The sequence below is a fragment of the Adiantum capillus-veneris genome, chromosome 3, assembly GCF_014529385.1.
Source record: "Adiantum capillus-veneris isolate H3 chromosome 3, ASM1452938v2, whole genome shotgun sequence".
Taxonomy (NCBI): Eukaryota; Viridiplantae; Streptophyta; class Polypodiopsida; order Polypodiales; family Pteridaceae; genus Adiantum; species Adiantum capillus-veneris.
This window is the reverse complement of record NC_140933.1, coordinates 48,504,105-48,576,193: the sequence shown is the minus strand read 5'-3', so window position 1 is coordinate 48,576,193 and position 72,089 is coordinate 48,504,105. Positions and strand designations below refer to the sequence as shown.

The 72,089-nt window shown below is 44.1% G+C and overlaps 1 protein-coding gene across 6 annotated transcripts; it reads right to left on the bottom strand.

The window, feature by feature from the left end:
- Nucleotides 1–20,043: 20,043 nt before the first annotated feature.
- On the bottom strand, nt 20,044–62,923 carry LOC147460876 (RING-H2 finger protein ATL58-like). 6 transcript variants are annotated; one of them, XM_086508575.1, is made up of 4 exons: nt 62,504–62,923; nt 61,274–62,278; nt 21,262–21,356; nt 20,044–21,104 (listed from the first exon to the last, which is right to left on the bottom strand). In XM_086508575.1, exons 2-4 carry the CDS (start codon nt 61,484–61,486, stop codon nt 20,717–20,719), a joined length of 696 nt encoding a protein of 231 aa, XP_086364701.1. In that variant the 5' UTR covers nt 61,487–62,278; nt 62,504–62,923; the 3' UTR covers nt 20,044–20,716. The 6 variants fall into 6 exon arrangements, with proteins under 6 accessions (XP_086364701.1, XP_086364702.1, XP_086364703.1 ...); XM_086508576.1 differs by having other exon boundaries at nt 61,274–62,189; XM_086508577.1 differs by having other exon boundaries at nt 61,274–62,048.
- Between the last annotated feature and the right edge of the window lie 9,166 nt (nt 62,924–72,089).

Below are 72,089 nucleotides of genomic sequence, written 5' to 3'. Positions count from 1 at the left end.
GGAGTAGGGCTCAGGTGAGCTACTACTTATTGTTGTATATATGTATAACTAACAAGGTGATAAGTGGGTGAACGTCCATAGCCTAAGCAACCAGGCAAGGCACATATACCTTTGCCCCAACAATCTCCCACTTAAAGGCGAATGTGTCGATAAGTGAGTCCTACTAGCTCTGATACAAGTTGAAGAGTGCATGTGCACGGATGCGTGTATGCGCGATGCGATGTGTGTACGGGAAGGGAAGAAGGAGAGAGTAGAGTAATGTGTGAGTGGAGTAGGGCTCAATGAGCTACTCCTTACTATTGTATATATGTACAATCAATAAGGTGAGTAGTGGACAGGCGCTCATACCCTCAAAGGTCGAGCAAGAGGCACATACTCCTTTACCCCAACAATCTCCCAGTTAAAGACGAATGTGTTGATAAGTGGATCCTACTAGAGAAACTACTAGTATGTACAAGAAAACAGGTGAGAGACTCTCTCAACCTATGCCCACTGGCTCGCTCAATCAATCTACATGCAGTCGTATCGGCTCCAATGATAGGCGAGCGTGCGTATCCATGCTAGAACCTACATGTAAATCCCGTAGAATCTGCAAAACTCCACTATGCATCATGCTAGTGTCAGTCATCGTACGACTAACAATCCCTGCTGTCTGCAAATGCTCCCAACTGCAACTGCTAGGTCGAGCCTTGACACTAGTAGGTTGTACATGAAACGCCCGAACGCTGCAAAATCTACGCAAACCTATCTGTCCTAGCCTCCCCTGTGCTATCTGCATATACTGCATCATTAAGACTACTGATCTCGTATGGATGTGTCAACGCCGACATTGAAATACCTACGTCCCTCTCACCCATAGGCGGAGTTGTGTGTCCTAGCACCAACTCATCAGCCCCTAGTATGAGCATATCAAAGAACTCCATGTTTGTCATCTCTCTCTATGTCTCTGGGGAGCAGACCCTGACAGACTCTACCTACACAGACTCTGACCACACCTGATGTGTCTCACTAGAACACTTCCGCTCTACCTCTGTCTCTACAAAATCTACTGGCACACCCTGCACAGCTAAATGCTCTGTGTTGTGAGCATGGTGGAGCTCACCGGCAAAGGAGACACATCTCATCTCTCGCTCAAAGCATGTCAGCAACAAAACCGAAGCTATGCCGTCTCAAACCACAAACACGTACATAGGATATACCAAGCCACTACATACTCCTCTAGCAATCACTAATGATCTGCAATGTATCCGGAAAGACCGCTCTCTAAGCAGTGTCACAAAGTTCCCCCTGTAAACTGAGCAAAACCTCAAGTACGATCTCTATCATAAACCATGTTAAATTGGCAATAAAGTGGAAGATCACTCGACCACTACACAATCATGAAAATCGTGATCGAACGCATCAAAATTGATGCTCACATATGCATAAAATCAGCTCCACAATCTGCTATATCTGCAAGCATACAATCTAGGACAAACAACTCAACTGAGCGTAAAGCGCATAACCATATATGCAAGTAGTGAGAAAACTAGCTCAAAACGCATCTCACAAGAGAAACTGCAAAAAACCTGTGAAACCTATGACTATCTGTTTGTAGCCACACAAGCATATGCAATCCTCACTCCCGCAAGAGTGGGTACAAGAACACTAAACTCTGTCCAAGGTGACAAAACGATGTCGGTACTCTAATCTCCGTCACACCTTCTCTCCATTTTGAGAGTCGTGTGTGGGTGTGTTGTCTGTCGAATTCTTCTCTACTCGCTCTTGACGATTGTCTGTGTGTGTGTGTGTGTGTGTGTGTGTGTGTGTGTGTGTGTAGCTACTTTACTTCTATAATAAAACATAAATGAATTTTTAAGTTCAAAAGACAACTGGCTTTAGACAAGTGACAATGATTAATACAAAAACAACTCAGTTTTAGAATTATTTTTGTACATTGCTATATAAATGAGGTCTCATTCTAGTGTAGAAGTACAATAACTGATCTAAAATGTATGTTCTAAGAAGTGGTAAGAGCCTGGAATGTCAAGGACAGACATTTGTTTCAAACCAAAAAAAATCCAAGAAACGATAGAGTCCTTACCTACATCCATTCAAACAAAACAACAGATACGTTAGCTTTGAATGTGTTTTATAGGTTTCAATGGACCATTTCAGTTATTATACATGTCCAGCTTACAACTTTTTAAACTTAAAACAATTGTCCAAAGAGCTCATTTAATCCATATTCATTTTAATGTTTGTAAAAAAGTAATTTTCCTTTGATTTATGAAAATAATTATAAATATTATTTCTATACAGTCCCAATTTTTATTAGTCCTTAGATAAATATTATCATACATATCATTTTGATTAGAAGGCCACCACCCCTTCTGATCCAAGTGTCTTAATACCCATATCGGCACAAAAGAGTCAACCCTTCAATTACCTTGCAAAAATTGTCAAGTTCTTTCCTTAATCAATGGAGGCAATTCAAATCTTTTTAGTGAGGTAAAAAAAACCTTTTGTTGCTTTTATTTATAAAGCCATTTAAAGTGACCTAATGTGCGCGTCTGTCGCACGTGTCAATGCAAGGGACTTGCCGATACATTGTGCGTGACTTGCCGATACATTGTGCATGAGTCACAAATAGCTCCAAGCACATAACTAGACTAATCTAGCAAACTCAAGAGAGCAAGGGTGTGTCACTCACCGCCCTACGCTCGCCTTCGTGGAGGATTCCTCGCCACGAAGAAGAAGGATCCGCCGCTGTGCCACGCTCAACCGCTTCACCGCCGCCGTACCGTCGTCGCAATGCTCTCTCTCTCTCTCTCTCTCTCTCTCTCTCTCTCTCTCTCTCTCTCTCTCTCTCTCTCTCTCTCTCTCTCTCTCTCTCTCTCTCATATACACATACACAAGAAGATGGAGATGGAGCAAGGGCACTCTTCAATTGCACACATGAAAGAATGAATGATTTTTAAATTTAGGTGACTTTTATATGAGCTCGCCCCATTCACACTTGGGTGCCCATACTTAGCCAACTAACCCTTGATTCATGTTAGAGTGCGCCTCTCATCAGAGATCAAGGTACTCTTTTTCTATTGGACCAACAAGCTCGGTACCTGACTCTACCAAATAAATAATACGGCATGGTCATAGGTGACAGGAATGTGCGTGAGGGTTAACATGCCCCCCTTCCTGATGTAGATTCCGTCCTCGGAAGCTATTGAGTTGAAGCTCGTTCGTCGAGGTGGAAGAGCATTTGAGATGAATGTCCTTAGCCTTCTTCAGTCACTGCAAAGTCAAACAACATTGGCACAGTAATTGCATTTTCATATACAATTAAAAAGCAAATGCAGTTGTAGACAGACAAATTGATTGGTAAAAAAATTTTAAACCATTGTCAATAATAAACATTAAATTGTAATATAATCAAATGTAGAAACTGTTGGGAATGTCAAAAACTAAACAAGTCCGGGGTCGCTAATTTAACGATCGAAAGGCACTAGAGATCGACTATTAATACCATGGGCAAGCTTCTCAATTTTCTCTGGTCAATTAAGTTGTTTTTAATCGCGAAAGCCAAGTATTTCATGTCCGAGGGCTAACTAGAGGCTATACCTAGAAGACCTTGTAGTTAAACTACAATAAAAGAAATTGCTCATGAAATCATCGCCTGACTTATTTCCTTTCCTTTGACCCCCAAAGTCAATTTTGATGTGTGTGTTTATTTTGTATGTCTTGGGTTTTTTGCTTTTCAAGGAAAAGCGCCCACACTGGGAACCTCTAGGGCTCTAGTACCATAGGCGATATATGTGAGTGAAGTACCAAATCAAGCTGAGATTTCTCTTCCAGCTTAATATTTTACATTGTGGCACTTTGATTTTTTTTTTTTATGTTTTCAGTATTTTAATTTTGTAACTTTGAGGGGTCATATAGCACTGTTACCCTCCCCAGGCTTATCACACTAGTAAACTCCCTTTATCATACTTAAGCTAAAGGTCGATAGGGACTAATCCCACTAGAAAGCCCTGGTATATTTCACACAATGCTGCCTAAATCGGATTAAGAACCTAAGTAACCATTGATTATTAGGAAGGCATTCCCCATGGTATTAAGAGAAGATCTCTAACACCTAACTTGGTCAAACTAAACAAGTGCTTATGAGAAAAATTACATTGAATTTAATGTTTGATACAAGCAAATGTGTTGAATATTATGCTACCAATTACAATTAAAGCAGACAAACATAGATGCAAAAAAGATAAGAGGCAATGCTAATGGACAAGAAACACCTGTTTGTGTTGATGATCGCGCTTGGTTTGAAGAGTGAACGAAAAAAAGATTCCATGAAGGTCCAAATCCTCACCACAGGAACACGTTCCTGTACACACTATAAAACACAAAGATACCTCTAAGAGGCACATCAGTGGGAAAAAAGAACTTTGCTAATTACTAAACTCTAAAACAGAAATACTCCTATTGTACTAATCCTACCTACCCTCCATCACTCGAGTGATGAGGATCAAAGGTGTTTAATGACATTGGTTTCTATTTCAGTGTACCAGATGTGAATGTGTAGGTCTGGTCAATGTTTTGACTTTTATTGTGCATACTCGTTTGCTAATTGCTCTTGCTCTTTACTTTTTTTCTTTTTTGTGAGTATATGGCTTTATATATACATTCTCTAAGATTGGGAGATTGAGAGGTCGGGGAGGAAGGTTGAGAGGGAAATAAGTGACTGATGGATGTCAGCAAACACTCCCCCCTTCCTTGGGTAGATCATGCCTTTTGGAATGATGTCGTCACCTTTTGAAACCAATTGTTCCAAGTTGTTATGGATGAAGACTTTGACCAATAATTTTCGACCGCCCTATGCGTTTCATCTAGTTGCAAGGGTGGTAAGGTACTCTCCCATGATTTTATTTGCAACGTTGTTGTAGGTGGTGAACTTACAACGAGAAGTGCAAACTCTTCCTTGTTTGTATGGATATGTACAATGGTAGGTGGAGGTTGTGTTGAAGCTTCGATTTCCATACAAGAACTACATGAAGAGCAGAAGCTTCATTTGACCACCTTTTTCCTGAGCTAAGCCGAATAGATTGGTTTTTCCTTAGAACCCAAACTAGCTCTGGAGTGGGTGTGTAGCATTCCGTGATTTTTTCCTTTTCGGGATCTTCAATTCGTTTTGGAGCTACAGGATTGGGCTCACATGAGTTAGGTGACATGTAAGAGCACAATTTACATTTTGGCACCCAGATTTGATCATTTCCTTCATAGTAGCCTTGGGCTCCTTACATTTCTTGGAGGGAGTGGGACGTTTCTTACAAGGCTTCTGTTTTTTAGCATCAACCATGGTCTCTAAAGAAGCTTTAGGGACCCACTTGTATGTTTTCTTTGTTATATTAGGATAAGTCTTGTCAGAAGCTATATACAATTGCTTGGAGCATATTAATGGGTACGAGTGATGGCATTTCATTCCCCTCAAGTGTTACCCAGATCGTCCCCCTATCTTCCCAAGTGTCTATGGTTGCTACTAGGTGGACCCACATTGTCCGACTTAGTCATCCCAGGTAGTACATCCATATAAGGAGAATCTTTCCCAACATCAGTGTCTGCTTTACACGTGTAACAATACTTCAATGGGGCTGAGTGAACTGTGGTGTCAGATCTATGATCAATTAAACGTGTTTCCTAGAGGATGTGCTCTACCAGTTACAAGATCCACTCGAATGACAGAATCTTGGAACTGCAAGTAGACCTGGTTTTTAGACCAATCATGCACCATTTTTGCTTCCCTCATGAAAGGACGTCCTAAGATCATCTCAGATGCCACAGTGTGCTTGGAGAAATTCATAAGAATGAAGGTAACTCTTATTTTATGTCCAAAGACCTTGATCTTGAGATCTTCTAGCATCCCAATAGGTTTAACAATAGACCCATTGGCCATCTTCACTATTATGGTTGTCGTCGCAAGGTGAGGTCTTCCCATAGTTTCCTAGCAACTTTTAGTCACAATCCTAACCCCAGCGCCACCATCAAGAATTCCCTTCACAGTTAATCCCTTAGTAGTGATTGGTATGGTCGCATTGGATTCATCACCCTCAAAGTATTGTCCCAACTTGTTAACAGGTATTTCTATAACAAGGTTCTCATCTAATTTGGGTTGTGGATCTAAGTGTTCCTCCTCTATTGGCATCTCCTCAGCTCTATCCATCTGTGCAAATTGTGGTAGCCCAAACTTCAGTTTTCCATTGAGGAAGGCTCGAAGAGCTGAGACTAGCTCAGGGTCTTTATATAGTTTGGACATGATGGTGGTTCTAACTTCTGAAGACATGAAATCCATCAATTTGGCAATGTTTAACAGCACCTTTTGGGTTTCAGTCCCTTGACATGGGGAAGATGGGATCTCCATTTCTTTGATAGAATCAGGTAGTCCCTCTGTAAACATTCTTTCCATCAAGAAGTGAGTACACCCACTTTCCCATGACTTTAAGTCACTTTCTTCTTGGATGACTCTAGGTATGGCTAAGGGTCTATGGACTTGGTGAGGTTGTTGTTGCGTAGGGAACACGGTGTCTGTAATCTGGATCTGCCTAGGTGCTGGTTCTAGATCCCTTTGGGTATCTTCTAACAAACTCCTTAATTGCTTGACTCACTCGATCTCCTCTGTATGGTTTGGATAAGTTCCTATGTTCTTCTTGGATCCTGGCCATTGTGGCTCATGAAGATCTTCCTTGTTGGTTTCTATCTTAGTGGTCATTTTGGTCTCCATGGTTTCACCTGAATCAAAATCCTCTTCAACGTCGTTCATATATATGGGGTCGTCACCAGTCCCTATGTTGGTCTTTGAACTGGGGTCTGACTTCGCTGCTTTTTGTGATCTCTTCCTTCTTGTTTTCTTCTTTTCTGAGATTGGGCAATTAATGTCGTGTCTCTTTCCTCAAGAATATATATTTTTTTTTGGAGCATCGATCATGTGAGTACCTTTACTGGTACCATAGGTTTACTTTGTGATGGCTCCTCTTTAACCTCAATCAAGTTTAATGGCGTGATCTTCGGTGCATTTGGATTATTTGGACATTGGGCAATCAAATGATCTATGCCACATCAATTACACATGAGTATCGGCATTGTAGATGTGCTCGCTTGATTGGTTTGCATTAGTGTGGCGTTCTTTTGTAGCCTAATAGGACGCTCGGCCACACGATGTGGACCTCCACACTCAGAGCATTCAAGAGGTGATCTCTTAGCTGTGTAATTGATATTTTGGCCTCTTGCAGCAAGAGCAGCTACTTGATAGACAGGTTTGACTTGTCCCCAATAGTCCTCCATGTAGTATTGTGGACTTTCTTCAAGCACATCCATCCTATAGGCAATATTAAGGTCTATATCTTCCTCACAGGCTTCCAAACAAGCAATGGATAACTCACAATGCACTTGATTCACAGAAGTGATTCTCGGATGTGGTGGTTGCGGTCCTAGCACTAGAGGTGGTAAGAGTGTTGTTTGAACAACATTTTGGGCCCTAGGGACCATGTGTTGTGACGCTTGTTCAAGAGGTGGGTCCGGCATCAATGCAGGCACTCGAGGTGTGTGTGGTCTTTTGGCCATCGCGCGCTTAAATACTATACAATTCTAAGCTTGATGACCATACCTCCCACAGGCATTGTAGTTCCCATTGAATTTTACTCTAAAAGTAGGGCATTCACTGGTACTATGCGGACCATAGCATACTGAGCACCATTGTTTCTCCCTTCTTGGATACATATGATTGTTTTACGAAGCAAGATTGTCTCTAAGGCTCTCTTGAATGGCCTTGGTGAGATCTGCTAAAGTCATCTCAGACATCTTTAGCTCCTTAGGAATAGGCTTTAGGATCATTGGCTGATGCCCCGATGCTTGCGAGCTAATATATTTAGGCTCAATAGACACTCTTTCTTCTTGAATCATTAAATGATCCTCCAATTGGATCGCATTGGTGGTGACTGCTTCCCAAGTGGTGATACCTCTAATGACTAGGCCATTGTAGATATCCTCATGTCGTAATCCCCTAATGAATCTATCAACCAATTGATTATTATTGAAGCGCTCATTTGGATTACAACAAGAATTAAAATGCTTCAAGTGACTAATAAAGTCTCTCACCGACTCTCCTTCCTCTCGTTGGGTTTTCTGGAGTTGAGAGGCTACACCCCAAAGCACTCCCTCTTGTATGTATTCTTTCAAGAACAGTCTCCTAAGAGTAGGGTAAATCGTTTTTTCTTCCACCCTTAGGGTTCTATACCAATCCCCAGCCTTTCCACTTAAGGTTAGGCTTAAAGCATTATTATTATGCAGGTCATTCTGTTCTCCTAGAGAATTGCAAATTTGTTCAAACGCTTCGATATGCTTTCTCACATCCCCGTCTACACTAAATTTTTGTGTGAGCTTGGCTATGTACTCTCTTACTTCTAGGTTCTCTATCAGGCGTGTTACGCATATTCTCAGCAATAGATCGACCGATAGCTTGAGAAAATGTTGCCAAGTCACCTAAGTGAGCAGGAACCGTGGGTGGAGGTGCTCTAGAGACTACATGTGGAGCAGGAATCGTGGGTGGAGGTGCCCTAGAGACTACATGTGGAGTAGGTATTGGCCTTGGGCTTGGCGCATAGGAAGCCCTTGGGTTCCATGTTTGGTATGGTGTTGCGTCATGTGGCGGCCCAGAGTTCATATGTGTGGCCCTAGGCATAGCAGAAGTCGGATGTGACATGCTAATGCTAGCCGATATGGTCCCATGGAAATAAGAGCTTGGGTGTTGTGGTTGTGGAGTATAGGTTCTTGAAACAATGGGAGGGGTAGGGACTACATGAGTACGAGGATCCATGGGTGTATACGATTGGTACACACTTGTAGGTATTGTTGCAGGCATTGAGCTACCATGTAGCGGTGCTTTACTAACAAATGAGGTCCATGGCGTGTTTCTTGGCATGCCCATCATTGGGGTGGGCATGGTAGCCGTGGCATCATCAAGGGAAAGATGAGCTAGACTTGGAAAGGTAAAGCTATCATTTGTGGGCTCAGATTGCACTGAGACCCCTGGTGAAACAACATATGGAGGATCCATCGGACTTACCGAGGGAGTCTCCATTTGTGATAAGGTCGGTTGTTTAGCTTTCCCTGTATCCAAGAATCTCATGAGACCTGTTGAAGGCATGTGGATCCCCTTGTTCTGACTCTCTAGCTCAATAACCCTATGGATGACCTCACAAAATCTTTGTTGTTGATCCTCCACACTAGTAGCACCCGTTGTGGATTGTAGGACATCTAACCAACCCACGTGATAGGTGTGACCTGTGTATAGGTCAGTTAGAGTTTCCGTTTGTAGTTCGTACTCCTAGTTCTCATTTAGGAACGCTCCATCTAAGCTTGAGGTGCTAGGGGTGTTCTTTGAACTAGATGCAATGTGGCTCTCTATGAGTTGACCCTTAGTAGTTGCTATTTTCGGAGCACTCGATTTCTCTCCTAGCAAAGATATTGACATAGGAGCTTTCTCTTTTAACTCTCTTCGTTGCTCCGCCTTGCGTAAGCTCTCAATTTCCTTTTCCCTAGCCGCAATGATATATCGCTCAACCTCTTGCACTTCAACAAGGCTTCTACCATCAGGTAATATAACCTCACAGGGGAATAGTTCTCAAAAGTCAGGGGGTGCAGTGAATAGAGTATTCACGTGCACATTTTCTAAGGGCACAGAGTTTACATTGGTCATGAATGGAGAATTTACTTTCCCACCCCCCTCATTTACATCATTAGCTCCATGTTCAGAGCAAGTGGCTCTACTAAAAGTTTCCTTCAAGCGGCTAAGCATGCTCAGCCCGGACCGTGGGCCCATGGCATGGATGTCTTGGCTTGAGCTATCAGGATTAGGCATTGGGAAACCCTCCATGACGTCGTAGTCAGAGGAAGAGTCACTAGCTGCTATGTTTGGGTCTTGGTTTGTACTACCTTGGGTCCCTGTCAAGGGCCCGGAACCTAAGGTAGGTGGATATTGAGAACTCGCGTAAGTCAAAATGCTCTCTAGTTGCTCGGCCTCTAGCACATGACCAGAGCACAGATACATGTGCCTTTGGCACCCTACAAGCGTCGGCGAATAACTTCGAAGGTTAACCCCTTACTGTTTTAGGCGTCCATTTTCACTCGTTTTTTTATATTTTTTAATGATCGATTTTTGGATTAGAGCATGTAATACTCGAAACGAGCGTATCGCTCAGGGGATTGTAGTGTACTTTACAACACAGTGTTCGGTTCCTCGAAGCTCCGTTGGTGCTCAAAAAGGTCGATTTTTACCTACGCGTGAGGCTAAAATACGTAATTTTAAAGGGGGACTGAGACTTGAGCCTGAGCATGGGCTTGGGCTTGGGTCTGGGGGATATTCCCGATCCTGGTCCTACCTTTTAATTTTATTTTTTCTTTTTTCTTTTTAAAGGTCTTTGCGGCCGCACTGTGCGCGCGAGCACACACACACCTAACCTACCTACTTACAACTAATACAGCTATTGTTATACACTAACACACTACTACAACAACTCCTTAGCTAACAGAACTACTTACTGTACTTTACACAGAACTAACATTATGGATCTACTACCTTAATTCTAACACCTTATCATAGAGAAAACACAGTACCTTTCAACACCTTATTAACAAAAAAAAAACACAGTACCTTTAACAAGACAATACACAGCAGCAAAACAAACTCCTTCTCAACACACACACCTTCCTTCTCTACCTTTCCTACAATTCAAAATGCACCACAAAGTAGCATAGAGTGCTACTCAAGCTTAATGCAAAGCATTCCCCGGCAACGGCGCCAAAAATGTGCGCGTCTGTCACACGTGTCAATGCAAGGGACTTGGCGATACACAACTAAACTAATCTAGCAAGCTCAAGAGAGCAAGGGTGTGTCACTCACCGCCCTACGCTCGCCTTAGTGGAGGATTCCTCGCCGCGAAGAAGAAGGAGCTGTCGCGCTCAACCGCTTCACCGCCACCGTGCCGTCGTCGCAATGCTCTCTCTCTCTCTCTCTCTCTCTCTCTCTCTCTCTCTCTCTCTCTCTCTCTCTCTCTCTCTCTCTCTCTCTCTCGCACACACACACACACACACACACAAGGAGATGAAGAAGAGAAGATGGAGATGGAGCAAGAGCACTCTTCAATTGCACAAATGAAAGAATGAATGATTTTTAGGTTTAGGTGACTTTTATATGAGCTCATCCCATTCACACTTGGGTGCCCATACTTAGCCAACTAACCCTTGAATGTTCCTGTTAGAGTGCGCCTCTCAATCGGCGATCACTCTACCCTTTTTCAATTGGACCGACAAGCCAAGTATCTGACTCTACCAAATAAATAATACGGCGTCTGTCGTAGGTGACAGGAATGTGCGTGAGGGTTAACACCTAATTTTCGGCATTGAATACCCATAAGAAATACCTTTGCATGATTTAGTCATCAGACTTAGCCTAAGTAAATCAAGCAAAAATTGAACTTTTATAGCCCCTCAATAGGGTCAGAGGTATCCCATCATACCTTGGATTGTATCAATAAGTGTCATACCAAATGAAGAGATTTTACTTTACCCATTCTACTCGGCCATAAGAATTACAATAAAAGACCGACCTTTGGTGAGCCAAAAAGAAAAACGTGGAATCCTTATTTCGAAAGCAATCCTATAGTTTACTCAATAAAAGGTGGTATCAATAGTATGTAATCAACAGAGCGGCATAAGCCATCAACCCCAAATCAAAGGCCAGATAATTGACGCCCCTGGGGCAAGGAGCACCATCACTCATTACATAATATTGCATCGTTGTCCCTGCAAATGCCAAGGGCATACAATATCAACCCTCAACCTCACTCCCCTTTTCTTTACTAACAAACTGTCAACACAGTAAGTTTCAAATCACTTTCACAGTATTACGTCAGAGTACAGGAAAAAAACAAAACGATGCAAGTTTTACAAGTCTAGTCAACTTGTACATGGTAAAAAACACCATTAATCCAAAACCTCCCATCATAATTTTCAGTCATCAATTGGTATTCATACCAAGGATTATTAAATATCAACACCTAGCAACCTTTAGGCGGTGCAGAATACTGTAAAGAATGCAGTAGAAAAAAACAAATCTATTCTGGCTTAGTACCAACTTGTGAAGCCTCCTTATGTTCACCCATCTCCATAGCCACACAGTAAGCAAATTTTTAGGCCCTCAAAAAATCTCTTTCAAATACATACACGACAAACTCAAGAGCCAAGGCTAAGTGAGAGCAACCCTCACCTGGTTTAAATACCCAGTTGGTAAATGTTTTGAGGAGCCACAATCTTGGCGAATCATCTTTGATGTGTCATCATCACGAGGTATATGCTATCCAACGGTAGTCGCCATGGTTAATCCAGTAGTTAGGGGGGTGTTTTTGTTTGATTAGGTGTGTCTTTGGGAAGCGAACACACAAAAACAATGAAAAAAGTGGCTAAGGGTAAACGCGGGGAGTGGAGACTGATGCTAGAGTAGACGCAACATAGAGTGGGGAGTGATGCGAGGGTAAACCCAACATAATTCCCAAGTATGGGTTAGAGAGGAAAAGAGCCACTCGTTGAAAAGGGGGGGGATCTGTGTGGATTAAGCCCCACAGACAGAAACCTAGTAAGGTTGTGTATCCCACCTAGTGTGGACAAAACAAAACATTGCCGCCTGATGTCAATTGATGTTAACGGGAGGCCTTGAAAATATTGATAAGCGGTTGTGGTCTAATAGTTGTATCCGTACTTGTGTGTGTGTGTATAAAACACCACCACACACTCCCTTTGCTCTTCCTCTGTCGCTGCTCGAGAGCTCCAATTTGTCAGCGCTGCACTTTGTCTTGCTTCAATGTTGCTTGATGCTTAATTCCTTTGCTGCAAGGTCTTACTCACTTCTCTCATGCAATTGCAAGGCCTATAGAGCTGTTCGCTGCTCGTTTCTTTGGAGATTTCCCCACTTTATTGCACTCCCCATTTGCTCAGTGCCGATTCTTTATAGAGCTCCTCGATTTTGTTGCTCGATTTTGCTTGTGCCTGTGATTGCAATGCTTCCAAGCCTTGCTCGGTTCAAGACTCCACCACTATTGTCCACTTGCACAATTTAGCGGGATCCATTGTCCGATTCAACTCGTTACCTGTTCTATACCTACAGTTCGACTGCCTGATTCTTTGCTCGTGAGCTCCCCCTTTACTCCCAAGGTCCCCTGTTTCACTGCCAGGTAGACTCTGCAGAATCCTGCTCCCTGCTCGATTCTCCTCAAGCTTTCACTTGCAAATCATGATTCTCCAAGATGCCAAGAGCTCAAAAGGGGTTGCGCACGCGTCGGGAGCTATGAGCTCCGAGATCCAATTGAAGAGTGTGTGTGTGTGTGTGTGTGTGTGTGTGTGTGTGTGTGTGCGTGCGCGGTGTGGATGAGGTGCTATGTATACGTGCGTGTGAGAAGATGAGAGGGAGAGAGTAGATCACTAAGTGGGTAGAGTAGGGTTGAAGTGAGCTACTCCTTATTGTTGTATATATGTACAACCAATAAGATGGTCAGTGAGCGGGTGCCCATAGTATAAGGGGTATGAGCCTCCCAAAAACGGCCACGCGAGGGGACCCCCCACCTAGACACGCTAGCCTCACTCCACGCACTCGTGCACCGTGGGGGCTCCGCGCAAGGTTCCCCAGGGCACGCTATGACCCTCCGTGAGTGCGGGGGAGCTTGAGGCTACGTGGGGCTAGGGACCCGGAACGCAAGACCCGCGAAACACACCACGGCCGCCGACCCACTTGACCCGAGCCGGTCCCGTCCGAGCCGGGCCCTCTTGAAGACAAACCCCCCCACTTGACCCGAGCCGGTCCCGTCCGAGCCGGTCCCGTCCGAGCCGGGCCCCTTGAAGGCAAACACAACACGACCCGAGCCGGTCCCGCCCGAGCCGAGCGTCTTGAAGGCAAACCCCCACTTGACCCGAGCCGGTCCCGTTCGAGCCGGGCCCTTTTGAAGGCAAAAGCTCCCACCACGCACCTCCACATGATGAGCCCAACACCCGGGCCGTCACACTTGGTATCAGCTACCTTTTTTCGTGACGCGCCCAACCCCCGGGCCGTCACACTTGGTACCACTACTCCAAACACAAAGGAAAGATGCGAGTCAAACAGGGCTCTTTATAGCAAAATCAGAAAGACAAAAACGCGATGGACTAACTCAACTTAGTTCGTCGCGCCCGGCCACTTTTGTCGCCTATGCTGAGCTGAAGACCCATTCAAGTCTACAAGAGACCAAAGGGGCACCGAGCTAGCCCTCCAAATGAAGTCCACACAGGGACCAACTGGGATCAGTTTGACGATTGAAGATTCAGCCAAAGCCTTCATGGTGTCATGACGACCAAAGCTACTTCAACCTAAAGACTGCATCTAACCAAGTAACCTTACCCGATTCAAGATTCAGCGATTGGAAACCAAAGCTAGCGTCAGCCTAAGTCTACAACGCGCGTCAAAATGACGGTAAGTTTCCTTGCAACTTCGCAAGGGCTGCATTGCGACGGACTTTACCTCCAATTCGACTTTCAAGAAGTCTCCGCGCGGGCCAACGCAGCAAGTGGCTCTGCGCACCCCGGGTTACCTTTTTTGGGGAATGCTCAAGTATGGGGAATTCTACTTGGATATTCAAAGCATATCTTTTCAGCCTTCTGCCAAAACCCACAAAAATACACACACTTTATTCCAAAAATTACAAAAACAAAGCATGCTATCTACTTGCATATTCGGATAGAGTTTTCACGCACTTTGCACTATATGCATCCCTTAGACCTTTGGCCCATGCATAGCCAAGCCCTCTTTTCTCCCTTCGTTCGACGAGGACGTCGAACTTTCTTCAACCGGGGGTGTATATAAGGGGTATGAGCCTCCCGAAAACGACCACGGGAGGGGACCCCCCACCTAGACACACTAGCCTCACTCCACGCACTCATGCACCGTGGGGGCTCCGCGCAAGGTTCCCCTGGGCACGCTATGACCCTCCGTGAGTGCGGGGGAGCTTGAGGCTACGTGGGGCTAGGGACCCGGAACGCAAGACCCGCGAAACACACCACGGCCGCCGACTCACTTGACCCGAGCCGGTCCCGTCCGAGCCGGGCCCTCTTGAAGACAAACCCCCCCACTTGACCCAAGCCGGTCCCGTCCGAGCCGGGCCCCTTGAAGGCAAACACAACACGACCCAAGCCGGGCGTCTTGAAGGCAAACCCCCACTTGACCCAAGCCGGGCCCTTTTGAAGGCAAAAGCGCCCACCACGCACCTCCACATGACGAGCCCAACCCCCGGGCCGTCACACATAGCCTGGACGGTCGAGCAAGGCACATATACCTTTACCCGAACATGTAGCAAGGGCAAAAGGAAAGGGCTTAAAGGGCATCCTTGCCTAATGGATCGGGCTAAAGAAGGTGATACAGAAAGTCTACTTTGGTGACAATTTGGGAGGTGACTTGGAAAGTGATAAAATTGTTTTAAAAAAGTCATCCTAAGCATGTAACCGCTTTTAAGCATAATTTCATGATTTAAGGTCCACCTCACAATATTAAAAGCACCTCATAGAAATTGAAAATATAAGTGAAGGAGTCGAGTCAATGTACCTTGATGCCTAAAAATCTATTTGATGGATGAATTAAAAAAATCTCAAGCTGCAGGGACTCTTTCACAAGAGTCGCACCACCATAAAAGGAATAAGATGATTGTAACCTTATTATGAGAATAGAGACAACCTTTGCATTCATGAAGACACTCTACATCAAAGTCATTAGTACAAATCCAAGACCATAGATGCTAAAATTTAGAAGAATTATTGATCCCTTTAACGTTGAGACAATATTTATCTAGCATGTTCATGTTTATGTTCATAAGGCATCATGGATTTTCTAAATTTTTCTACTAATGGGACCACTAGATTTTGTTTTCAATAATATGATCACGTGTCTCACTAGCAGATTTAGAAATTTTCTCATGTAGGAAAAGAGTGTTTTTCATACAATGAATAACATCATGAGCTTCTGCTCGAGAGGCACCGCATACCTAGCTCCCTCACAGAAGCGGGCGGGCCGACGGTCCCCTGGCCCCAATCATACCTAGCTAGGTATGCGGTGCCTCCCTCATAGAAGCTCATGATGTTGAGGTAAGTCACAATGTGGGAATTACTGTGAGAATTTGTCCAAAAGGTTCATGTCTAGGTGTAAACATCATTCACCCCTCCCAACTAGAGGTGCCATGCTTTATCTAAAGACCAAGACATCTAAACAATTTAATGACCATCTTTCCAAGCTTATAGCATGGGATGCTAAAGCCTAAAGGCAAGCCATGCACACATGAAGAATGTGTTAGTCAAAAACATGCAAAGTTTCATGCAGGTTGACTTCCTCTGCTGCTTTTGAGAAGACGTACCTAGCTTAAATACGATCGTATGCCATCAATTTACCAAAGAGGAAGCATACGTACCAATCGAAGCATGCAAATTTTTTTTATAACAATGAGCCGAGCATGAGGAACGATTGCAAAGTAGCAAACATTTGCTTTTGTCATTCCTATTAGACACACCTAGCACACAGTACAACTATATGCCAGTGTAAATAAAAAGATCATTGACTATAGTTGCTTCAACTTGAATTTAGACAAGGATTAAAGTGGTAGCATTCAAAAGGTAGCACTTTACTTGCAGAGAGCAAAGTTGTTCCAAGAGCCAATACCAACATCTACATAAATCAAAGTGAGTCTCACGGAGTAATGAATGGATGAAGGTAGCACTAGTCTAAGAACACAAAACGAGAGCTCTACATTGTGCATCAATAGCATCAGCATCTCAACATTTAGTCATTGTATCAGCATTGTGCAAGAATAATGAAAGTACTTGCTCTGGCAATAGAGCAAGGGGGACCTTGGGGGTTGGGACCCGACATCCCTGTGTCGTCTCTTTTCTCTCTTGTCTCTCTCTTTCTCTCAGTTCAGTTCAGTTCTTTCAAGTGAAGTAAAGTGTCCCTTCTGTTTGTGTGCGGAGTACTAGATCCGAGCAAAATCCTTATTCTCTTCAACTGCACTTGACAATTCAAAAGGTAGCACTTTACTTGCAGAGAACAAAATAGTTCCAAGAGCCAATATCAGCATCTTCATAAATCAAAGTGAGTGTCTTACAGAGTAATGAATGCATGAAGGTAGCACTAGTCTAAGAACACATAATGAGAGCTCTACATTGGAGTGAAGGATTTTTTCTCATTGCTTGAAATGCATGCAATGGTGTTTTTTGGGATGAGAATTTTGGAGATGGTCATTACTGACAAGATGAGTGCATATGTGCATTGACACAAAAGTCGCATGGGAGCCTTCTTGCAATTCACAATGAGATTGAATGTCATTATTTGTTTGTAGAGGATTATGTGCACCTATTTTATCCAATATATGCATGTCAGGGGTGCACCAACTAGTGAGAATGCCAAGTATGTATGATTTGTGCCAATGGGGGATGATGGAAATAGAAAATGAGGTGTGAGACCTTTAATGACCCCATAAGACAATCCAGCACATTGAGTCCTATTTGTCATGTTTGATTGCTCAGCAAGGACCCCTACACACACACACACACACACACACACACACACACACACACACACATTGAGCCTTTTTTGGTGACTCTTAATGCATCGCGGGGTTGAGATTGGCCAATTCTACTACTTTGCTGGTCTATGTAAATTTTTTATGGCATATGATAAATTCTAGCGTCAACAGTTACCATTGTGTTAAGTCATTAATGTCAGTTTTCTTTAAGTTCATCTCTCCTATATATGATATATATACATTCATGTTGTACCACTTTCTGATTGCGAGAAAATCTAAGAGTGATACCGAGTGGATCGCTTACCTAGTGTTAGTGACTATTTTTCTTAAGTTCATACTTATCTCTCTTTTGTATTTTTTTTGAGAACTTTTCCTATGTATGCTTAGGGTAAAGGGGCCAAGTTAAGGCCACCTAAGAGAGGCGATGGATTTCAACCACTGAGGGGTGAAATTTAAACCATTGCGCCACATCAACTCGAACTCACGATCTAAGGGCCATGATGCAATCTTGGCTTGCACTAACTAGCCCAATTCTGGCTTCGACGTGTCCTGGTACTGGAGAAAATTTGCATTATTGAAAGGGGCCAACAGTCTCAGTACAGGGGGCCGGTTTTTTATTGGCCCTTTTACCCTATGTGGTATCTACTTTTGGTTGTGTGACACATGTAGGTCCATTTGTAGCCATTTGCAAGGGTCGTGAGGTGAGTTTTCTGAAACTAGATTGTGGGAAGCTTTGGTACCCACAAGAGGTAGATTCTATCCTTGATGCCTCATTTTACGCCCCTGTCATATGATATGTTTAGATGGGAGTATGTCCTACACATTTTGAGAATTTGTATCCTTAGATCGCCTTTACATACTATCTTTAAGCATAAAATCATGTCATGGTTGTGTGATTTTAAAATTTTATCCCCAGGACTATCAAATTCTTAAAATGTGTAGGACATACCTGGGAGCTCGTACAGTTTATTCCATTTATGATGAGATTCCTCAAAATCTGCTCAAAATCTCGTTCTTGCCCCTTAGGGGGGATTTGCTACAATTTCAAAAGGGAGGGCAGGACTCGAATGCACCTAGCTAGAATGAAGAGCTTCCGATTTGTTCTACTAACCAGCTCCATTCATCTACCCATCGCCTCGCCCCAACCAGCTCGTCCTCTCCTGCTCTTTGCCTTCTGCATCGCCCAACAGCTTCCATTCACCTTCAAAAGGAATCTCGCTTGATTCCCTTTTTTTCCCGAATCAACTCCAATCGGTAGCCCCTACCTACTACTACTACCAAAATTTTGGCTAAATTTTACCATCATATTGTCTACTATTTTAGCACATTGTCATACTAGGATTTGGCTAAATATTATTCAAACTTTCTTTAATTTTACTCCTTGTTTTTTCTCTCAATAGCAAGTACAACTTCTTTGTCACGAAACTTGTGCAATGTACACGACTTCTCATATCTTCTCTAGTGCTCTTCTGTAAAAGATTTGAGGTACAAACCCACAAGTCTATCAAGACACATTAAAGGGCAACCCTCGTGTTTCATAAAATTTGCAGTTCACAAAAAAGAGCATTTATGAGACTAATGCTACTCACCAATATATGTTCAAAGCGAGACTATAATGTGTTCATTTATTCATCGATGTGTTCATTTACGGACCTAAAAGGCTAGGATATAATTCCCAACAAGTTGGTCTAACGGTAAGGCTTTAGCCTCTTCACCTACGGAAATCCCCCATTGGGTCACACTCTAGAGGGACACCTTGTGCTCACCTGTGTTCACGTCACTAGGGCTCTTGCCCTTGGACACTCAAGTGCATCCTCCTAAAGTGGGTCACCCGAGGAGGAGGTTCTAGCTGGTTGCTTCGAGTTCTTTCCGTTGTTCCCAGCACGTGGTATATCAATTAGGTGGCCATGGTGATGCCTACGTGTGGCTCTTGCCAGATGGTACGCAGCCCTTGCCCGACCATGTAACATGGCTAATATTTGGAAGGGATAAGCACCTCCCCCTGTGGGCTCTCTGGTGTGTTGAAAAAAAGAGGGTTGGGATATATAGAATTATGCACTGTGGGCCCTCTGGTGTGTTGAAAAAAAGAGGGTTGGGATATATAGAAATCTGCATATAAATGGCTAGATTTATACAATTGTGCATACCAAAAGTACAGAACTTACAAGTACAGAACCTTAAATTTGATCTCGCGTCTCGAGCCTCTAGGCTTTCCCACATGGAGCGTCAAATCTCAACAACTGTTGTCAAATACCTGTATTGGCGTATTGACATACTGGGCAAGATTAAAAAATGAGTCCCCGATGCCCCTAACAATCAGATGCCTTAGGTGCCTCTTTATCAATTCACTGAAATGGTAAAAACATGATGTTCAAAATGCAATATAGAGGTGCATTCAATAAAAAAGACCCTTCATAAAGCTATCAGCTGGATTCAATTCAGGACTTCCTTGCTTATGAATGCATGCTCCAATGGAAAAAGAGCATACTAAAACAGGATTATGTTAAGCAGTTCAAGGTTCAAATCCAAAGAAGCGAAAACTTCTGTACACCCTTGGGACAGAGGGAATGAGAATCTGTCTTCAATGTTATCGATCAATAAACAACCTGAGAATGTTTTCTACACAAAAGATACGGTTCAATAATCTGCCTATAGAAACTGTAAAACCTTTGTGGAGAATCAAAAGCGAGCATCTATGTATTAACTCAATAGAGAAGGAAGATACAAGACATGACTGGCCCATTCCATGTGTCATTCTGCAATCTGGGTCCCTCTTGGTATCCAGCTCAAGACAGCAAAGTGTCCACGTGATGCCACACTTGTGCGCAAACAGACCATACTGCACACAAGCTCGCATAAGAGCCACCGATAGCTGCACCTTCCTGAGAGACCTACACATGCCATATAGCACAGCATGCACAGTGCGGCGCACGAAAGTTATGCCCAACTCTACTTCGAAGACGTTGCATTGACCACAGCACATTGATGTGATTGGTATTCCATCTCCCAAACCTTTTATGAGAACAATGTGCTGCGTATAGGAATCCAAATCTTTATACAGGCTTCTGATTTGATCGTTATACTAGTGAAAAGGTAAGAAATCAGCTTCTCTCAATATTTGTCGCAGGCTCCCCAGCAGGCCGACCACCAACACTGACTTCAGAAGCCTGCAAGTCATCGCTAGGAGTCCGATCAAGGTTATCAATCCTAACAACATGGCTTTGATCCTGAGCTTCACTTACAACCCTTTCTTCCCAGCGCCGAGGTTCTTCTCCTGATGCTCCGCCCATAGTATGTCCATCTTCACAATGCGCCTCACCGACAAAGTTACCGCTATTGTCCTCCGACAGAACAGAAGTACGGCATATTGGGCATGTCACATTCTTTGTCAACCATTCGTCAATGCATTGCACGTGAAAAGAGTGATTACATGCTGGAAGTTTCTGTATTTTCTCACCCTCCTGATAATCACCAAGGCATACTGTGCACCTACACAGTAAACAACCAAAACCTTTCAATACAATAACATAAACTCCACTTTACACACACACAAATGTATCCATCCTATTGGTAAAGTCAGGCACCAAGCATATACACTGTAATGCATCTGCTTGAAAAGAGTGATTTTGCGGACTAAAGAGTTTACTGTGTGTCTTGGGAAGTGGACAAAAATTTCTCATCAAAAGGTACAATGGGTAGCCTCTGCCGAAAAGACTTGCTCAAACCTAACTCCCAAGATGGCTGCAAGAAAATGGCATACCACATGTCAAAGGTGCACTAGATAAATTGAATACCCTCTACACTGCCCTCTAGAAGAGATTGACAACCCTCCCCCCCCACCCCCCACCCCCCCTCCTTTCCCCCAAACCCCCAAAAAAAGGCCTACAAAACACCATACCTTCATAAGCTCAGAAAAGTCTTGTCAACTGCAGCGGAATTAAATGGTGAAGATCTAGTTTTACACTTCCACAATCCTTACTTCTTTCCTTGAGTTGGTGATTCCTTTTAGCTTGAATGATGGTTCCTTATTACCTTTCTCTGAGAGAGGGAATGAGAGAGTGCGGTAGAGATGTATAGAGGGAGAGAGAAAGAGAGAGAGGAGGAGAATGACACCCGATGGGGTCCCAACCAACCCTCTTAAGGGCCCCCACACCATTGCCGATGTGGTATTTGCTTTTGATTGCTATATGGAATGTACACACATGCAATACCTCAAGTGCAAACTCTACTGATTGAAATGAGGACTGTCGCCGCGGTAACTCCTCAAGACGAGGCACCTCCGGGGCTGATTTGATGCACCTTTGGATCCTTCTCAATTTGGGATTGCAGATGGCCACCAAGGGGTTGGTTTGCACTCCCGATGTGAGAGGAATGAAGGGCTGAAAACCAGATCTCGATGATGCTGATGATGGACAGCAATGGAGCATTTGATGCCGGCAAGGGAATGCCCGAGGGGAGGCTCAAGTACCGGACCACAACAGGATGCCAATGAAGACAAATCCAAGCCGTTCCGTCGCGGGGAATGGGCTGAGAGCTGGATCGAGCAAGCACAAAAAGCCAGCCCCACGACCAAGGAATTAATAAGCTGAAAAATAACTTATTAATAATATGTGGAGTGATATAGTTTTTCTTCTTTATCTGTTTTCTTGTGTTCCTTGGTTTGTGTCTTTGTGAGTGTTTTAGTCTCCCTTAAAATTTTTAGTTTAGACTTGTCACGCGCAAATGGCTTTGTGTGCCACATGGACATGCTTCATCAACTTCTAGAGCCAGTTTTCCCCTTCTTCATAGGTAGGAGTGTCTAGAATCCTAGGAGGATTAGTACCAACAATTTTGTGAGGCTCTTCGCAAGACTTGCATGTCCGGCCATAAGATTAGGTTGAAACCCTCTTGCATAAATGGTTTGTATATTCATTTTAACACATGTTATTACACTACGGTGGGCATCTGGCATGACGTGCATGTAGTTCTAGGTTAGAGGAATCCAATGAACCATTCCTTGCGTCGATCGGATTCCCGGGTGGGCAGATGTGCTACAGCTTCACCCAAACTAATCCCCCCCTCCCCCCCCCCCCACAGCCCAACTTTAAAATAAAATCATTTTAATTATTTTTTTGTTGGGTGTTGTCACAAAGTGATGACGTGGCGGACAGCAAAAACCCTAATTTCTGCCAAAAACCCTAAAATTCCCGCAAACCCTAATTTCCGGAAATCGCGGAGGCTATTATTAAAAAAAAAATTAAAAATGTTTTTGGAAAATGATGAGCGACGCAAATTTTGCTTTTTCTCTACAATATGAGAAAGAGAGAGAGAGAGAATGCTTTTGCTTTCAAGTTTTGACTCTCTGTGAGAGAGAGAGAGAGAGAGCAATTGCTTTTGATTTGAAGCTTTTGGGGCTTTGCTTTTGGGCATCCCTTGTAACCTTTAAATTAGTGGTGAGGGCCTCACTTCTCTGAGCATCTGGACGCAAAGTCTGAGAGTGAAACCCTAACCGCTCTCTTGTACTTTGATGATTGATTAATACAAAAAGAAATACCGAAAGGGGCGCCAGTCTTTGGGGCCAATATCTCTAGGCACGGAACTCCGCCGGGCCAATGCAAATCTATTGTGATCTATGAATTGTTTTGAAGTGGTTATTTGGTGCTGTCGCGGTTGATTCTTGACTTGGAGTGTCCAAGTCTGTTACAGTGGTATCAGAGCACGGCCGATTTCTCTTCTACGGGAAATCCGATCCCCGAATTTTTTTTTTCCGCGACACCTATGGCTTCAAGCAATGATCAGCCGACTCCCTCTGCATCTGGAGATGCAGGCAGGGATCACAACGAAGATTCCGGCAAAGAGTATGGCCCGCCTTGGCCTACTTAGGCGGAGCTGCGAGAGATGGAGCGTCGCCAGTTGATCGGCGATGCAACAAAGATGATACTCAATTTTGCCAAGGACCCGAAGATGGCAAAATATATGAACCAGATCTCTTTGGAAGAGGTACAGACGGAGTAGCAGAGAACCACAACCACTCCCGAAACCCGCTCTCAAGAAACCTTCTGCCTACAAGAAATATACGGAGAAGGAACTGGAGAACGTGGTTGATGCACGGATTGCTCAGCTTTTTGACGCGCAAAAGAAAGCCAAAAAGCACGGCAAAAAGCAGAAGAAATGCACTGACTTTCCAGGTTATTTGGGTCGTCAGTCGACTTTTGACAAGGCAAAGAAACAGAAGAAGCGTGTTCGATTTGAAGGAGTACCCAGTTCTTCTTCTTCTTCTTCTTTTGATAGTTCTTCTAGCTCCTCGGATTCGAGCGAAGAAGACAGAAAAGGTAAAAAGCGAAGCAAGAAACAAAACTTCGGAAAGGGCAAGAAAAAGACAAAGAAGGCTACATCTCGCCCAGAGACTGACAGTTCTACTAAGGACTCGTCTACAGACAGCTCAAATTCCGATGACGGAAACTTTTATGCGAACAAGAAGATTTTTTTTTTACAAAGCTAACCAGTATGACTTTCTCGAAGATAAAAGCAAGAAAGTCCGAGAGTTTAAGGAAGGTGGCCACTCGATCAAGTTTGATACTTTTTCAGGATACTCAGATGCTTCGAAGGCTTTGTCTTTTATACAGCAGTTTGACATCGCTTTCGCGGGAGGACGCTATTCAGAGCACTCCAAGATTCGGAGAGCTACCTCTTACTTTAAGGGGAATGCTCGTACTTGGTGGTCCACTCTTCTTTTAAACAAGATTGCGCCAATTAAATGGCTGAAATTTAAGAGGCTTTTTATTTCTTCTTGGTTGACTCAAGAGTTTGAGCGAGATATACGAGCTGCTTGGAACCATCTCCGGATGACCAAGAGCGATACAGTGAATTCTTATTGTGAAAGATTCTGGAGCTCTTTTCTACCCGCCTCTTCATTCAAGAAGATCTCATTCAGAGAACAAATTGAGCGGTTTACCATGGGTCTACCTACAGAGATCCGAGACCACTGCTTGGAACAGAAGTCAGCTTCTATTCAAGAGTTGATGAGTCATGCGAAGCGGGGCTTTGCCATTCACTCTGGCAGTCTGACCTACCCCACAGATGGGGCCATGGCACAACGAGCCGAACAGACTCCTGGGAATGAAAGTAGAAAGAAAAAGAGCAACCCAGCGAAAAATGATGCACGACCCAAGCTTACTCCTGAGGAGAGAGTTCGCTTCATCAGAGAGGGGAAGTGCTTTGGATGCGGGGGACAGGGACATATCTCCGTGAAGTGCCCTAATAAGGCACAAAAAGAACAGAATGATAAAGACGACGATAGGCCTGAGAGTTCGAGAGCAGCTGAGGAATGTGGCAGAAAAGGCAGATAGAAAAGAGTACTGGTACCACATGACATGGGACCTGCACCAAATCTAATGAATGAAAGTACAAGCTTTGCCGCTTTTCGGGCAAAGTGAAGAATCAGGAAGCTCTTTTGAAGGAGCCAAGGCCAACTTCTTTTCACTTGGAATTGGCGGCTCGATTTGGAATTACGCCCGACGACTGACACCACATGCAGAGATAGTTCGATTGGCACCCGGATGGGATGTTGCCATTACACCGAGCATTGGCAAACTTTGTTTGCAATGACAGGGGTGTTCAGGGCACGCGAGTGACGTTCTACTCAGGATCCCTTGGTACCACAAGAACTACGCCGTGGTTGACTACCGGGCCGAGAAAGCGACTTTGATAAATGAAGGGCTCAAAGATTGTACTTGATGAACATCAGTTTCTTACTCATTCTTTTGGGAGAGAACTGAACGCTGGATAAAGGTTGAATATGTTTTGACCTGATCAAAAGAACGCCAAAGATTTTTCTCCACACTCATGCCGATTGCTTTTCAGAAGGCCTGAAGATCAAACCAGTGCTCTGATACCTAGAAGCACGCCACCGAATCGGCCACCTTATCGTGTGAGCCGGGTACAAAATGAAAAGATTATGAACCCAATGAAAGACCTCTTGGAAAAGGGTCTTGTCCAACCTAGTACTTCACCGTATTGCTCTCCAGTGTTGTTGGTTTTGAAGAAAGACGGATCTTGGAGAATGTGCATCGATTCTAGCACTCTCAACAAAATCACCATCAAGAACAGATTTCCAATTCCTAGGATCGATGATATACTTGACAGGTTACAGGGATCCTCGTGCTTTAGCACGATTGACTTGAAGAGTGGATATCATCAGATCAGGATAGCGCCAGGAGATGTCTACAAGACAGTTTTTCGGACGACTTTTGGGTTATTTGAGTTTTTGGTGATGCCTTTTGGCTTAACCAATGCTCTTGCGACATTTAACCGGATGATGGATAGGATTTTTCGAGAGTACAAGCTATTTGTTGGCACTTTCTTTGACGACATCATTGTTTTCTCCAAGAATGAGGCAGAACACAGAGATCATCTGCTTCAAGTCTTTCAGGCATTACGAGATCACACGCTAGTGATTAATGCAAAGAAAAGTGAATTTTTCCTACCAGAGATACACTTTTTGGGACACATTGTGTCAACAGCAGGAGTGCAAATGGACCCGGCCAAGATAGAGACTATCCGTGATTGGCCCGATTTGAGGAATGTCCATGAAGTTAGAAGCTTCTTGCGACTATGTTCGTACTACAGGCGGTTCATACGAAAGTTTGCAGAGGTTGCTTCCCCTTTGCATACCTTGGCACAGAAAGGAGTACCTTTTTCGTGGGGACCCACAGAGGTGACTGCCTTTCGGACATTGAAAGAGAAATTGACTACGGGACCTATTTTGACTTTGCCGGACTTGCAGAAGTCATTTGAAGTATATTGTGATGCTTGTGGTCGTAGTCTAGGTGCGGTCTTGATGCAAGAAGGTCATGTCATAGCTTACGAGAGCCGATTGTTCTCTAGGCCGAAGATGACAGCACAGATCTATGAGAAAGAGCTTTTGGCGGTTATCCATGCTCTTACTCAGTGGCGGCATTACCTACTCGTAGCGGATTTTACTGTCTTTACAGACCATCAGAGTCTGCGCTACTTCTTGTCACAGAAGTAGCTTTCGGAAAAGCAGATGCGGTGGGCGAACATCTTGTCACAGTTTCACTTTCCAGATTGTCCATGTGCAGGGACAGAAGAATGTGGTGGCAGATGCTTTGTCTCGGAAACCGTTGGTTCTGGCTGTTTCCGCGATACATCATAGGAGCTTCGAGGATATGGTCGATCAGTATGCCACAGATACAGGTTTTGCAGATATTTTCACACGGATACGGGATGGGGAGACAGTAGCTGGATACTCCCTTCGGGAAGGCTACTTGATGAAAAAGACTATATTGTGCGTTATACAACCGTTGAGGGATAAGGTTATGACTGAATGCCACTGTCCACCTTTTACGGGTCACCGCGGCATTGCTACCACCATGAAGGGGGTAGAGAGATACTTCTTTGGGCCGAGACTCAAAAAGGATGTGGAAGAGTTTGTGCGCAGTTGCTTGGTATGCCAGAAGGTCAAGTTTGACAGGCATAAGGCACAGGGATTGTTACAGCCTTTACCCATACCCACCCACCCCTAGGAAAGTATTGCAATGGATTTCATTTTTGATCTCCCGAGAACACATGATGATCACGATGATTTTCCGATTACATGGCACGTCTGAGACGATTGTCTCCGACAGAGACCCCAGATTTATGAGTTTGTTTTGGAAGGCAATTTGGGAGAACATTAGCATTCCACTTGCAGACTGACGGGCAATTTGAGATTGCCAATTCAATGATTTTAGACTTATTGAAGTCTTGTATCTCGGATCAGAAGACTCAATGGGAAAAGAACTTACCTTTGGTGGAATTTGCCTACAATAACACGATTCACTCTTCGACGGGGAAGACTCCATGTGAGATTGTTGAAAGTGCTGCGAAGGTTCTATCCTTCCTAAGCACGATAGATTAGATATTTGAAGCGGATGAATATTCGCGAGATTTGGAGATGGCTTTTGCCAAGGTTCGCGAGACTTTGCAGGAGTCTCAAGAACGACAGAAAAAGGCAGCGGATCGCTATCGTCGCGACTTGAAATTGAAGGAGGATGATTGGGTGCTCTTACTTTTGAGAAGGCACACCTACGAAAGAAAAAGGGAAAGGAGAGGCTTTTTCCAAAGCTTAGTATGCGATACTACGGACCTTTCCAGATCACTGACAAGATAAATGATGTCTCCTTCCGATTGAAACTGCCAGATACTTCGAGGATTCATAATGCATTGCATGTGAGTCTCTTGAACCCTGTTAAGGGTGATGTGCCTGATGATGGGGAGCCTGATGAGCAACCCTTAGTGGAAGAAAACGAGGAGATCCTTGTTCCTGAACTTTTTTTTTTTTTTTTTTGAAAATGATGAGCGACGCAAATTTTGCTTTTTCTCTATAATATGAGAAAGAGAGAGAGAGAATGCTTTTGCTTTCAAGTTTTGACTCTCTGTGAGAGAGAGAGAGAGAGAGAGCAATTGCTTTTGATTTGAAGCTTTTGGGGCTCTGCTTTTGGGCATCCCTTGTAACCTTTAAATTAGTGGTGAGGGCCTCACTTCTTAGGGCATCTGGACGCCGAGTCTGAGAGTGAAATCCTAACCACTCTCTTGTACTTTGATCTGATTAATATAAAAAGAAATACCGAAAGGGGCGCCAATCTTTGGGGCCAATATCTCTAGGCACGGAACTCTGCCGGGCCAGTGCAAATCTATTGTTATCTGTGAATTGTTTTGAAGTGCTTATTTGGTGCTGTCGCGGTCGATTCTTGACTTGGAGTGTCCAAGTCTGTTACAGTGGTATTAACCCTAATTTCTACCAAAAACCCTAAAATTCATGCAAACCCTAATTTTTGCCAGAAACCCTAATTTCCGGAAAATGCGGAAGCTACTATTTTAAAAAAAATGTTTTTGGAAAATGATGAGCGACGCAAATTTTGCTTTTTCTCTACAATATGAGAAAGAGAGAGAGAATGCTTTTGCTTTCAAGTTTTGACTCTCTGTGAGAGAGAGAGAGAGAGAGCAATTGCTTTTGATTTGAAGCTTTTGGGGCTCTGCTTTTGGGCATCCCTTGTAACCTTTAAATTAGTGGTGAGGGCCTCACTTCTCAGAGCATCTGGACGCAGAGTCTGAGAGTGAAACCCTAACTGCTCTCTTGTACTTTGATGATTGATTCATACAAAAAGAAATACCGAAAGGGGCGCCAGTCTTTGGGGCCAATATCTCTAGGCACGGAACTCCGCCGGGCCAGTGCAAATCTATTGTGATCTGTGAATTGTTTTGAAGTGGTTATTTGGTGCTGTCGCGGTTGATTCTTGACTTGGAGTGTCCAAGTCTGTTACAAGTGTGGTGGATGGATTGCCCTACCTAAGCCTAAATAAATTCATAAGGCGCAACCCTTGCCTAGCTCAGCATAAGGATCCTCAAAACGCATCAATACCTCATCGCGTCGTCATCGATGTAACAGACTTGGATACCCCAAGTCGGGAATCTAACACGACACACGAGAGAATCACTAACAATACTTCACACTTTAGTCACAGTTCAATTGAGTCGACACAGCCATGTAATTCCGTGCCCACAGACATTGGCCCCAAAGACTGGCGCCCCTTTCGGTATTTATGTTTATACTAATGCTTGAGCAAAGTTACAACGCCCGGGGTCCTCTCTGCTCGTAAGCTCGTCAGCAAAATTGAGCCAGAGAGTGGCCCTGGGGCCTTATTTAAAGGCCCTTAGCCATGGAAAAGCAGTTACATGAAAATCTTCAAACTCAAACGCAATTGGCCCCAAAAGCTCGCAGCGTTTTCAGCCAACGCAAATTACGGAATTTCGTACGCTGCCACGTCAGCAATGTCAGCGTGATTTTCGGCCGTTTGTACTGCCAATCAACACAATTTGCGGTGGGTCTGTACAACCTGCCCGCTAGTCTTCTTTTAATTTCCTAGTGTCCTTGGGGCCTTGTCGGCACATGCCCATAAGTTGGAACAACTTATAGCATCTGGTCTTGTCATTAGGTCATGCCACGTCATAATTTTGTGACAGTCGACATGGAACCCCTCAATACCTCGTTGTCGTCGTCGTCGTCATCGTCGACATAGACCCCATCAATAACTCGTCGTCGCCGACACAGAACCCATCAATACCCCACAATACCCATCAGTATCAAGTACTCGCTTTGTCATTAGGTCATGCCACGTCATAATTTTGTGACAGTCGACATAGAACCCCTCAGTACCTCGTTGTCGTCGTCGTCGTCGTCGTCGTCGACATAGACCCCACCAATAACTCGTCGTCGTCGACACAGAACCTATCAATACCCCGCAATACCCATCAGTATCAAGTACTTGCTTTGGTCATGTCATTAGGTCTGGTCTTGTCATTAGGTCATGCCACGTCATAATTTTGTGACATACCCCCTTCTTGAAAGAATTGTAATCGCCCTCGATTACGCCTGCAAAAACAGGCATAAGTCATAAACCAATTCAATAGACACTGACGCACTAGACGACGCAAATCTAGCACTTGCACAAAGATGACTCAGTCAGTGCACATTCAGATCATATTCAAATCAAATCACATAAAAATTCCATCTAGATCTAAGACCATGATTCTTGGCAACGTACTTACAATCGCATCTAGATCCACATCAGACCTCGCTGATGTCGGATTAACTAATTCTTATTGCGATCATGTCTATAGAATCTTAAGACCGAAATGTTACAGTCATTTCGCTTTTCAATCCTGCACTCAAACAAAATCACATAAGAGAGTACACATCAATCAGACTCAATCTCGGGAATTCCCATTTCCAATTTCCTTATTCATAAAGTCATACAGTAGAATACTCTCAGCAGATCAGTATCCCTGAAATCCAAAGGAAAATCGGTGACTTTATTCCATCTAGGTAATCTGTGACAAAGGAGTGGAGTGACTCTCCTCTCGTGCAGTCCCGTCTACACCAAATTCAATCCTGCTGATCTACGGGAACTTTCGAAATAGACGCAGCTAAACCGAAAGCCTCAAGGTAAAGTTCCAATACCTGAGGAGGCTCTGCTATGTCCCCCTCCTCCATCCACTTCGCATCCAATGCCGGATAGTTCTTGAATTTCACTAAGAACCTCCGAATCACTTTACCTCTCACTTTCCTTTCTTTGTGAGCCAATATCTGTTTTGGAACAAGTATCTCCTTGCTCTCTTTCACTTCAAGTTGCCCATCAGGCTCCCTATCAACTGGCACCTCATCCTTAAAAGGTTTCAAGAGACTCACATGAAAGGATTGTGAATCTTCCAAGTGTCTCGCAACTCGAGTCCGAAGGATACATCATTTATCTTTTCTTGAATCTGGAAAGGGCCATAATACCTCATGCTAAGCTTTGAAAAAGCCGCTCTTTTCCCTTTTGTTTCCTTAGGCATGCCTTCTCAAAGTGTAAGAGCACCCAATCATCTTCCTTCAACTTCAAGTCGCGTCAATGTTTATCAGCTACCTTCTTATGCCGTGCTTGAGACTTCTATAGAGCCTCGCGAACCTTGGCAAAAGCAGTGTCCAAATCCCTCGTGTATTGATTTGCTGCAAAAATCTTGTCTTTGGTGCTTAGAAATGGAGGAACCTTCTTAGTACCACCTTCGATTACCTCAAATGGCGCCTTCCTTGTCGAAGAATGGACCGTATTGTAGGCAAATTCTGTTAGATTTACACCACTCTGCTGCTTCACAGGTCTAGGGCATACATGTACGGCTAGTGTGCCTCCGAGCTGGCCACCCTTTGCATATGCATCTAGACTGCACTCTCCGGCCACCCACTTCTGGGACGGCCGCCCACTTTGTCCGGGCGCCCTCATACTTCGTTTATTTCTTGTTGGGTCGTGGGGAATTTTATCTAGCATTGCCATACCTCCCCTTGGGCACCTATTTATGGGGCCAGGGGGGTATCCACTTCCATCATCAGGTCATTGTATATTGGGTCTTTTGCTCATGGTAGTCATAGTAATTGCCCCCTCTTCACCATCTCTAACATTTGTGGTCTACTCTCTCTCTCTCTCTCTCTCTCTCTCTCTCTCTCTCTCTCTCTCTCTCTCTCTCTCTCTCTCTCTCTCTCTCTCTCTCTCTCTCTCTCTCTCTCTCTCTCTCGCGCGCACTCACAAATTCCACCAAAGGCAAGTACTTTTTCCATTTAGTCTTCTGATCTGAAATGTAAGACTTCAATAAATCCAAAACCATTGAATTGGCTGTCTCAGATTGCCCATCTGTCTGTGGGTGGAATGAGGATGAGAATTGCAACCGCATACCAACAAATGCACTCCAAAACAAACTCGTGAATCGGGGATCTCTGTCCGAGGCTATCGACTTCGACATGCCATGTAACCGAAAAATCTCTGAAATATCTCGCCAAATGATCAGGCTTGACCGTCTTCTTTATCGGAATAAAGTGAGCTTGCTTGCCTAAATTTATCAATGACTGTCCAAATGACATCATGCCCACTTTGAGTCTTGGAAAGGTCAAAAATGAAATCCATAGCAATGCTTTCTCAAGAGCGGGAGGGAATGGGTAAAGGCTGTAGAAGCCCTGGTGCCTTATGCCTGTCAAACTTGACCTTTTGGCATACTAAGCAACTGCGAACAAAGTCGTCCATATCCTTTTTGAGCCTCGGCCAATAGAAGTAACGCTCAACACCCTTCAAGGTGGTATCTATGCCTAAAAAGGGTGGACAGTGGCACTATGTCAAAACCTTTTCCCTCAATGACTGTGTAACATACAACATCGTTTTACGCATCAAATAGCCGTCTCGTATAGAATAGCCTGTAATTGTCTCCCCACTCTGTATCCAGCTATGTCTGCAAAGTCAGGATCTGTTGCGTACTGTCCACCAAGTCCTCAAAACTTCGATGATGGATCGCGGAAATAGCCAGAACCAAGGGCTTCCAAGACAACGCATCTGCCACTAAGTTCTTTTGTCCCTGTAAATGGACAATCTGGAAATGGAACTGTGACAATATCTTAGCCCACCTCATCTGCTATCACAAACTCCTGACGTGTCAAGCCACTGAAGAACAAAGCCAACCAGCAGATCTTGGCGGAGGAGCCTAAACCCTAAGTGGAGAAGCAAAGGCAGCAGAAGAAGTTTTACCAACTTACAAAGTCTTGCCAAGTGGCCTATTTTTAAAGAAGAGTTCCCACTAACTTATGGGACCCCCTCCGATGGGGCCCAAGTGACATAAAGGCATTAAAATAAAGCAAGATCACTCACACACTCAATTCCTTGCGAAATTGTTGATGACGTGGTAGTTGTACAGACGCCCGCGTTTTACGCTGATGACGTGGGAGGTTGTATGGATTTTAGCAAAACGCGCTGGCAGCTTTTTGGGCTCATGCTTTTTGGACGAAATGTTTTGAGTTTGAAGATTTTCATGTAACTGCTTTTCATAGGCCAAGGGCCTTCAAATTTGTGCAGATGGCTCATTCTCTGACACACTTCTCGGTGAAGGTGCAAAGCGTGAGTACCGGCATTGTACCATATAAAGAAATATCGAAAGGGGCGCCAAGGTTTGGGGCCAGTACTCTCTGGGGTGAAATTCCGCCACTCCGTGTACTCTCTTCTCTCTATCTCTTTCAGTTTAGTTGTTATTGAAGTGCTAAAAGTTTGCTCAATCTGTTCTTTTCCGTTGACACGTGGTGCCCATCTCGTGACATCTGCTTTTCCAAAAGCACTTCTGCGACAAGAAGTAGCATAAACTCTAATGATCTATAAAGACCGTGAGATCAACTCCGAATAAATAGTATCGCCACTATGTAAGAGCATGGGTAACTGCCAACAGCTCTTTTTCATAAATCTGTGCTACCATCTCTGGACGTGAAAACATCCTGCTCTCGTAAGCAATGACATGGCCCTCTTGCATCAAAACTGCTCCTAGACTACGACCACAGGCATCACAATAAACTTCAAATGGCTGCTTTTGCAAGTCTGGTAAAGCCAACACTGGTCCGATAGTCAATTTCTCTTTGAGAGTCTGAAAAGTGGTACTCTCTGTCAATCCCTACGTAAAAGGGGCTCCTTTCTGAGTCAGTAAATGCAAAGAAGAGCATATCTCTGCAAATTTTCGGATGAACCGCCGATAATAAGAGCACAAGCCCAAAAAGCTTCGAACTTCATGAACATTCTTTAAGTCCTGCCAATCGCAAATAGTCTCAATTTTGGTTGGGTCCATTTGTACTCCTTCTGTTGAGATGATGTGCCCCAAGAAATGTATCTCGGGCAAGAAAAATTCTCTTTTTCGCATTGATAGCTGATCTATGCTTGTGCAATGCTTGAAAGACCTGTAGCAGATGATGTCTGTGCTCTGCTTCATTCTTGGAGAAAACTATAATGTCGTCAAAGAAAGTGCCCACAAAAGATCGATACTCTCGGAAATATCCTATCCATCATTCGATGAATGTTGCTAGAGCGTTCGTAAGTCCAAAAGGCATAACCAAATATTCATATAAACCAAAGGTTGTCCAAGAAGCTGTCTTGTAGACATCCCCCGAAGCAATTCGGATCTGATGATATCCACTCTTCAAATCAATTATGCTAAAACGAGAGGATCCATGTACTCTGTCAAGAATATCATCGATCCTCGGAATAGGGAATTTGTTTCTGATTTTATTGAGAGCTCTATAGTCAATGCACATCTTATATCCCACGTACGGATAATAAGGGTATCCATATGGGCTCCAACCATTGTAGCCTGGTGGCGGTGGCGGTGGTGGTGGGGGAGGTGGGGGCAAAGGCGGTTGCATTGGATCAGGGTCAGATGGCTGCACCGTATTCCTGAAGACTCCCCCGATCGGCACAGACGGTTGGGAAGGTTGCCGGTTGGAAGCCCTCGTACTTTCTGGTGCGAGAGAAGGAGGTACCACATGAGGCATTAGAGGAGGTAACATGTAATTCAAAAATTGTTGAAAACTTTGCAGCATCGGAAGATTCTGCTGAGGATGCCGCGAAAGAATGTCGTGAACCTCGTCAAGAAGGAACTACAAATATTTTGTTGAATCCATGAACGTCATGTCTTGGGTTCTTTATGGCTTTATGCCCTGTAAGACAAAGCGATGAAGACGGAAGCGCGCCCAATGCGCGATGAAGGGTGGGAGTGGCTAGTAAGTCCGGGATCGGGACCCGAAGATACTTCAAATAAGATTCCAATAGACTTTGGAAGCGTTGGTTTGCTATGTCTGCTCTTTTGTAGGACCGGTATGCTTTCAGAAAAGCACACGCCTAATGCTCTGATACCATTGTCATAAGACGGGCACCACGTGTCAATAGAAAAGACCTGACTAAACAGACTTTTAGCACTTCATTAACAATTGAACTGAAAGAGAGAGACGATATGCTACACAGTGGCGGAATTTCACCCCAGAGAGTATTGGCCCCAAACCTTGGCGCCCCTTTCGGTATTTCTTTATATTGCATCAACACAGTACAAGCCGGTACTCCACGCTCTGCACCTTCTCCTAGAAGAGTGTCAAAGACTGAGTCCTCTGCACTTATTTAAAGGCCCTTGGCCTTGAGAAGCAGTCAAACTCAAAAGTAACTCGTCCCAAAAGCAAGCGCTGAAAACTGCCAGCGTAAATCACAGAAATCCGTACAAACTGCCACGTCAGCAAGTCAGTGTAAAGTCCGGAAATCCGTAATACTGCCACGTCATCAGCTTCTATGCTGTCTTTTGTGTGTGTGTGTAAGGATCCAACTTTATTTTAATTCCTTTATGTCACTTGGGCCCCATCGGACAGGGTCCCATAAGTTAGTAGGACTTCTTCTTCTGTTGTTGCTTGTTCTTCTTAGGGTTTAGACCCCTCAGCTATGATCTGAAGGTTGGCTCAATTCTTCAGTGACTTGACACGTCAGCAGTTTGTGACAAGAGCTATCCGAACTGTCAGAAGAAGATGAGGACGAACTGGACAATCCTTCCAAGTGCACATGCTTCTTCAATTTTCTTGCATTCGCAAAAGAAAATTGACAGCCCACATAGCCAGGGTTTTCAGTTTCCCTTGTTGCATTTCTTCGGTTGCGAAGGACCCCAAAAGTTGGTTGACTCATCTTACGACAACATCATCAAGTTCAATAAACATCCTTGAAACAGGAGGTTTCAAGAGGGCTGACTTTAGTGGGGAATCCATGGCTTTCTGCCATCGGGTATGCACTTCATCGATCGGGTGTCAGGTCAAAAATTTGGCATACTGGGGATCCTTTGAAAACTAGAGCATCTACTTTGCGCAATCATCAACCTGCTGCCTGCTAACGCTACATCTCCATTAATTGATACTTCATAGGCCGGGTGGCTCGTATTCTGCTGCTCCATTTGTATTTTCCGTACCAATTCCAGAAGTGTCAGGAGGGTTCGTCCGATTCTTGCGAGAATCATTACCAGAATCCATGTGTGACGCGCGAAAAGGGATCGGATTTCCCGGTCGGATTTCCCGGTAGAAGAGAAATCGGCTGAGCTCTAATACCACTATAACAAACTTGGACACCCCAAGTCGGGAATCTGACATGACACACGAGAGAATCACTTAACAATACTTCACACTTTATTCACAGTTCAATTGAGTCGACACGGCCCGGCATAGTTCCATGCCCAAAGAGATTGGTCTCAAAGACAAGCGCCCCTTTCGGTTTTTATTTTTATATTAATGCTTGAGCAAAGTTACAATGCCCACGGGTCCTCTCTACACATAAGCTCGACAGCACAACTGAGCCAAAGAGTAGCCCTAGGGCCTTATTTAAAGGCCCTTGGCGATGGAAAAGCAGTTACATGAAAATCTTCAAACTCAAAAGCAATTGGCCCTAGAGATTGGCAACGTTTTCAGCCAGCGCAAATTACAGAATTCCGTACGTTGTCACATAAGCACTGTCAGCGCGATTTTCGGCCGTCCATACAACCAATCAGCGCGATTTGCGGTGGGTCCATACAGTCTGCCCACCAATCTTCTTTTGATTTCCTAAGGTCCCTTGGGGCCCTGTCGGCAGGTGCCCATAAGTTGGAACAACTTATAGCATCCGGTCTTGTCATTAGGTCAAGCCACGTCATAATTTTGTGACAGTCGACATGGAACCCCTCAGTACCTCGTCGTCGTCGTCGATATAGACCCCATCAGTACCTCGTCGTCGTCGACACAGAACCCATCAATACCTCAGTACCCATCAGTACCTTCAGTATCCCAATACCCGCAATACCCATCAATATCAAGTACTTGCTCTAGCAACAGAGCAAGGGGGCCCTTGAGGACCCAACATTCGGTGTCGTCTCTTTTCTCTCGCTCGTGTCTCTCTCTTTCATTCAGTTCAGTTCAGTTCTTTCAAGTGAAGAAGTGTCCATTGTGTTTGTGCGGAGTACTAGATCCAAGCTTAATCCTTCAACACTTCTGCTACACCTGACACAGAGTCTCGACTAGAGTTGGACCCTATCGAGTTGTACTATGCAAAGAGCAATAATATAGAAATACCAAAAGGGGTGCCAGTCTTTAGGGCCAGTGCGTTTCGCTTGGAACTCCGTCGTGCCGTGTTGACACTCTCTCTCTCTCTCTCTCTCTCTCTCTCTCTCTCTCTCTCTCTCTCTCTCTCTCTCTCTCTCTCTCTCTCTCTCTCTCTCTCTCTCTCTCTCTCTCTCTCTCTCTCTCTCTCTTCAAGTTGCAGTTTATGTGAAACCGACCCGTAGGGCGGTGGACGTTAGCTTTCACCCGATTCTTTAACACTTGACTTTACGACACAAAGCAATGAATTGAAAGGAACTTGTAACTGAGACTGGAATTACACTTCAAGACAAAAGCATGGCCAGGAAGCTAGAATGCTCCCAAGCAGACAGTGACACATGTAGGCCCCAAAGGTTGGTGCCCGCCCCTTTCGGTATTTCTTTATTATCTTTCAGGAATGAGGAATAGACTATAAAAACCAGAGTCCTTGAGACCTTTACGTGTATCCAGCAAGATGGCACCTGTTCAGGCAAAATTTTGGCAACATAACGGCCCCAAAGCTTGCCCTGGACAGTCTTCCAAGCTACAACTAGATATCACCTGTGCAGGTAAAATTTCGGCAACATAACAACCCCAAAACTTTCCCTGGACAGTTTCCCAAGCTCTGACTCCTTTCCAATAGCATAGACCCCCCTGTTTCCTGCGCAAAAACAGTAATTACAGCACACTGTAATTATTGGTTTTCTCTCTGTTTTCAGCCCCAAAACAGCCCCCGAACAGTCATTTGACAGTGGGGCATTGTTCCCAATGCTCCCGGCATCAAGACAGCTGCAAAACAGTCCAAATTCAGCGTGTACACAGCGCTGAACACACACCTGTTTGGTGAGGTTATCACCCTCACCAGTGCCTGCTTTGGTGTAGCAGTTAGCTACACCCGTTCCTGTTCAGAGAGGCTCTTGCCTTGGCACAGAAGCATAAATCCCCATAGATGTACATTGGTCAAATGAGAAGCCCACTTGAGGAGCATAACATAACTGCTCGTAGGGGAGAGAGAAGCAGTGCGTAACGTGCAGGGCATCACTCCTGGCACCGCACTGTACATAAGAGGGTAAGCAAGCATTCCATAGCTCTTGTACCTGCTGCAATCCACTTAACTTCTGAAAATTGCGCCCCCTTTCCCTTTTAGGCTCGCCCCATCTCTCCCAAACATGGCAAATCGCTCACAGAGTGACACCTCGCCCAGTTTCCGACTTTGGCCGACTTGGCTAAAAATATCTCAATTGGTGCGTCAGTTGACTTGGCAGCAGAGCAATAAAATGTTCCCCTTGTCATTCCAAAGCTAATGACGCGAAAGATTTACTTGAGACAGCGTGTGGCCATTGCTTCTCCTCTCAGGTAGGAAGTAAAGCCGAAAAGACAAACGAGTGCAGAAAAGCAGAACCTGTACTCGCTGAAAGACATGGACAAGCGAAGAAAAAAAGCAAAGCTTCGGAAAGGGCAAAAAAAAGGCAAAGAAACCTAAATTTCTCCCAGTTTCTGACAGTTCTATCGAGGACTCGTCCTCAGAGACTTTTAACTCCGACGATCACATGTTTTATGCAAAGATGAAACATTTTTATAAAGCCAACCAATATGACCTCCTCGAAGATAAAAGCAAGAAAGTAAAAGAATTTAAAGAAGGTGGACACTCAATTTGAATCCTTTCCGAGATGCTCGAGAAAGAGTTCCCAGAACAAAGAAAAGAATGATACACCTCCCCGATACTCTTAGAGAAAGGGCTAACTCTCTCAAAGAGGGGAAGTGTTTTGGTTGCAGGAATTTGGACACATCTCCGCAAAGTGCCCCAAAGAGGCACAGCAAGAACAGACTGAAGACAGGCCAGAGAAGACTGAAGACAGGCCAGAGAGTTCTAGAGCAGCAGAGGAATGTGGAAGAAAAGGCAGATGAAAACAGAACCGGTACCACACTGTGTGGGGCCCAAACCGAATAAGATGGACGAAAGTACAAACTTTGCCGCACCAGGGCAAAGTGAAAGAACAGGAAGCCCTCGTTTTCATTGATGGAGGAGCCAACGCCAACTTCTTTTCACTTGAATTGGTAGCTCGATTTGGAATTACGCCCGACAGAGGCTGAGGCCACAGGCGGAGGCAGTTCTAGCGGCACCCGGACGGGATGTTGCCATTACACCGATCATTGGCAAACTTTGTTTGCAATGTCAGGGATGTTTAGGGCATGAGGACTTCTACGTAATGCCCTTAGGAGGTTGTGACGTCCTCCTTGAAATCCCTTGGTACCACAAGAACAATACCGTAATTGACTATCGGGCTGAGAAAGCGACTTTAACAAATGAAGGGCACAGAGATTATACTTGATGAAATTCAGCTTCTTTACTCGATTTTCTAAAGAGAACTGAATGATGATTGAAGGTCGAATATGTTTTGACCTTGATAAAGAACGCCAAGCTTTTCTCCACACTCACGCCGATTGCTTTTTTGAGGGCCTGCCAGGCGAGTTACCACCAACTCGTCCTGAGGATCATACAATTGATCTGATACCTGGAAGCACACCACCGAACCGGCCACCTTACCGTGTGAGCCAAGCCCAGAATGAAGAGAGTATGAACCAAGTGAAAGACCTCTTGGAAAAGGGTCTTATCCAGCCAAGTACTTCACCTTACTGCTCTCCAGTGTTGTTGGTCTTGAAGAAAGATGGATCTTGCAGAATGTGCACTGATTTTAGAGCTCTCAATAAAACCACCATCAAGAACAGATTTCCAATTCTGAGGATCGATGATATTCTTGATAGACTGCAGGGATCCTCTTGTTCACCAGGATCAATTTGAAAAGCGGATATCATCAGATCCAAATCGCGCCAGGAGATGTCTACAAGATATCTTTTCGGACGAGCTTCGGTTTATATGAATTTTTGGTGATGCCTTTTGGCCTTACCAATGCTCCAATGACTTTTAACCGAATAATGGACAGGATTTTCAAAGAGTACACATCTTTTGTGAGCACTTTCGTTGATGATATTATTGTCTTCTCCAAGGATGAGGCAGAACATAGAGAACATCTACTACAGGTCAGGCATTATGAGATCACAAGTTGGTGATTAATGCAAAGAAAAGTGAATTTTTCCTACAAGAGATACACTTTTTGGGACACATCGTTTCAGCAGCAGCAGGAGTGCACATGGACCCGGCCAAGATAGAGACTATCCGTGATTGGCCCGATTTGAAGAATGTCCATGAAGTTAGAAGCTTCTTGGGCTTATGTTCTTACTACCGGCGGTTCATTAGAAAGTTTGCAGAGGTTGCTTCCCCTTTGCATGTCTTGACACAGAAAGGAGTCTCTTTCTTGTGGGAACCCACAGAGGTGACTGCCTTTCAGACATTGAAAGAGAAATTGACTACAGGACCAAGTTTTGACTTTGTCGGATTTGCAGAAGTCATTTGAAGTATATTGTGATGCTTGTGGTCGTAGTCTGGGTGCGGTCTTAATGCAAGAAGACCATGTCATTGCCTACGAGAGCCGATTGTTCTAAAGGCCGGAATTGACAGCACACATATATGAGAAAGAGCTTTTGGCGGTTATCCATGCTCTTACTCAGTGGCGACATTACCTACTCGGAGCCGAATTACGGTCTTCACAGATCACCAGAGTTTATGCTACTTCTAGTCAGAGAAGCACCTATCGAAAAAGCAGATGCGGTGGGTGAACATCTTGTCACAATTTCGCTTCCAGATTGTCCATGTGTAGGGACAGAAGAATTTGGTGGCATGCTTTGTCCCGGAAGCCGTTGGTTCTGGCTATTTCCGCAATACATCATAGAAGCGTCGAGGATATGGTCGATCAGTATGCCACAGATACAGATTTTGCAGATATTTTCACCCCGATAAGGAATGGGGAGGTAGTAGCAGGATATTCCACCCGCGATGGCTACTTGATCAAGAAAACGATGTTGTGCGTTACACAGCCGTTGAGGGAACCGAATGCCACTGTCCACCGTTTACGGGTCACCGCTTCATTGCTACCACCTTCAAAGGTGTGGAGAGATACTTCTTTTGGCCGAGACTCAAGAAGGACGTGGATGATTTTGTAAGCAGTTGCTTGGTATACCAGAAGGTCAAGTTTTGACAGGCATAAAGCACAGGGATTGTTACAGCCTTTACCCATACCAACCCGACCCAGGAAAAGTATTGCAATGGATTTCATTTTTGATCTCCCGAGAACACAGAGTGGCCACGATGTTATCTGGACTGTTATTGACAAATTTAGCAAGCAAGCTCATTTCATTCCAGTGAAGAAGACAGTCGAGCCAAATCACTTAGCGAGACTGTTCATTGCCCAGATATTCAGATTACATGGCATGCCTGAGACAATTGTCTCCGACAGAGACCCCAGATTCATGAGTTGCTTTTGGAAGGCTATTTGGGAGAACATTGGCACGCGGTTGCACTTCTCGTCATCTTTCCACCCGCAGACAGATGGGCAATCTCAGATTGCATTCAGTCGTACTGAATTTGTTGAAGTCTTCTTCGTTGGATCAGAAAACTACATAAGAAAAGGTTTTTACCTTTGGTGGAATATGCCTACAATAACACGATCAACTCTTTGATAGGGAAGGTGCCATTTGAGACTATTGAAGGTAATACGAAGGTTCCACCCTCCTAAGCACGAAAAATAAGATTTTCTTTTGAAGCCGACCAGTTCACGAGGGACTTGGACTTGGTCCAGAAGGCTTTGGAGGAATCTCCAAAAAGACAGAAAAAAGGCAGCAGATCGACATCGTCGCGATTTGAAATTGAAGGAGAACGATTGGGTGCTCTTACGTTTTGAGAAGCTACGCCTAAGAACAAAAAAGGGAAAGGAGCGGCTTTTTCCAAAGCTTAGCATGAGATGCTATGGACCTTTCCAGATTTCCGAAAAGATAAATAATGTCTCCTTTAGACTGACGCTACCCGATACTTGGAGGATTCACAATGCTTTTCATGTGAGTCTCCTAAAGCCTTTAAAAGGCGATGTGCTCGACAATGGGGAGCCAGATGAGCAACCCGAAGTGGAGGAAAACGAGGAGGTACTCGTTCTAGAACACATTTTGGCACATAAAGATAGAAAGGTAAAAGGTAAAATGATAAGGCGGTTCTTGGTTAAATTCAAGAACTATCCCGCATTGGATGCGAAGTGGATGGAGCAGGAGGACCTGGCAGATACTCCTCAGATTGTGAACCTTTACCTTGAAGCATTTGGTTTAGCATAGTCACTTTTTGGGACGCCAATACCTCTTGGCACGAAAGTCCGCCCGGCCGTGTCTAATCAATTGTGAACTGTCTTGAAGTGAATTTGTGTTGTGTCGTAGTAGAATCTTGACTTGGAGTGTCCAAGTTTGTTAGAGCCTGTAAGCCACATCGCTGATCTTAGCAAGCACTTGAAAAAGCCCATAGTAACGCATACTGAGCTCAGGAAAGAGCCGTTCCTTGCCCTTCATCTTCTTTAACCTTGTCTTTTCAAACCTTAACAGAACCCAATCACCAGGTGATAACAACAATTCACGACGGTGACGATCAGCAGCCTTTTTTTGCTTTGCCTGAGTCTTTGTCACGAATCTGCGGCAACTAGCTTTACTTGTTGATTTCTTTTTGGGAAATTTTATTTGACTTGTTTTAAAGCACCCCTCTGGAAATGCCAATGCCCGAGTTGCATAGTGTGAGGCGGACAGTGAGAGTCAAGGCCGGACTCCCAGTAAGCACTAAAGTTGGACAAATGGATTAAGGTTAGCCACGGTGGGGCTACGAGTGTAAATCATCTGATAGCTGGCCAACATTGCATTTTTCGATGTGGTTCCAGTGGTGATTGATGGTCAAACGACCCGTGTGAGTGCCATGGAAGCATCTCCTAAAATTTAGGGACTGCTATTTTGGACCACAAAAAGTGTTCACTCATTAGCTCTGGAATGACAAGGGGAACATTTTATTGCTCTGCTGCCAAGTCAACTGACGCACCAGTTGAGATATTTTTAGCCAAGTTGGCCAAAGTCGGAAATTGAGAGAGGCGTCACTCTGTGAGCAATCCTGCCACTCAGGGAGAGATGGGGCGAGCCTAGAAGAGAAAGGGGGCGCAATTTTCAGCAGCTAAGTGGATTGCAGCAGGTACAAGAGCTATGGAATGCTTACTGACCCTCTTATGTACAGTGCGGTGCCAGGAGTGATGCCCTGCACGCTACGAGTACGCACCGCTCTCTCTCCCCCCTACGAGCAGTTATGTTATGCCCCTCAAGTGGGCTTCTCATTTGACCAATGTACAGCTGTGGGGATTTATGCTTCAGGAACGGGTGTAGCTAACTGCTACACCAAAGAAGCACCGGTGAGTGTGATAACCTCACCACATAGGTGCGTTTTTAGCGCTATGTACACGCTGAATTTGGACTGTTTTGCAGCCGTCATGATGCCGGGAGCATTGGGAACAGTGCCCCACTCTTAGACGACAGTTCGAGGGCTGTTTAGGACTGAAAACAGAGAGAAAATCAATAATTACAGCGTGCTGTAATTACTGTTTTTGCGCAGGAAACAGGGGGTCTATGCTATTGGAAAGGAGTCGGAGCTTGGGAAACTGTCCAGGGCAAGTTTTGGGGTTGTTATGCTGCTGAAATTTTTGCCTGCACAGGTGCCAGCTAGCTAGATGCACATGAAAGTCTCAAGTACTTAGGTTTTGTAGCTTATTCCTCATTCCTGAAGAGTAATAAAGAAATACCGAAAGGGGCGCCAACCTTTGGGGCCTACAGGTGTCGCTGTCTGCTCGGGAGCGCTCTAGCTGCCAAGCCGTGCTATTGTTTTGAAGTGTAATTCCATTCCCAGTTACAGGTTCCTTTTAAAGTCTCTGCTTTGTGTCATTATAGTCGAAGTGTTAAAGATCAGGTGAAAGCTAAAGTCCACCGCCCCACGAAAAGCTGCCACTTTCTTAAAGGACAATGCGCTTATATGGTGGACGACACTGCTAATGCAAGGACAGGCACCCGCCACTTGGGTTTACTTCAAGCAAATGTTTGCATCTACTTGGTTGTCAAATGAATTTGAAGCCGACGTCATGACAGATTGGCACCAGCTTACTTCGGGTACATGCAAGAGCTTGCTGGAGTGCAATAGGAGGTTTTGTAAAGCGTTACTTTCAGTGATCTCCTACAGATTTGTGCCATTGACAAAGCAGATAGAGAAGTACTATTGTGGGCTACCTAAAGGGCTTCGCGACTATTGTACCAAGAACAGAGTGGCTACCCTCACTCAGCTTATGGAAGTTGCTAACACTGGTCTTGCCTTGTTGAAAGGAGAAGAAAGTGGGCTTCCGAGCAACGAGAAAGGAGGGCAGCAAAAGAAAAATTCAGCAAAGCAGCCCTTTACGAAAGCGGCTCCTGAAGCGTCCCAGGGGTCAGCGAAGTTCAATAAAGGCAAGGGTTCAGCCGAGACTTCTAGAGCGCAGGCAAAGAAGCAGAAAAGGAAGCCTTTTATGCGTAAGATGTCCGAGGAAAAGAAGGTCTTGATGGCTGAAAACAAGTGCTTTATATGCGAGCAGACTGGTCATTTTGCAGCCGACTGTCCACAAAAGAAAAGGCCAGCTAACTCAGATGACAAAGAGGATAGGAAAGGAAAGAAGCCTATGCCCTCGGCAGGTTTAGTGCCAGACATGTTGGGCGACAGGCCTAGTACAGATGCCAGTGAGTTATGCACAACGTGGGGTAAAGTTAGAGACCAAATGGCACTCATCTTCTTTGATCCAGGTTCCAAAGCGAACTTTATCACGCCTAAATTAGCTATGAAGTTGGGCATCAGAGCTGAAGAGATGGGGTACACCACAGAGGCAGGATTGGCATGTCCTGGCCACTCAAAGTGCGTCGCTCCCATCATTGGAAAGCTGCGCCTGCATATTCAGTCGTATGTGGACAGAGAAGAGTTTTACATTATGCTGCTGGAAGGATGTGATGCCTTGTTGGGGATCCCGTGGATGTTCCGAGTGCATGGAGTCTTGGATGCCTACAACAAAAAGATCACTGTACAACATAGGGGCAAAACTCACATCTTGGATGTAAAGCTAAAGGAGAGTCAGTCCCTATTGTATCTGCTTCTGCTATCACTTTTGTAATAAAGAAACATCGTTCTGCGTACTTGGTTTTTGTACGTGATGTTTCAGGTAGTTGTCAGTCAAATTTATATGTGTTAGATAAAGACAGGTTAGCATTTTTGCAAAAGTTTAATGGCTGTTTTTCTGATTCGTTACCGTCTCAACTCCGCCGGAGAGGCCCGAGGATCATGCGATTGATTTGGCACCAGGTTGTAGCCCACCAAAAAGGCCACCGTATAGGGTTAGTGAGGCGCAGTGGAAAGAGATTATGAGCTAAGTGGAGGAGCTCTTAGAGAAAGGGCTGATTCAGCCTAGCTCGTCACTCTATTGCTCTCCAAGGCTCTTAGTACAGAAAAAGGATGGCTCGTGGCGCATGTGTATCGACTACCGTGCATTGAATAAGAATACCATCAAGAATAGGTCTCCTATTCCAAGAATTGATGATATTCTTGACCACCTAGAGGGTGCAGCGATTTTAAGCAGGACCGCCCTTAAAAGTGGGTACCATCAGATTCGAATTAGGCCTGAGGATGTGCACAAGACTGCGTTTAGAACGACATTTGGTCTCTACGAGTTCTTAGTGATGCCATTTGGTCTTACAAATGCTCTTGCTATGTTCAATAGGATGATCGATAGGATCTTCCGTCCATATTAGAACTTTGTTGGCACATTCTTTGATGACATGATAGTCTACTCGAAGAATGAAGAGGAGCATAGGCATCACTTGACCATTGTGTTCGAAGAGTTGCGCAGGAACAGATTGCTCATCAATGGCAAGAAAAGCGAGTTCTTCTTGGAAGAGATTCAATTTCTCGAACACATTGTGTCAAAGGATGGTGTCCGAATGGATCCTACAAAGGAAGAAGCAATTAGGACATGGCCAGCTTTAAGGACTGTGCACGATGTCCGTAGCTTCTTAGGGGCTATGTTCTTACTACAGAAGATTCATTCGCAACTTTGCAGAGATTGCTTCACCTTTGCATGCTTTGCAAAAGAATGAGGTCACTTTCAGATGGACCCAAAAAGAGATGTCAGCTTTTAATCTCTCAAAGGAAAAGATGACTCCAGATCTAGTCATTGTTTTGCCAGATCTCAGGAAGTCATTTGTGGTCCAGTGTGACGCTTGCGGCAGTAGCATTGGTGCAGTGCTAATGCAAGATGGCAAGGTAGTAGCCTATGAGAGCAGAATCTTGCAAGGGCCAGAGACGACCATGCAAGTCTATGAAAAAAAGTTACTGGCTGTGATTCATGAGCTCTTAAGTTGGAAACACTACCTGCTAGGTGTTGATTTTGTTGTCCAAACGGGTCATCAGACCTTGCGATACTTTCTGACACAGTCAAAGCTATCGGAAAAGCATATGCGATGGGCAAACATTCTTTCCATGTTTCACTTCCAGATTGTGCATGTGGAAGGCAAGAAGAATGTTGTGGCTGATGCGTTATCAAGAAAGCCACAAATTTCATTGCAGCCGTTATGATGCCGGGAGCATTGGGAACAGTGCCCCACTGTTAGACGACAGTTGGGGGCTGTTTAGGACTGAAAACAGAGAGAAAACCATTAATTACAGCGTGCTGTAATTACTATTTTTGCGCACGAAACAGGGGTTCTATGCTAAACTGTCCAGGGCAAGTTTTAGGGCTGTTATGCTGCTGAAATTTTGCCTACACAGGTGCCATCTAGCTAGATGCACATGAAAGTCTCAAGTACTTAGGTTTTGTAGCTTATTCCTCATTCCTGAAGAGTAATAAAGAAATACCAAAAGGGGCGTCAACCTTTGGGGCCTACAAGTGTCACTGTCTGCTTGGGAGCGCTCTAGCTGCCAAGCCGTGCTATTGTTTTGAAGTGTAATTCCATTCCCAGTTCTAGGTTCCTTTCAAAGTCTCTGATTTGTGTCATTAAAGTCGAAATGTTAAAAATCAAGTGAAAGCTAAAGTCCACTGCCCCACGGGCCGGTTTCAGTCTTCTCTAAGGCAACTTTAATTTTCTTGTACATTTCATCCACATTCTCGACATATTGATATGCCTCAAAGATCTTGTCCTTTGTATGCAAAATGGGAGGAACTTTTTTGCCGCCTTCAACAATCTCAAAAGGTACCTTGCCAGTCGAGGAATGCACCGTATTGTTGTACGCATACTCAAGCATAGGCAAATATTGTTCCCACTTGCCCTTATTATCTGACACATAGAATTTCAGCAGATCCAAGACAGTGGAATTAGCCTCTTCTGATTGTCCATCAGTTTGTGGATGAAACGAAAACGAGAACTTGAGCGTAGTGCCCATGTTCTCAAAACAATCCTCTCCAGAACAAACTTGTCGTGAGAAAATCACGATCACTGACAATCGATTGTGGCATACCATGGAACTTAAACACATTGTACATGAACAAGCGTGCCATCTAATCATATTTTATCTTCTTCCTTACAAGAATAAAATGGCCCTGCTTACTAAACCTGCAAATAATGGTCCATATACCATCATTCCCTGTTGACGTTCTTGGAAGATCAAAGATAAAGTCCATAGCAATGCTTTCCCATGGCTTATCCAGAATCGACAGTGGTTGTAACAACCCTGGTGCCTTTTGCCTGTCAAACTTGACCTTTTGGCAAATCATGCATGCTCTCACAAAGGCATCCACATCTCTCCTCAAGGTAGACCAATAGAAGAATGTCTCTACTGCTTTAACTGTCGCATCAATACCATGATGCCCTGCATACGGTGGGACATGACTCTCTTCCATGACCTTATGTCGCAATGGCCTAGTGACACAAAGTCTGCCATGCATCACCATAAAATCATCTCTGAGGAGGTAGTGCTCATGATGTTGCCCCTTTTGCAACTGTTTAGATGTCGCAAGGATTGTTCCTTCATGTCATCCAGCTCATGATGATAGAAATTGACACAGCTAAAATTTGTGGCTTTCTCGATGATGCATCAGCCACAACATTCTTCTTGCCTTCCACATGCATAATTTGGAAGTGAAACATAGAAAGAATGTTTGCCCATCGCATATGCTTTTCGGATAGCTTTGACTGTGTCAAGAAGTATCGCAAGGTCTAATGGTCTGTTTGGACAACAAAATCAGCACCTAAGAGGTAGTGCTAGCGCACGAATCATGGCCAAGAGCTCTTTCTCATAGACTTGCATAGTCTTCTCTGGCCCTTGCAATATTCGGCTTTCATAAGCTACTACCCATCCATCTTGCATTAGCAGCACTGCTACGATGCTACTGCCACACGCGTCACACTAGACCACAAATGACTTCCTAAGATCATGTAAAACAAATTACTGGATCTGAAGTCGACTTTTCCTTTAAGAGACTAAAAGCTGAAATCTCTTTTTGGGTCCATCTGAAAGTGACCTCTTTCTTTTGCAAAGCGTGAAGAGGTGATGCTCTCTCTGCAAAATTCCTAATAAACCTTCTAGGTAGGAACACAATCCCAAGAAGCTTCTGACATCGTGCACAGTCTTCAAGTCTGGCCATGTCTTAATAGCTTCAACCTTTGCGGGATCCATTCTGACACCATCCTTTGACACTATGTGGCCAAGAAAGTGGATCTCTTCCAAGAAGAATTCACTTTCCTTAGGATTGACAAGTAACTTGTGACTGCGTAGCTCTTCGAACACAATGGTCAAGTGACGCCTATGCTCCTTCTTTGAATAGACTATCATGTCATCGAAGAATGTCCCAACAAACTGTTAATGCTAGCGGAAAATCCGGTCCATCATTCTGTTGAACCTGGCAGGAGCATTTGTTAGACCAAACGGCATCACTAGGAACTCATAGAGACCAAATGTCGTTCTAAACGCAGTCTTGTGCACATCCTCCGGCCTTATACAAATTTGATGGTACCCACCCTTAAGGTCTATCCTGCTGAAAATTGCAGCACCCTCTAAACGATCGAAAATACCATCAATCCTTGGAATAGGAAACCTATTCTTGATGGTATTCTTATTCAACGCACGGTAATCAATACACATGCGCCATGAGCCATCCTTTTTCTGTACTAGGAGCACTGGGGAGCAAAAAGGTGAAGAACTAGGCTGGATCAGTCCCTTCTCTAACAACTCCTCAACCTGGCCCATAATCTCTTTTTGTTGCGCCGCGCTAACCCTGTAGGAAGGTCTATTTGGTGCGCTACACCTTGGCACCAAATCTATCCGATGGTCCTCAGGTGTCTCTGGCGGCAATTGTGACGGTAATGAATCAGAAAAACAGTCACTAAACTCTCGCAAAAATGCTGACCTTTCTTTATCTAACACATATAAATTTGACTGACAATTATCTGAGACATCACGTGCAAAAATCAAGTACACAGAAAGATGATTCTTCATTACAGAAGTGATAGCCGATGCGGATACAATAGGGACAGACTCCCCTTTGAGCTTTACATCCAAAACATGAGTTTTGCCCCTATGCTGAAGGGTGATCGTCTTGCCGAAGGCATCCAGTACGCCATGTACTCTGAACATCCACGGAATTCCAAGTAACGCATCGCATCCTTCCAATGGCATGATATAAAATTCTTCTATGTCTACATATGACTAAATATGCAGACGCAGCTTTCCGATAATGGGAGTAACACACTCTATTGGCCAGGACATGCCAACCTTGCCTCTGTCGTGTACCCCATCTCTTCAACTCTGATGCCCAGCTTCATAGCTAACTCTGGTCTGATAAAGTTTGCTTTGGCACCTGGATCAAAGAAGATAAGTGTCATCTGATCTCTAACTTTACCCCATGCTCTGCATAACTTGCTGGCATCTGTACTGGACCTGTCACCCACCATATCTGGCGCCAAACTTGCCGTGGGTTTAGGCTTCTTGCCTTTTTGGTCTTCTTTATCATCTGAGTCAGCTAGTCTTTTCCGTTGTGGATAATTTGTAGCAAAGTGACCAAGCTGCTCGCATATAAAGCATTTGTTTTCAGACATTAAGACCTCATTTCCTCGAGCGACTTATGCACAAAAGGCTTTTTTTTCTGTCTCTTTGCATGCACTCCAGAAGTCCCGACTGAGTCTTTATCTTTATTAGCCTTTTTTTTAATCCCTGTGACGCTTCAGGAGGTGTTTTAACTTTTCACAAAGGGCTTCTTTGCTGAATTTTTCTTCTGCTGCCCTCTTTCTCGTTGCTCAGAAACCCATTGTCCTCTCCTTTCAACAAGGCAAGACCAGTGTTAGCAACTTCCATGAGCTAGGTGAGGGTAGACACTCTGTTCTTGGTACAATAGTCCTGAAGCCCTTTAGCAACCCACAACAGTACTTCTCTATCTCCTCTATCAATGGCACAAATTTGTAGAAGGTCACTGAGAGTAACACTTTACAAAAACTCCGATAGTACTCCAACAAGCTCTTGCATGTAGCCGAAGTAAGTTGGTGCCAATCTGTCATGACGTCGACTTCAAATTCATTTGACAGCCAAGCACATGCAAACATTTGCTTGAAGTAGACCCAAGTGGCGGGTGTATGTCCTTGCATTAACAGAATCGTCCACCATGTAAGCGCACTGTCTTTCAAGAAAGTGGCAGCTTTCCTGACCTTAGAGGCCTCTGTAAAATTCCCTCCTGCATAAGTTGTATCAAACTGTTGGAGGAAAGTAAGAGCCTTTGCCTTATCCTCGAAGCCGCTGAAAGTGCTGAACTTTACAGTTGCACCACCTTCTTTGTAAGCTTTCGACTTTTCCTGACCTTAGAGGCCTCTGTAAAATTCCCTCCTGCATAAGTTGTATCAAACTGCTGGAGGAAAGTAAGAGCCTTTGCCTTATCCTCGAAGCCGCTGAAAGTGCTGAACTTTACAGTTGCACCACCTTCTTTGTAAGCTTTCGACCTTTCCAGTGCCCCCAAATTGTCATGAGGAATCGTCTGCAACACGGGCATTGTAGTAGGAATCATCGATGCGTCTTGGCCATTGACATTTTGCGTCATAGGTGCCATATCTGGCTGCTGTATAAAAAAACCAGCCATGCCAAAATTACCCTATGGCACCCCAAACTGGCCCTGGTTGCTCTGAAAACCTTGTTGCATGCCAATGCTACCATACATGGGGTTGGGCATCATGCCTTGCATACCCCCAAACACTGTTCCTGGCATGTACGGCTGACTTCCAATTGCATAACCAGCCATACTCTGGAACACAGATCCACCCCCGAAATACCCGGGATGTACCGTTGGTGGAGGAAAAACTTGATGCATTGCCTGGTAACCAGTTCCCTGTCATTCAAGACGACATGCAGGCTCTGAAAGGTGGCGGGCTAAACTGGCAAAGCCTGTGGAATAGGCGTCCTAACCATTTGTTCCAGGACGGGAGGAACTTGTTTTGAAGCCCCTGACTCCGCAACATGCGAATGCTCCCTGTCCTACTGGGACGCATGAAGTACTTGGGCTTGAGCCTCAACAAGCTCTGATCGCGGTGTAGGTTGCCTATTTTGCTATGCACTGGTGGCGCTTGCAAGAACTCCATAAACCTTTGGGTTCTGCACATGTTGCGAAAACACATTCACCGCGGCAACTAACTGAGTCCTGAACACACCATTCTCAAGTTGCCCAGTCATAAAGCCATGTACTGGAAGAACATTCACACCAATAGGAGGTACAGACAGTCGTGGCCGTGAACTCTCGCGAATTTCAAACACCATAGGAATTTCCTGTATGTCCTTCGAAGAGGAACCCTCTTTCATAATGCCCTTCCCTTTGTAGGTCATCGTGTAATCCTGCGTTCCTGTACTCTGTGTCTTTACCCAAAACAACCAAGGCTCACTTCTTGAGGAAAAAGTGATACAACGGAACCATGAAACCGGCCTGTAGGGCGGTAGACTTTGGCTTTCACTCGAAATTCTTTACTTTACTTTAGATTTTCGCACACAAAGAGAACTTTACAAAGGTAACCCGCGACGGGAATTAACACTCAAAGCACACACACGGCTCGGAAGCTAGAATGCTCCGAGCAAACGCCGACAACCTATAGGCCCCAAAATTGGCACCCCTTTCGGTATTTCTTTATTCTTTTCGAGGGTAAATTACAAGAAGAGTCCTGGGAATTCTTTACCTGTATCCAGCTAGATACCACCTGTTCTGGCGAAATTTCGGTAGCATAACAACCCCAAAACTTGCCCGAAACCAATTCCCCTGCTGGAACTCGCTTCCACTGACATAAACCCTCTGATTTCTGCCCAAAAACAGTAAATTCAGCACGCTGTATTACTGGTTTTTGCCTTGTTTTCAGCCCTAAACAGTCCCTGAACTGTTCTCTAACAGTGGGGCACTGTTCCCAATGGTTATGGCATTCGTATGGCTGAAAAACAGTCCAAATTCAGCGCATAACCACGCTGAAAACACACCTGTACGGTGAGGTTATCACCCTCACCGGTGCCTGCTTTTGGAGCAGCAGTTAGCTACTCCTCTTCCTGCTCAGGGAGGCTCTTGCCTCAGCAAAAACGCATAAGACCTCACAGTTGTACATGAGTCAAATGAAGAGCCCTCTTGTGGGGCATCACATTACTGCACGTGGGGAAGAGAGAGAGCAGTGTGAGGTGTGCAGGACATGACTTCTTGCACCACATTGTACATAAGAGGGAAAGCTTGCAATCAATAGCTCTACAGATTTGCAAATGAGCTCTCCCAGCTAGAAATTCAGCACTACCTTCTTATGCATGAGGAAAGTGCACGAAAAGGTGCCACTTGGCACATTTACAAGCAATTTCCCATTTCGGGGTTGCCGCTTAAAAATCTCCCGACTGGTTGCCCAGTTGAGTTTGCAGTAGAGTTCTAAAATGTTCCCCTTGTCATTCCGGAGGTAATGACGCGAACAGATTTCATGGTCCAAAATAGCAGTTCCCTAAATTTTAGGGGATGCTTCCGTTGGACTCCCACTGGTCATCTGACCATCTATCCCCACTGACCGCATCCAAAAATGAAATGTCGCCTAGCTGTCGGGTACTTTCCCTCGGTGATCCCACCTTGGCACTATGCCTTTATTGAGTTCACTTCCTAGTATCCACCAACTTGCTAAGTGCGACGGGGGGACCTACATGATCTTGAACTAAGCCTAGACACCCTTTTACTATACAAGTTTCAGTGCCGACCCACTTCCCGGCTGCAGGTGAAACTACCGTTCACATTGGCCATACAATGTCCGATCATTTGCAACTTCAAAAAGAGGGTTCAAAAATTAAACAAAGATCATTGGAAAGAAACCAACAACTAAAGTTAGTAGTTGCCACGTCCTCGTGACATAGTGAACAGTTGCCACGTCCTCGTGACACATTGAGCTATCCTACAGACAAGCCAGTGTACACCTCAACGGGGCAAGAGTCTTCCAAGGAAAGAAAGAACCAAGGAAACCAGCTGACAATTTATTAGAGAGTTTCAAAAAAGGAAGGGAAACAGTTGTTGATGGTTTATCAGAGAGTTCCAAAGAAGCAAGGAAATCAGTTAATAATTCATCAGAGAATTCAGATTGAGGTGCCAATAGACGGGGGAGGCAAGAGGGGCTAGCAACTGGTCACAGAGCACAAGAAAAAAGAACAGAAATGTAAGCGAGGTTGACCAATAATTTGGTCAAGGGCACTTTTTGGCTCTTGATGCAAAGTAGATGGGGGAAGAGAACCTCAAAGATTTTCTTCAGTTTTGAGTTGTACCTTGAGGCTTTTGGATCATTAGCAGTGTCTTCTGAAAGTTCCCGATGGATTAGCAGGTTGACTCTGGTGTCGTGCGGAATAAATAAAGTCACTAATTTCTCCTTGAGATTTTAGGGATACTAACAATATTTTGCGTAATGACTTTATGAAATATGTACATCGAATTGGAAATTTCCTAGATTGAACATGCTCTTTCATGTGTGTATTGCTAGAGTATGTGTTGGAAAGATGAAATGTCTACAACACTTTGTGTGATGAATGATTTGAACTTAGTGCATCTAGACATCCATTAATGATCAACAAGATCTAGATGTGATGGCTAAGTGAATGTGAAATGAATGTGATTCTAGTGCATCAAGATTTCTATCTGGATGAGATGATTGGATGCTGATGATAGTGTATCAATAGTGTCGTGGCTATACAGGGATCTAGATGCGTCAAGAGTTCTGGACGAGATGAGATGGCTAGATTGAATGATCAAAACACAATGTTCAGGTGGTAAAACTTTCTACCCGTTACTATGGGCCATTTAAGATCACTGAGCGAGTGAATGATGTCACCTTCCGAATAGAGCTACCACTTAATTGGAAGATCCATAATGCTTTCCATGTCAGTTTACTCCGGCCGTATGTGGGACCGCCTCCAAGCCAGCCTAGTGCTGAGGAACCTCCTGAGGTTGAGGAAACAGAAGAAATACTCCAACCGGAGCAGATAGTAAGTCATCAGGAGCAACCTCTCAAATCCGGAAAGATAACACGAAAGTATTTGGTTAAGTTTAAGAACTACTCGAATCTAGATGCTCAGTGGATGACGCAAGACGAATTAGCAGCTTATCCCGAGATACTAGGGGTATATGTCCAAGCACTACAGTTGAGGTCAACTGTTTAGAAGCCAGAGGGATGTTGCTAATTGGACTATTTTCTTATTTTTAATAATTAATTTCTTTTTTAGGATATTTTATTATGTGCACTAAGAACTGTTAAAAGATTGTAGCTACAGGAACTGCCATCAGGAACGGACAACTCTGATGTGTCATTTAATGGGTGACGGTAAACATCGCGAAGGAGTTTCCGTACATTCGGTGGAAAGGGCCGGGTTACGAGTGCCCCTGATGCGTCACATGATGGGTGACGGGTGCATCAGTAAGGGGGCATCCCGTAGGCTAAGGAGGAAATCCGAACTAAGTAAGAAAATACGCGTAAGAACGCAAGCACAAGAATAAAGATGGGTTCAATGAAGCTTTTTACGAAAAGCAGGAACAATCGCGGGAAGGCAAACGCTTTCCCGCGAGGAATCTATGTTTGCATTGCATTCGTGCATGTGGTTGCATCCAGGGACGCCTGGGAAGTGTTGTGAAATGCATTGGTTTTAACTTATAAGGTTTTATTGAGTTTTTGGGCAGGTTCAGACCAATTTTAAAATATGCCGGCCGCCCACTTAATAAGTGGGCAGCCACTTAGAAGATAAAGCAACAAAACCAGCCAACGAATTCTCTCATGTTTTCAAAGAATTATAATTTTCAGATTTTCTAAGTGCTCGTGTACGCTCCCGTTTTGTGACAAAGTGAGTTCCAGCAGAGGAATTGGATTCGCGCAAGTTTCGAGGCTGTTACGTTGCCGAAATTTGGCCAAAACAAGTGGTATCTAGCGGGATACAGATAAAGGATTCCCAAGACTCTACTTTGTAATTTACCCTCTCAAAGTATAAAGAAATATCGAAAGGTGCGCCAATTTTGGGGCCTGCAGGTTGTCGGCGTCTGCTCGGAGCAATCTAGCTTCCGAGCCGTGTGTGTGCTTAAGTGTTAATTCCCGTCGCAGGTTTCCTTTGCACGTTCTCTCTGTGTGTCTAAAGTAAAGAATTTCGGGTGAAAGCCAATGCCTACCGCCCTACGGGCCGGTTTCAAGGTTCCGTTGCCAAGACATCAATCACTTTTTTCTCAAAGAGTGAGCCTCGGTTGTTTTGGGTAAAGACACAAAGTACAGGAACGTGGGATTACACTATGGCCGACAAATGGAAGGGTATTATGGAAGAGGGTTCCTCTTCGAAGGACAGACAGGAAACTGCTATGGTGTTCGAGATTGGCGAGAGCTCGTGGCCACGTCAGTCTGTACCTCCTATTGATGTGAATGTCCCTCCAGTAGTACAGGGCTTTATGACTGGGCAACTTGAGGATGATGCGTTCAGGACTCAGTTAGTTGCCGCGGTGAATGTCTTTTCGCAACTGTTGCAGAACCCAAGGTTTATGGAGTTCTTGCAAGCGCCACCAGTGCAGCAGCAAAATAGGCAACCTACACCGCATACAGAGCTTGTTGAGGCTCAAGCCCAAGTACTTCATGCGACTCAACAAGATAGGGAACACTCGCATGTTGCGGAGTCAGGGGCTCCATAACAGGTTCCTCCCGTGCTTGAACAGGTGGCTAGAACGCCTATTCCACAGGTTATGCCAGTTCAGCCCGCCACCTTTCAGAGCCCGCATGCTGTCTTGAATGGACACGGAATTGGATACCATGCTATGCACCCAGTTTTTCCACCACCCACGGTACATCCTAGGTATTTCGGGGTTGGATCTGTGTTCCAGAGTATGGCTGGTTATGCGCCTGGAAGTCAGCCGTACATGCCAAGAAGTCATTTGTGGCCCAGTGTGACGCGTGTGGCAGTAGCATCGGAGTAGTGCTAATGCAAGATGGACGGGTAGTAGCTTATGAAAGCCGAATTTTGCAAGGGCCAGAGAAGACTATGCAAGTCTATGAGAAAGAGCTCTTGGCCGTGATTCATGCGCTTTCTAGTTGGAAGCACTACCTCCTAGGTGTTGATTTTGTTGTCCAAACAGACCATCAGACCTTGCGATACTTCTTGACACAGTCAAAGTTATCCGAAAAGCATATGCGATGGGCAAACATTCTTTCCATGTTCCACTTCCAGATTATGCACATGTGGAAGGCAAGAAGAATGTTGTGGCTTATGCGTTCTCAAGGAAGCCACAAATTTCAGCTGTGTCAATTCCTTATCATCATGAGTTAGATGACATGAAGGAACAGTATGCTAATGATGAAAATTTTGCAAGGATCTTTGAACAGTTGCAAGAGGGGCAACATCATGAGCACTACCTCCTCAGAGATGGTTTTATGATGATGCATGGCAGACTTTGTGTCACTAGGCCATTGCAACATAAGGTCATGGAAGAGAGTCATGTCCCACCGTATGCAAGGCATCATGGTATTGATGCGACAGTTAAAGCGGTAGAGACATTCTTCTATTGGCCTACCTTGAGGAGAGGTGGATGCCTTCGTGCGAGCATGCATAATTTGCCAAAAGGTGAAGTTTGATAGGCAAAAGGCACCAGGGCTGTTACAACCACTGCCGATTCCGGATAAGCTATGGGAAAGCATTGCGATGGACTTTATCTTTGATCTTCCAAGAACGCCAACAGGGAATGATGGTATATGGACCATTATCTGCAGATTCAGCAAGCAGGCTCATTTTATCCCTGTCACGAAGAAGATAAAATCTAATCGGATGGCACACTTGTTTATGTACAATGTGTTTTAAGTACCATAATATGCCACAATCGATTGTCAGTGATCGTGATCCTCGCATGACCAGTTTGTTCTCGAGAGGATTGTTTGAGAACATGGGCACTACGCTCAAGTTTTCGTTTTCGTTTCATCCACAAACTGATGGACAGTCAGAAGAGGCTAATTCTATTGTCTTGGATCTACTGAAATAAGGGCAAGTGGGAACAGTATTTGCCTATGCTTGAGTATGCGTACAACAATACGGTGCATTCCTCGACTGGCAAGGTACCTTCTGAGATTGTTGAAGGCGGCAAAAAAGTTCCTCCTATTTTTGCATACAAAGGACAAGATCTTTGAAGTAGATCGATATGTTGAGAACATGGATGAAATGTATAAGAAAATTAAAGTTGCCTTGGAGAAGACTCGGGCAAAGCAGAAAAAGGCTGCTAATCGTCACCGTCGTGAATTGCTACTATCACCTGGTGATTGGGTTTTGTTAAGGTTCGAAAAGGCAAGGTTAAAAAAGATGAAGGGCAAGGAACAGCTGTTTCCTAAGCTCAGTATGCGTTTCTATGGGCCTTTTCAAGTGCTTGACAAGACCAGTGATGTGGCTTGCAGGCTAAAATTGCCTGATGCGTGGAAGATTCATAACACGTTTCACGTGAGTCTTCTAAGACTCTTCGTGGGTGATGTGCCAGAAGATAGGCCACATGAGGATTAGCCAGAAGCTGAGGAACTTGATAAGATCCTGGTACCTGAGCAAGTTTTGGCACATTAGGATAGAAAAGTTAAAGGACAAGTTGCAAGACGCTATTTGGTGAAGTTCAAGAACTATCCGCCTATGGATGCAAAGTGGATGGAAGAGCATGAACTGTCAGAGTCACCAAATGTATTGCAGCTTTACCTTGAAGCCTTTGGGTTACAGCCTACCTATGCCCCAACCCAACGTGTGCAAAGGAGGGGTAATGATAGGGCTAGTACATCAAATGTACATATGAATTCAGTGTAATAGATGGAAATGACAAAAATATGAAGGTCTCATTAAGTCATTTGTATCTATGTGTTACGACCTTTCTTGTGGATACATGCGATGATAAAAGAGTGTTGATAGCACAAGATCATCAATGGCGTGTATTTATGGTATGCAATCGAGGACGTTTGCGATTTCAAGGGGAGGGTATGTCACGAAGACGTGGCAGCAATTAACTATGTCACGAGGACGTGGCGACTGCTAACCTTAATTGTTAAATTTCTTTCCAATGATTTTTGTTTTATTTTTGAGACCCTCTTTTTGAAGTTGCAAATGGTCGGACATTGTATGGCCAATGTGAACGGTAGTTTCACCCGCAGACGAGAAGTTGGTCGGCACTGGAATTCGTATAGTAAGAGGATGTCTAGGCTCAGTGCAAGGTCATGTAGGTCCCACGTCGCACTTAGCAAGTTGGTGGATACTAGGACGTGAACTCAATAAAGGCATAAAGTCAAGGTGGGACTACCAACAGAAACTATCCGAAAGTTGGGCCACATTGCACTTTTGGATGCGGTCCCAATGAGGATAGTTGGTCAGATGACCAGTGGGAGCCCAACGGAAGCATCTCCTAAAAATTAGGGAACTGCTATTTTGGGCCGTGAAATTGTTCGCGTCATTACCTTCGGTATGACCAGGGGAACACTTTACAACTCTGCCGTGAAGTCAACTGGGCAACCAGTCGGGAGATTTTTAGGCGGCAACCCCGAAACGGACAAATGTTTGTAAATGTGCCAAGTGGCACTTTCTTGTGTACTTGCCTCATTCAGAAAAAAGGGCGCTGAATTTCTAGCTGAGTGAGAGACCTCATTTTGCATTTGTCACAGTTTAAGAGCTATCGAGTGCTTTCTTTCCCTCTCATGTATAGTGTGGTGCTAGGAGTGATGCCCTGCACACTACACACTGCTCTCTCTCTCCCCTACATGCAGTCTCTTTAAATTAACTGTTTTTCAGCCATATGGACGCCAGAACCACTGGGAATCGTGCCCCACTGGCAAAGGACAGTTAGGGGACTGTTTGGGGCTGAAAACAAGGCAAAAACCAGTCAATACAACGTGCTGAATTTACTGTTTTTGGGTAGGAATCAGAGGGTTTATGCCAATGGAAGTGAGTTCCAACAGGGGAATTGGTTTCGCGCAAGTTTCGGGGCTATTATGCTGCCGAAATTTGGCCAAAATAGGTGGTATCTAGCGGGATACAGATAAAGGATTCCTTGGACTCTACTTTGTAATTTACCCTCTCGAAGTATAAAGAAATACCGGAAGGGGTGCCAATTTTGCGGCCTACAGGTTGCCGGCGTTTGCTCGGAGCATTCTAGCTTCCGAGCCGTGTGTGTGCTCAAGTGTTAATTCCCGTCGCAAGTTTCCTTTGCACATTCTCTCTGTGTGTGTCTAAAATAAAGAATTTCGGGTGAAAGCCAACGCCTACCGCCCTACGGGCCGGTTTCACTAGCTTTTGAGCACCAGATGCTTTTAGAACTGGTAGCTTTTCATGTAACTGCTTTTGAGAGGCCAAGGGTCTATAAATATGGCCCATGGGCTCTCACTCTGGCACTTTACCTGCGGGAGATGCAGAGCAAAGCCATGGGCCATGTACTTAGTTCAGGCAATATAAAGAAATACCGAAAGAAGCGCCAAGTTTTGGGGCCAATGCTCTCTCGGGGTGGAACTCCGCCACTCCCCGTCTCGTGTGTCGTCTATCTCTTTCAGTTCAGTTGTTATTTAAAGTACTTAAAGTTGTTCAGTCTGTTCTTTTCCATTGGCACGTGGTGCCCGTCCCCGTGATAGACATTAATGTCCATTGATGAGATTGAGTCGTTCATTGAACGAGGAGAAAGAAATCTCCATGGCAATTAGATTCATAGAAGGGCCTTAGCATACACATAACAGCCCTGGAGAAGTTGTGAGAGAGGGCTTCCGACTAACATTGGCAAGACCAAGGTTATCATTTTCTACACAATTAAGTAACAAAGTACCCACATTACAAATGTAGATAGGGAGGCTTCACATGCAGAGCTTCAAAGTTTTGAAACTCTTGACAATAGAAGACTTCAAATCAAAAAGCTACGTCATTCTCGTTTTAAAAAGGTATTGTGTTGTTGTCCTAAGACTTATTCCCAAAGAAGGGATGTAACATGGCAGTAGCTCCTAGATGGAAGGTGGATCCTTGAAGAGGAGTGACAGCACAAATTCCCATGGGTTCACCTACACATAGGTAAGGGTGGTAGTTTTACTCTTTGTTACTCATCCCAAAATGCGTTTTCACATCATGCTTAAGAGTGAATAAGGTCAAGTCTCCTTCACAACCGTCAACGCCTACATAAACAATAAAAAACAAAGGGGTCGGGATTTCTCCTATGAGTGTGTATGTGTGCCCGTCCATCTGTCTCTGCGACCGTGTTTTTTTTTTTCGGAAATTTGATTGTTAGCTTGTGCCGGTCCAACAGCACGTGTGCTGGACCTTGGTGGGGTCCTCTGTGTGTGTGTGTGTGTGTGTGTGTGTGTTCAGGAAATACCTTTATTCCAAACATACACAAATCCCTTTTTAGCCAGTCCTAAAGCGGAAATTTTGCAAATGAAACTATATTTTTAGCTATATCTACACTATTTTCTTGCGAAATCCAACATGCATTTTTCCTTTTCACTCTCCTCACAACCGGCTCTCTTGAATTTCTAACCGGCTCAAGGCTAAGCTGAGAGACACTTTTCTCGAACAATGGTGCCCCTGTGTGTTGTTTTTTTTTTTTTTTTGAGGGCGCGCGGAGGCCGCGGGAGGGGGGGGGGGTGGGTGTTTGATTCCTCGTCCTGTCATGAACTAGGAGGAAAGCAGGAAAAGGTGCTTTTCTGCCAGCACCTCCTTCTTACTATGGACCCCGGCCTGAGCTAATTCCCCTCACAATATTGCTAGACTCTGATAACTTTCAAAAAAAATTTCTTTGAGCAGAAAAGCGAAAAAACCAAAACTTACAGTGTCAAGGATTCCTCCTGCAAGAAACTGCCCCCGCATTCGAGAATGAATATTTGCACCCCGTCGGCGTTTTAAGTACAGCAAGCAAAAGAGGAGCAAAAGCAGGGAAGCAAAGAGTACAGGGGTAGCAAATACAATTGCTTGGTAAAGTTGCACACGAGTGCATGAACCTCTACAGTTATCTGTGCGTGGAGAGCCTCCTTTATCAGACATTCTATTCGAGCCAAAAGATGCTGTGTTAAGCTCTGTTAACTTGGTTGAAATCTCCTCTTGTGCTGAGGCCTTCCTTGTGTCCTTACTCCTTTTGTCTTTGAACCTGCATCTGGTGGCTTAGAGCAGAAAACTTCAAAAGTCTTCCTGGATTCAGATTCTTCTTGTTTTAAAGTCATCAAGGTGTGCTTTCATCCTGGTCTCTTCACTTGCTCTTTCTGCTGTCGACTTTCTGCTATATACCCACCTAAAAAACTATCAACTTTTGGCAGCTCTGTGGTGTATTCAAGGATAGCCTGTCAGTGCAAGATCCCTACTGCATAGAGAAGCATGTAGCTGCTTTTGCTGGTTATGTCAAAGTCTACCTGCATGAGGAATCATCATGCTTCACAATCAAAGCTGCACGCGACTTCGAAAACCATGTGACAAGCGATGGCAATCCCCAAGTAGAGACAAAAACAGACTGCTGATAGCAGAATCTTGGCCTCTGATGCGAGTCTACCAATTAGAGGGGTTGCAATGGAGCATTGGCTCTTTAGATAGCTGAGTTGTTCATCAAGATGAGCTACAACAAAAACAGGGCAATTCTGTTATAATGGGCGTCTGCACCCAATCATATGGACAAGTCAAGAGGCCCAGTAATGATATGCTGTAGGCCCTTCACATAACCAGGCTATCACGAAACAAAAGAGGCCCCACTCAGACCCTGCCAAAACGACAAAGAGAACAAAAAGAAGTCGTGTAGCCTTTTCCGACTCTTACGTTTTCATCTTCCTCCATCTCCACGGTAAAACTCTTGCAAGAAAGGCACCAATTTGAAGACAACGTCTCTCTCTCTCTCTCTCTCTCTCTCTCTCTCTCTCTCTCTCTCTCTCCACGGGTTGTGGCGTGCAGTGATTCCTCAAAAATGATCCGCACAGAGCTTGCATCACACACACACACACAAAACAGACAATTATGAACCTACATTCACAAAGGAAAGCAGAATGTTGGACGGGGTAGAGAGAGAGAGAGAAGCACCTTATCATCCTGGGAACGCCATGGTTACAGATGACAAAAAAAACAGGCAATGGCGCCCAGGGCACGTCTACCACTGTGCATCAAATATATAGATGACAACACACAAACGAAGAGAAGCCAGACTGGTGGAAAATGAGGGCAAACTGCGCAACTGTTCTACGCTGCATGCAAGGATAGTGACACCCTAACCTCCCCTCTCTCTCTCTCTCTCTCTGCCTGAGCTTCTCTGTCTAAGAAGCCTAAGAGTCACACCTTGCCCTGTTCCAATTGCCCAAATTTGGGAAGGTGCCCACCACCACATCACCGCCCAAAACCAAGAAAATGCTCCATACTAAAAGTTAGTCCCCTGCCTTCACTCGGATTCCTGTAAACAAACGTTCTCTCCTTGTCCCTTCTTCATGGTCTCTCTCATCAAAAGGATCATGGGGTTTTCATTTTGCTAGTTCTCTCCTTGTCCCTTCTTCATGGTCTCTCTCATCAAAAGGATCATGGGGGTTTTCATTTTGCTAGACATGGACTTGGCAAACATTACATATGCACGATGTCATCCAACAACCACACCCTCATTATTTTGCAAACCCTTTGTGTGTTGTATACTAAAGCTCAATTTTATGCTTTGAAACCCTTTACTAAATGTCATTGACTCTAGCATCATACGAATGGCTACTCTTTAAAGTAAGAAGATTCCCAAGGAGAGTGCCAGAAAGATTTTGTAGACAACACTTCGCCAGACATCACTATCTCCCAACCTTCCTCCGCCCACCTTCTCCATCCATCTCCTCTATCGTTAATGGCTCCATCTTTCGCGCACGCACGCATGTGCACGAGGGGAGGGGGGGGGGGGTGCGCTCGGCAAGCTGATTGAAAAACCAAACATTTATGCATGTAAGAGCGTAAGCATTGCCCTAACATGCGAGGCAGAATGGTACTGCACCTCAATGTACTTGGTGTCATAAAAACTAATATCTAACCAACCCAAATGATTTTCTCATATTAATCTGATCACTTAATGTGGGAGAATAAACGAAAACAAGGGTTAAGATATAAACATGTGCTTATAGATCTATCTCAACACGAGGCCAATGGTAAAGGAGCCCAAATGAGAGATGGTCTATCAAAGAGCAAGACTAACCAATGGAGCATAAGACCTTAGGGTTAGCTTCATTGAAGACCTCCAATAATGTGTGTAAAAGTCCTTTAACCTTAGGTAAGCTAGGGCTGAGCTTGAGGCGCGGGAACCCGATCTAGCTCGAGGTGCTTGTCCTGCTTGTCATACTTGATGACTAAGGTGCTTGAGGTGCTTGATGATTGAGGTGCTTAATGATTGAGATGCTTGAGGTGCTTGACATGCTTGAGATGTTAGGGTTGCACTTGAGGTGAGAACCCAGCCCAAGCTTAAAGTGCTTAAGGGCCAAGCTTGTGGTGGGAACTGGGCCTACGCATGAGGGGTTGAGGTGTCAAAAAGTCAAAGATTCAATCCCTACAAGGAGGGGACGAGCCCTACATGAGGGAGGATAAAAGAGAACACCCACACACTCACACAAGGCATGCATGGTACAAAGAAAGCAAAAGGGACACTTGTCAAGTTCCTCCTCATGTTGCCCTCATGGTGTGCCTAAAGCCTATTGGTTGGCCACCCAAGGGGTCCAATGATAATTTAGAGGATTTAATTAATTGATTTTGCATTTATCAAGTCCTCTCTCTCAAAGGGGAAAGGGGGACACTTGTCTCAAGGCTACCCTTGTTGCTTGTAATGCCTCTTGCTTATGATTGGCTAGTCCTGGAGGGGTCCAATGAGCTTCAAGCATGAGCTACAAGGGGGGGTCGACCCAAGCAAGCTAGGGGGTTGCTTAGGGGGTATACTCACCCACACACACTCACAAACACTCTCATTGTGTGCTAGGCAAGGTGCAAGAGCTCCATCTCCTTCTCTAAGCTCCTTGAGAAGTTGAGAACCTACACCAACACTCTTGGCTATGGAATGCAAATCCAACCAAGAGCTATGCTTCAATGCTTAAGCTTTCCATCTTCTCCATCTTCATTACTATGCTATTATGTATGCTAAGCAAGAAGAGTGATGATAAGTGAGGAATTATTTCTTTCTCCTATGGAATGCTTCTTCTTCCTCTTCCCTACCCTCATTCCCTGCTAGCTCTCTCCACCTTCGAAGGTGTTTGAGGTCTTGGGACTGAGGCTTGGGATAGTTAATGCTTTCTACAAAGTGCATGTTATGCTTATTGCAAGAAGGTTAATGGTTTATTGCAAGTAGATTAATTGTATTGCAAGGTAGATTAATTGTTGCTTTAGGCACAAGTTGATGCATAAAAGTATACATCCTCATGCACTCAAATGATTTAGGGAACACAAAGACTAATGATGTTCACGAGTTCTTGATTGTTTTCAAGCTAAGATTGATTGTTGATATTATGCAAAAGCTTGGTATATGAAGCTTCCATCTCCATACTGCCAAAGAGGTCTCAAGGAACACAAAGATTGTATTGTATCAAGTCTCTCTTAATGAGAGAATCTATAATACAAATGCCTTTTGGAGGGGGGACCGGCTCCACATAAATCCGGTCCTCAATTGTTGTCATATTCTCTAAAATCTCTCTCTCTCTCTCTCTTGCAAAGGTATTGCTCATGCCTGGTTAATTAAGTGTTATGATTAAGTTGCTACTACCAATTAAGTTCACCATCTATGCTCTCAAAGTTGCTCACTCTAATTCTCTTAATTCCGCTATTCTCTAAGTTCATAGGCCATTTCCATTACACTGGTATGAGAGAATTTGGTTTCTCTTTCTTGCTTAAGAAGAGAGGGACTTAAGTATCCTATAAATGGTTGATGTTGTTAATTATATTAGGGTAAGTGGAACTGGGATCTATTATCGATTTTGTTGAGCCCACTATATGGGATATGGTGCACACCTCGGGAGCTTTGGACTTAATAATGGAGTCTTTTTAGACTTGCCTACGGCTTTACCATTATTGAGCCATAAGAAGTCCGAAAGGAGCTAACCCTCGACAACTCTGCTATGTTAGACCTACTCCTCTACTCTCTACAATTAACCACTTTGAACCATGGGTGTAGATACTTAAGAGCCGATTTTCAAAGGCTAAGAGGAGTGGCAACTAAGGTTTTGAATTGCCAAATCATACACTAAGTACATACATAAATTTTGTTAACATGGCTGACAATAATCAAGAGAGTAGAACGAGTATTGATAACTTTGTTTTTGCACATGAAGGTGCTAATGATGATGCTCCCATGTTTATCAAGTGTCTTGTTTCTAAGCTGCAATAAGCTATGGGAAACCCAGCCCTACAAGGTGAATTTTTCCAACAACTTCATAGTTATGGGATTCTCCAAACTCCCCCAAAAGAGAGAGCACCTGAGAAGTCTCTTCAAGAGATTTCCAAGAGAGGACTCTCTACGGTGAGAGAAGAGGAGAACCCATATGAAGCACTTAAACGATTGCTAGCGGGCTTACTTCCATCCAAGAAGAAAGGTGAAGTCTCTACTATAGAGCCTTTCCCAAGAGAAGGAGAAAGAAGTGAGTCTCCCAATACTTCTGAAGATGTGGCTCCAAGAAGACGGCAGCCTCAACGATCTCTAACTCCCCCCAAGAGAGAAAGATTGCCGGAAAGTCCTCCTCCTCGTTATCACAAAAAGTAAGAGAGGTACCAAAAGAAGGAAAAGGAGAGAAAGAGGTCACCCTCTTCTCCATCTTCATCACCTTCCTCATATTCCAATGAAGGTAGCGGCTCTTCTCTCAAAGAGTAAAAAAGTATGGAGAAGGTCCAAGAAGCTGAAGAAGTTCAAGGTGGGAGGAAAGGACACCACTTTTCTTACCTTTGGTGCTACGGACAAGATCTTGGCCTTCATCCAACAGTTTGATGTGGCCTTTGGTGATGAGGACTTCATGGAGTCCTCTAAATTGCGTCAGGTATCTATGCATTTTCAGAGCTCCGCTCGTCAATGGTGGGCTAGCCCAAAGGAAAGCTCCAAGGACATGGAAGGCTTTAAGAGCCTCCATCATGAAACAATTTCTGGCAAGCAACACTAAAGACAATGTCCTCACAAAATGGCAAAGCTTGAAACTCTCTCCCTACGAGTCTATCCAGAAGTATGTAGATAAGTTTTGGGATTTACTTCTCAAAGCCAGTGTCTACAAAAAGATAGGCTTTGAGGAGCAAAAGCAACAATTTTGTGCGGGTCTTTTTGAAGAGATGGCTGAGTATATTAACTCACAAAGGCCTAATGCCATATCGGCGGTCATACACCATACTATGGTCGCATCTCAAATCAATTTCCAACAAGGGGTTAAGAGAAACTCTAAGCCCATGGAAGTGAAGGATCAAAATGAGCCTAGAGGAAGGAATAATGCTCAAACTTCCTCCAAAGGCAACTCTAGCAACACCGATAACAAAGCTAAGGAGAAAGGAGTCTACAAAGGTAAGAATAGACTCTCTCCAACAGAGCTAGAGTGTTATCGTAAGGATAAAAAATGCTACAAGTGTGGACAGCAAGGGCATGTCTATCGTGCTTGTCCCCAAATAAATGCACGCAACAATCCGCCTTGAGTTTCTATGCTGGAAACTCCAAAAGAGGATGCTCATAGCAAAAGGCTTTTGTTTTTCCTAAGCTAGGAGATATGTACATACATGTTTATGAGTCGGTTAGCATCCTATACCATGTATATATGCATGCTTTTCGTAAGTTAATGAAAATCTATATATATCATATACATGATTTTTGTTGAAAAGTCTGTAAATGAATTCAATGTTTCAACCAATAACAATTAAAAAAAAAAGACGGGAATCAAGAGGAATTAGAATTTTCTACATTCCTAAATGGATTCCAAAATGTTTTTATTGATGATACCCCCGTGAGCTATCTCCACAATGAGGGGGCAATGACCATGCAATGGAGCTTTTACCATGAAGCTCACTGCCTAATAAGCCTCCTTATTGAGCTTTATAAGCTCCACAAGAGGAGTTCAAAAGGCAATAGCATGAACTGGTAAGTTTTGAGAGAGATTAGGCTTTCCTCTAACCAAAAGAAAAGTGGATTTTGTGTTCAATTAGGTCACATTATCTCTAAAGGTGGTATTTGTATGGAACCACAAAAGGTAGAGGTAATAAAAAGATGGCCTAATCCAAGGAGTCTACATGAGTTGCGAAGCTCTAAAGGTATGAGTGCATACTAGAGATGCTTCATAGGAAAAATTCATGCTTATAGCAGGTCCAATACATGACTTAACAAAAAAGAACGTTAAGTGTACATGGACTACAAAGAGAGAAAAATACTTTTGAAAAGTTCAAAGAGAAACTTATCTCTCAACTTACACTTATACTACGGGATCTCTCAAAGCTATTTGAGGTCCAATGTAATGCCTGGATGCATGCCTTCAAGCAAAAATTTGCTTCAAGAAGGGGATACCATAGAATACAAGATTCAAAGACTCAAATCCAATGAGCGAATGCTGGACATATACAAAAGGAACTACGAGCTGTTTTACATGCCGTTGACACATGGAAGTACTTCTTGCGGACTCCATCCATGATACAAACCAAGCTCTTCGACAATCAAATGAGGTGGGCAAATTTCTTTTTGCAATTTAAATTTTACATCGCTCACATTGCAGGCAAACACAAACATGTAGCCGATGCACTTTCCCAATGGCCAAGGGTAGATAGGGTATCAATAGCAACTTACAATGAACTATGTTTTATGATAGTTAAATATGCTTCTAACCCAGGCTTTAGGGATATAATAATAGCCTTTACAAATGGAAGAAAAATAACCACTCACGTTAGAGGATGGTTATCTTCCATACCTCAATAGGCTATATCTTCCTCGCTTCCCATGCTCCTCCCATATGCGAGGCAAAGAGGAATTCGAATTTATTCTTTTAGGAATAAAAGCATACTTGTATTGGCTTAACAAGAAACAAGAACATACAAGAGTATGTTTCAAAATGTATGGTATACCAAAAGATGAAGTATGCTAGAAGGACCATGGCTTGCCAACATCTAATTGTGTCGGATAGAAATCCTACCATGACCACTAATTTCTGATAGAGTCTCTATCAGAACTAGAGTGACCCTCTTATGTTGGCCTACTATTCCAATCGATGGCCAAAAGGAAAATCACAAAACTAATGATCCTTGATCTACTAAAAGCTTGTGATTCGAGGGAGAATGGGAGAAGTACTTACCCTAACAACAGTATGTCTCTAATAACATGAACGTACTTCTAAGGGGAAAGTACCTTTCGAGGCTAAAGATGGAAGATCCAAACGTCCCTTGTAGCTTAAGGTACCTGGGAAGATCTTCATTGAAAAGGAGTATAGCCGAGATCAAAACGAATCTTTTTAGAAGATTAAACAGGCTATCTCCATCTATTAGCTAGGCAAAAGAGGCTTCTGCCAATTGGCATAAAAGAGCCTTATCCTTTAAATAAAAAGAAATCTTTCTTTGGGTCTTACTAAACAATTAAAGTTGCCCAACTATTGGCTCATATATATCATTTTTCATGAGAGCCTATTCGAGCCTTATTAAGGAGAGCCACCAATAGAGGCTATAAATGTAGACCCATTATAGATCGAGGATGAAGCAAACGAGCTCCAACCCAAGTTCATCCTTCGACAGGAACACAAGGTATTAAGAAATGGTAAGATTACTGACAGTATCTTATTTAAGTTAAGAACTATCCTTTCAAAGATGCTAAATGCATGCTAAAAACATAGCTTAAAGATAATACGAACCTTGTTAATGATGCTTACAATGACACAAAAGAATAAGCAAATGTAAAAGAAATGCATTTTAAATGATCCATGTTTTTGTCTTATAAGACTCTCTTTTTATGTTTCGTGCACAAATTTTAAGAAGTATGCATACTTAGGATCATGTTTGTGGTGACTACGTCTCCTAAACACCAAGTAGAACTTGTCACTCTACTTTGGAAGTATGAGATGGACTAAAAAGAGCAGACATGCTTGCGGCAGACAATGTCTCTCAAGCACCGAGTGGATTAGTCATCCACTCTGGAATGATGTCGTAGGGTAAAAATGGATCCTCTACCCGCTAAGACCAATGGACTAACGGGTGAGACTTTACCATCTCTACCTCATAGTCGAGGACGACTATGATTTCAAGAGAGAGGTAATGTCATAAAAACTAATATCTAACCAACCCAAATGATTTTCTCATATTAATCTGATCACTTAATGTGGGAGAATAAACGAAAACAAGGGTTAAGATATAGACATGTGCTTATAGATCTATCTCAACACAGGGCCAATGGTAAAGGAGCCCAAATGAGAGATGGTCTATCAAAGAGCAAGGCTAACCAATGGAGCATAAGACCTTAGGGTTAGCTTCATTGAAGACCTCCAAGAATGTGTGTAAAAGTCCTTTGACCTTAGGTAAGCTAGGGTTGAGCTTGAGGCACGCGAACCCGGCCCAGCTCGAGGTGCTTGTCCTGCTTGTCATGCTTGATGACTAAGGTGCTTGAGGTGCTTGATGATTGAGGTGCTTAATGATTGAGATGCTTGCGGTGCTTGACATGCTTGAGATGTTAGGGTTGCACTTGAGGTGAGAACCCAGCCCAAGCTTAAAGTGCTTAAGGGCCAAGCTTGTGGTGGGAACTGGGCCTATGCCTGAGGGGTTGAGATGTCAAAAAGTCAAAGATTCAATCCCTACAAGGAGGGGGCGAGCCCTACATGAGGGGGGATGAGAGAGAACACCCACACACTCACACAAGGCATGCATGGTACAAAGAAAACAAAAGGGACACTTGTCAAGTTCCTCCTCATGTTGCCCTCATGGTGTGCCTAAAGCCTATTGGTTGGCCACCAAAGGGGTCCAATGATAATTTAGAGGATTTTTATTAATTGATTTTGCATTTATCAAGTCCTCTCTCTCAAAGGGGAAAGGGGGACACTTGTCTCAAGGCTACCCTTGTTGCTGGTAATGCCTCCTGCTTATGATTGGCTAGTCCTGGAGGGGTCCAATGAGCTTCAAGCATGAGCTACAAGGGGGGGTCGACCCAAGCAAGCTAGGGGGTTGCTTAGGGGGTATACTCACCCACACACACTCACAAACACTCTCATTGTGTGCTAGGCAAGGTGCAACAGCTTCATCTCCTTCTCTAAGCTCCTTGAGAAGTTGAGAGCCTACACCAACACTCTTGGCTATGGAATGCAAATCCAACCAAGAGCTATGCTTCAATGCTTAAGCTTTCCATCTTCTCCATCTTCATTACTATGCTATTATGTATGCTAAGCAAGAAGAGTGACGATAAGTGAGGAATTATTTCTTTCTCCTATGGAATGCTTCTTCTTCCTCTTCCCTACCCTCATTCCTTGCTAGCTCTCTCCACCTTCGAAGGTGTTTGAGGTCTTGGGACTGAGGCTTGGGATAGTTAATGCTTTCTACAAAGTGCATGTTATGCTTATTGCAAGAAGGATAATGGTTTATTGCAAGTAGATTAGTTACTTAATGCAAGTAGATTAATTGTATTGCAAGGTAGATTAATTGTTGCTTTAGGCACAAGTTGATGCATAAAAGTATACATCCTCATGCACTCAAATGATTTAGGGAACACAAAGACTAATGATGTTCACGAGTTCTTGATTGTTTTCAAGCTAAGATTGATTGTTGATATTATGCAAAAGCTTGGTGTATGAAGCTTCCATCTCCATACTGCCAAAGAGGTCTCAAGGAACACAAAGATTGTATTGTATCAAGTCTCTCTTAATGAGAGAATCTATAATACAAATGCCTTTTGGAGGGGGGACCGGCTCCACATAAATCCGGTCCTCAACTGTTGTCATATTCTCTAAAATCTCTCTCTCTCTCTCTCTTGCAAAGGTATTGCTCATGCCTGATTAATTAAGTGTTATGATTAAGTTGTTACTACCAATTAAGTTCACCATCCATGCTCTCAAAGTTGCTCACTCTAATTCTCTTAATTCCGCCATTCTCTAAGTTCATAGGCCATTTCCATTACACTTGGTGCAAGCATGGAACATTGTGTTCCTCGCAACTACCAATGCACCCTGACTAACAATGAAGATAGTGGTGGCAAATTACAATCTAGCACCCAAATCAATCATAAGATGTCTGAGCCAAATGTTTGAAAGTTGCATTACATGCCCCTTCACAAGTAGAATTGGTCAAAGTATGTTGCTTCTTGCTCAACCAAGATGCACTACCAAACATCAAGCATTAACCACCTATGGACACATAATTGTCATAATAACACACTCAATTAGATTCTCAAAAGGCATGTAAATTTGGGGACAATGGTCTCCCCTTGGGATGAAACAACCCAAGATATAGGGAATGGTAAAAAAAACGGAGCGAGTTTGAAGCAAATAATTCTCCCCTCCAAATCCACCACCAAATGGCCACCAACTTCCAACTCCTTCGGTCCCTCTCCACCAAATTCCAACTCCTCCTCTCCCTCCCATCGCCCCCAACCAAACTCCCCAATTGCCACCCTAACCACCACCTTTCACAACGCATCCACACCCTCACCTCCTTTGCCATCACTCCCTCTTATCCCTTCCACCCTTTGCTA

What these genes read in the sequence shown, in the direction of transcription:
- LOC147460876 (XM_086508575.1), bottom strand. Translation starts at nt 61,486, where the DNA reads ATGTCTGATAAAGGAGGCTCTCCACGCACAGATAACTGTAGAGGTTCA. An exon ending in CAGGAGGAATCCTTGACACT is followed by an intron (nt 21,357 to 61,273) that starts GTAAGTTTTGGT and finishes ATTTTCTTGCAG; the next exon opens with CCATCTTGGGAGTTAGGTTT. An exon ending in TCCACTTCCCAAGACACACA is followed by an intron (nt 21,105 to 21,261) that starts GTAAACTCTTTA and finishes TTTACTGTGTAG; the next exon opens with GTGCACAGTATGCCTTGGTG.